This window comes from Diadema setosum, chromosome 15, assembly GCF_964275005.1.
Source record: "Diadema setosum chromosome 15, eeDiaSeto1, whole genome shotgun sequence".
NCBI lineage: Eukaryota > Metazoa > Echinodermata > Echinoidea > Diadematoida > Diadematidae > Diadema > Diadema setosum.
In genome coordinates this window covers 37169184-37241272 of record NC_092699.1, presented here as the reverse complement: position 1 = coordinate 37241272, position 72089 = coordinate 37169184, and the positions used below count along the sequence as shown (strand labels likewise).

At 39.1% G+C, this 72089-nt stretch overlaps 2 protein-coding genes across 2 annotated transcripts; one reads left to right on the top strand and one right to left on the bottom strand.

Annotated features, from left to right (window-relative positions):
• The first annotated feature begins 20137 nt into the window (after positions 1–20137).
• LOC140238737 (alkaline phosphatase-like) lies at positions 20138–40841 on the top strand. The gene is made up of 10 exons (XM_072318632.1): positions 20138–20204; positions 28130–28234; positions 29600–29823; positions 31109–31283; positions 31675–31850; positions 32295–32496; positions 32685–32828; positions 38342–38533; positions 39191–39328; positions 40468–40841. The coding sequence occupies exons 1-10, from the start codon at positions 20138–20140 to the stop codon at positions 40839–40841; spliced, it is 1797 nt and encodes a 598-aa protein (XP_072174733.1).
• Positions 40842–53534: 12693 nt separating this feature from the next.
• Positions 53535–68763, bottom strand: LOC140238770 (integrin-linked kinase-associated serine/threonine phosphatase 2C-like). The gene is made up of 8 exons (XM_072318668.1): positions 68665–68763; positions 67470–67700; positions 66489–66606; positions 64914–65114; positions 63821–63908; positions 62391–62512; positions 59639–59840; positions 53535–54918 (listed from the first exon to the last, which is right to left on the bottom strand). The coding sequence occupies exons 1-8, from the start codon at positions 68696–68698 to the stop codon at positions 54775–54777; spliced, it is 1140 nt and encodes a 379-aa protein (XP_072174769.1). The 5' UTR covers positions 68699–68763; the 3' UTR covers positions 53535–54774.
• Positions 68764–72089: the final 3326 nt, after the last annotated feature.

Here is a 72089-nt window from a genome sequence, read left to right as displayed (position 1 = left end):
TTTTGAGGGAGTGTAAAGATAAAAGAATACCCGACCAAAACCAACAAACAAAATCGGGAAAATCACAATTGCATTTCACAAAGGTTCCGCCCTTTGATTCTTTTCGTCTCAGAGGAAAATGGGGCACCATTGATTTTTTGCCCCCACCTTTATTCATCGTACGGAAACGATGCGAAACAGGGGCGGCGGAAGGGGAGGGGACTGCAGTCCCCCTCCCCCATTGGGGTGTAAAAATAAAGAATGCCCCATTAAAGCAAAACAAAACCACAAGGGAAAAAATCACAACTGTACTTCCCGAAGGTTCCACCCCTTTATTCTTTTTGTCTAAGAGGAGGATGGGGCACTGACTTGCTGCCCCCACCTTTAAAAATGTTCCGCCGCCCCTTCGACATATTAAAGCGGCAAATTTGACTGCATCAACCTGTTATGCCAAAGTACTATACCCCTTAATATGCAACCCCATATACATATTTCTGCTAGTTGACGTTAATATGAATAGTTAACGTTAAGAGAAAAAAACAGAGAAATGTAGAAGTTTATTCAAAATCAGACCAAAATTAAAGTAAATGCAGACTTTTGAGATGTTTCCGTGGTATATGCAGTGTAATTATTGTAAACCACACGACGAAAAAATAGTCACCACTGCGACATCATCAAAATTTTTTAAAGCGATTCCTTCCCTTAGTGGTGTTTACTTCAAGTAATATATAGATGAAATGAGACTGTATAGACCCATATGTTTCAGAAGAAAATCTTATGTCATAACAATGATTTAAGTTGATATTGCATATCATGCCTATATATCACATCGTTCGTCCACAGAGGAATAGATCTTTTATCGTGTTGACTCGATATCTCCTTGATTCTGCAGAGTTTGTTTGCACAAATCCATAAAAAACAAACCCATGGATATTAGCTTGGACCCGCTCTTCAAATAATTGGGCGGAAATGTTTAGATACATGTTTGATTCATTCTGAAAGTTATGAAGAGACCTATGACACAGAGCAATATCGTGGCTGATGTAGTAATGTTTCTATACAAAAAAAAAAAAAAAATGTTTTCATAACAGTTGAGATATGTATTTTTATATCAACATCATAAACTACGTGGGGGAACGTATGCCAGGAAGGTGATAACCTCCCTGCATATACTATCATAGCATATTGAACACTTAATTGGGGAGAAAAGTAGTTCCGGGGACCCGTAAACGCAGGTCGTTAAATGTATTGATCAGCTGTCACGTGTGACCTCATTTAGAAATGACATTTATAATTCTTTGTCGTCTATAACTGGCAGGTTACTATGTATGCCCCTGTCTTATAACGTCAACATGACTTCTTTTTTTTTTTGGGGGGGGGGGGTGGTATGTTGAGGAGAGGAACCCAATATGGAGATCGTTTCTTTTTTTTTATTGTGTTTTTAAAAGGGGGGATTGTCACTTTTCATGGAAATGCTTCAAGTATGTTTAGACTCGACTGAAGTGCCGGGGCTTTTAAAAGGTTGGGAGGTTGTCTGTACCGGTGTTCGATACATTCTAAAATCAACCTCGGCCCGTCGACGAATAACAAACATGGGCACAAAGCGCAATTAGCATTTGACAACAAACCCCAGAGGGCGCTATTGGCAACGGTAAACACACCTCCCGCACTTCATACAAGGAACACCTGTGGAATCGCACGGGATTGTTTGGATTATCAAAATTGATATAACGGTATAAACATAGGAAGCGGGAGGGGGTTTGTCAGAATCCAGCCGAAAAATTAGTCACTTGACTTCGGGCGACTTTATGACTTCGGTTTAGGTCAAAGGTCACAGGTCGAGTAAGCATACGTCGTCTGGTCTGTCGAAGCTAATTAGTCACGCGGTATGATTTCATATTTCATAACTGGCCACTACTAGGAGTATATTCCCCAGGCCTGATCCGTGGTGCGTGCCTTTGTGTGCACAATCCGTGCGATGTTCGACACCTTAAAAGATTCCGTGCAAATACATGCGTCGTATCATTTCCGATTTTGTCATTTTTCTCCATATTTCTTGTCAAATCAAAAGTCATTGCTAGTGTTTCTTTCTCTCTAAAAGTTGACGTCAGACACCGACACATGCTCTTCTCACTTTCTTCTTCTTCGTTATTTCCTTCTCTCCTCATTCACATCATCTATGGTTCTCCTTTAATTCCTAAACCCATCTCAGAAAGTAAAGCTATCATACGAGAATGGAGGAGAGAGTTCCTTTATTTACCTCCCAAATCATTTCAAAATCAATGAAAGTGTGAACCATCATGAACCGGTGATTCTGAGAGCTTATAAGATGATAATAAAGGCATGCCACAATGTAACTGAAATGGCATCTGGTTTAGTCGCTTTAGTTTGTCCTTTTTAGTTGATACCTTGACTATCACGTGACTGTTTTTTGCAGTTTCTTGAAAAACTGGTCTTGAAAAGAGTGATGAATGAACATATAAGTCTTTAAGATAATTATAATCACGGTAATCGGGGCTGAAAGGGGGAGGGGGAGCTCCATACGAAATTTGGAGACACCTGAATGGCAATTATATTCCTACTTCAACTTTTTAGAAACAACAACATGAAACGTCTGGCTGAGGCACTAATGCTGCAGTGTTGTAAAATAAAAATGAATGAATATAAAAACATATATCGCTGACCTCAAGTGAACAAAATACCAGATGTAGTTTCACACGCAATTTCCTTTGATTGATTCATTCCCACCCGTTCGAATCATAATCTGTTTGCCATGCACAAAACTCACGGTTAAAGCGCAAAATGGTGATGGATTCATGAATCAACGGACTCACAAACTGACAAAAACATTGGACAACTCAAGTCACCTACCACCGTTGCCTTTGCAAATGTTTTGTGTTTGATAATGAAGGGCGAATATGAAATAGGGATAGGAAAAGAGTCGTGAAATAACTCATTCGTGGTATATCTTGTAGGGCCTACGAGTACTATTGGCCGAACTTTGGGCAAGAGGAGGGCAGCAAAGCTCCGCTACTCTAAGGTAGTCACACCGGGAGTTGCGGTGGGCTGGGGACAGGAGGAAGAACTAGCTCTGGACGTGCAGGTCGCAGTTTGCAGGCGCACTTAAATCCCCTGTGTTTGTCAACGATGATGATTTTTCAATGTAATGAAGACAATGAACGATGACAATAATGATGATGATGCTATTTCTTCTCATACTACTACTACTACTAATGATGGTGCTGAGTATCATCATCATCATCATCATCATCATCATCATCATCATCATCATCATCATCATCACCATCATCACAGTGACACTGGTGATGACAGTGATGTATGACAACATTAATGATAATGATTTCCATGACTACCATCGTTATCATCATGATGAAGACGATGAAGAAGAAGAAAACGAAGAAGAAAAGAAGAACGATAAATTAACTATTGATAACTGGTCTCCATCCTTCATAAGCTATCATGGAAACTTGCACTATCAAGTACTCAAGATGTGTCGAAAGCACAAATTCAATGATGTAAAAATACGTCCGTCGGTTATCCCAATCTATATTTACGTTGTTTTGTTCCTCCGCTGCATTCCTGGACCTATGATGAGCCGTGTAATGATTTTAGTTTGTTTCAAAATTTTTCTGCATGGCTTATAGCGCTTGACAGGAGGCGTAGGACGAATATATCAATTATTTCCTTACACAGTTCCATGAAACAAAGTACAATATATTTCGAAGCGTTCAAAAGAGTAGTCAACGTCAACTATAGTCCGCTGTTTCTCATTTAAAAAAAAAAGTCCTTTGAGAAATAAAGGATTGCTCTTGATGGTTTCAAGTTCACACTGCGAAGAAATTGCATCATTCTCTTGTTTCCAATGTAAACGTAAACTGCATGAAATTGCATCATTCTCTTGTTTCCAATGTAAACGTAATGTGCAATATGTTATGTTCGTATTTCTTTTATACTTTTTTCGTATGTGGAACAAATAAAATTCAGTTGAAAAAGAAATCGTTTGGCATTCTTTTGAAATGCGACAAATGAACAAACAGAAAGAATGAAATGGATTTTTCTCAATTTGGAACACTTAATGCGGAGCTAATTGGTAAGTATAGTGATTATGAGTGAAACAAAATAATTATACTTCTACCATTGCCCACATGCACTTTATTAGAAAACAGAAAGTGGAGAGAGGAGAAAGGGAAAGAGGGAAATGAGAGATGGGGAGGGGGATTTATATTTCGATTCAATCATTGTCCGCAAATCGTGTATTATCATAAATGTTTGTACTACTTTATAAAGCACGCGGGGTTCACTGCTATCAACGTGAATCGCCTTCTTTCTGATACTCGGAAATTCCTACCGGGAGGTTATAATAAGTTATATTGTAGCAGCTCTGTAAAGTAGCCAAACTCGGCGGGAACCCTGGTCGGAATTTGTTACTTTTTCGTCAAATGTTCGCTGCAAACTCAGATTGAGGGTGACAATGACAAGCGTGGTGAACGCAGAGAGCTAATTTTGCGAACTGCGGGGTCTCAAGAGCTGAATATTAGCGCAGCTGAAGAAGTGTCTTTGAGAATTACGGTGGAGTGATATAACCCGCTCAAGACAAGTGGTAGATTACTTTTCCCCTTTTTTTGTGGACCGAAAGTGTAAAATGAAACGAATTAGTTTGAGATTTCATTCTAAGAATAGCAGTGATACTTTTCCTTACTTTCAAATCTGCAACTTTGCGGTATATTTGAATTATATCTGCCTTTGCAGTTTTAGTGTTCGTGTGTACATCGTTTGATGATATGTATGACATAAAAATAGTTTTATCATACCTCTATAACGCATTGCAACACTGGCGCCGTGTGTAGGTACCTACAGAGTTCGACTTACATTGATAAAAATTACATTTGGAAGATGAAATGTGGTGAGGGGTTTTGGGTAGACAAGCAGACAAATAAAAAAAAAAATCGGGTGGAGTAAGTGATTCATAACATGTAGCCAGGGAGGTTCCTCTCACCTCCCTGATGTAGCTCAGGGACAATACTGGACTACAGACGCAACGATGTAGGGGCAGTATATAATACTGGTGTATAAGGTTTGGATATTTGTGGTAATTGGAAATGGTATCGTAACAACATATCAAAATTTTGTCATTGGTTGTCGTGAATGTTTTACGGCTTCTAGCCAGACTACACTCTAAGAAAAAAAGGTTCTCAAATGGTTCTCGTCGGCTCCAAAATGGTTCTCATCAGATGGTTCTCGCAAAATGGTTCCGATGAGCACCTATAAATGGTTCCCAATCGAAATGGTTCCGTTCGTCACCATTTGCTAGTATGCAACCCAGTCCCCGAGTGTTATATGTGGTACTCTTGCAGGTCAAACAATATCTTTAGGTCCACTTTCATTTTCCCCTTGCTGTATATTCGAATGTCAGATGTAAGAATCACCAAAACTGTGGTATTGGTACAAAAATATTGTATGTGTTTCTACTGCTTTGATAATAAAAAGTACATAAAATTGTTTTTATCGTAGACTAATGACCTCTCTTGGCTGCGTGCCAACCAAAGAGATTATACCTATAGAGTAAGTAGTCGCCATACGCGTGCGTACAAATAGTGCGTCCACAATTGAAGAGGGAGCGCACACTCAGCTCCTGGCACTGGATCTAAGTCTACGTTCAAGTCATATCTTCTCATATCATATCTGGAATTATATGTTATTCTTCATTACACATTTTCATTTCCAGAATCACAATGTGGTTAATTGTTTAAATATTAGTTTCTACGATGATATCATATCATTTGAACCATTTGGTAGAGTCCAGACCTTTTTGTTATTCCCAAAATAAACAGTGGGAACTTGGGTGTAGACTAGACAGTACTTGAGCATTATGACGTTTGTTTCGCGTACATTCCCACTCACGCCATAAAATCAAACAACATCAGCACCATTATGACGCTTCAACATGACCATTGTGACGTCACAATAAAACAACGCAAGGTCACTGCGCCGAATATTGAAGTCGAGCGCATTACACAGTGCGCTGCCACCTACTGATTAATAACTGTACAGGATCCGTGCAATGGCGGCTCCCACAACGCAAAATGGCAGCTCCCTCGCGCGGCTGCCTCCCCACTGGACTACGCCCTCTTGTGGTATAATCTCTTTGGTGCCAACTGACAGCTGCCACGATCCAATTTTAGCGCTCGATCAGATATGCGTACGCGTAAACGTACACATACTAGTACTGCACTGTAGGTCTATGTAACCGCCGCGGCACGCGCCGCGGCTATATGTAGCCCTGTGCTGCCTGCCTGCTGCGCGCCTATGCAAACCTACGACCACAGCTAGCGGCAGAAAGAGGAGAGTACCAATACAATACCAGTACCATGCATGCAGCAGCAAGCTGCAGACGGCTGTGGACATACATCACCAGTATCACACCCATATAACGAACGGCACCCGGCTACGTTTAGACATTAATTTTGTCTGAAGTGGACTGGAAACGTGTCACTGTCAATTCCATTTTCGCCATGGCAGTCATCATAATTTAGGAGAATATAGGTAAGATTTTTAGTTTTAATGTGGTTTTATCTCATTTTTAGATGACATTCGTTGGTACAAAATCAAGTTGGATTCATCACTCAGTTTTCGTTTTCAGTCAGTGAACGGTTAGCTATATCTAGATCCTAACGTTAATGTTAGATCTAATTTGATCCAAGCTGCTATCTTGTGTAATGTTTACCAGGTACAGTACATCCAGATCTAACAATAACATGTTAGGCCTAACACTTTACAATTAGAAATTTGGCATAGCAATGGCCCATGGGCTAGCCCGAACAGACGCCGTGCGGGGCCGGAGCATGGCTGTCACGTTTTTACAGCGACTGGGACGGGCTAAGTTACTTAGCTAGGCCTGCATTATATAACCCCGGGACGCTCCGTGTACACAGTTACACACTGTTGGGGCTGGTCGCAGTTAGGCCTGCATGTACGTTTATGCCTATTAAAAATAGAGTCTAACGTTACTAACTCCGAAACACAGCCCGAATGCCGAACGCAAAGATAACTGTGTACAAGGAGCGCCCCGGGGTAACATGGTAAGGTCTACCGGTACATGCAATAACTTTTGTTCTATACGGTAAGTTATAACTGTCATTGTTAACGTTTAATAGAGCCATAAATAGAGGTCTGTCTACAGCCCAGTAGGCCTAACTTGGTAGGTCAAAATCTCTTCAGTGTGTTTTCAGGCTTGTTCTAAGTAAGGAGTCACGTCATGAAATGCCGTGTTCTGTTTATCGAATCATAGCAATGACTTTGTTTTATTAACGCGGTGTAGGTCTATTGTTTCTTTCAATTCATATGTCAGGGAAGTGGACACACCAACATGCACAGAAACCAGGGAACAAGTAACTCCGGCCGGGACGATGAAGCAGAACGTACGTGTTTGGGTCGCTGGTGCGGTTAGGGAAAAAGGTAGACTCTACATTGATCAGAGAGACAGCCCGTGACAGACCGTTGACAACATAGGCCAGAACCGTCGCAGGCTTAACACTAGCCAAGAATGAGCTGGGCGGCCACAAGAATTCATCGATCAGAATAAGAGCCCGGGATAGCCCATTTACAGCATCAGCCAGAACCCTGGGCTAGTCGAGAATGAGCTGTGTGGCTAAGACGATACATCGATCAGAATGACAGCCCGTGATAGCCCGTTGACAGCATCAAACAGAACCCTGGGCTAGTCAAGAATGATCTGGGTGACCAACAGAATACATCGATCAGAATGACAATTTTAGCCCGATAGCCCATTGACAGCATCGACCAGAAACCTACGCTAGCCAAGAATGAGCTGAGTCAAAGAAAAAACACTGATGCTGCCAGAGAAAACCTTTGAGAAATATGTAGATAGGGTAGGTAAGTCCCTTTGCATTGACTTATAGTGTACATTTTATAGCTGCTCTTTCAGAATCTGCCGTCAACCAAATATTCATGTCAGGCGACTTTTTGTTGGTTTGTGTGATGGAGGGTCACATATGTTTTGTTATGATTCCAATACAGTATTTTGAACTTACAATGTACCAGTGATAATGTTTCACTATGATTTGCATTTAACAGCTTTGAATCAACTGTATTGGGGGTGGGGGTGGGGGGGGGGGGGGTAGACGTACCGAGATCAGACCACATGCCAATCTGAGAAGTGGAGTCATTCATAGTTCTAAACTTTAAAAGCACAAACGGAAAATGTTCTTTATACTTCTCCTGTCATTGTGTGGTCGATTTCTGCACACTTTTAACGTTTGCACCTAGACTGGTAAAACTTATTGCATTTATACCCACGCAGGAATTACGTATTGGGTAGACAATTGAAGATTATGTAATTTATTTCAAAGCACTGATGCACCTCTTGTCACCAGTTTATATTGCTTTTGCAGAAATACAAAATGTGCATGTACGTGGTGGTGGTGTTTAAAAGACTGTTGGCAAATTTGGTGAACAAAATGAAAAATGCTAACAACATATTATTGTCATAGGCAGGTTATAGAACAGCAAATTCAAACCTCAGCTTTAGGCCTGCATCATATATAGTTTACTCTAATGAATTTGTTGCTCTGCTTTTAAAAAAAGTGTAAATTTTTATTGATTCCCAATGTTACATATTTTAGATCATGGTTGAGGAATTTTGTTCATTCATGCTTGTGAAACTGTGTGGGTGTCGTATCCTAGCTCTTTTCCCCTTGGGATTCTTATTATCCTTCACATTATAAAACAATGTGTTCTTTTCTCTTTTTTTTTTTCTTGTTTTTTATGTGTGTTTTCGTAGGACATGCTGTAAATTGTCAGAAGTCATGATTAACCTGAATTGATACTCTTCTTGTGTTTGCAGTTGTATAGAGGTGTCTATGGTGCTTTCAAATTGCAGAACAACAACAACAAAAAAGGTCACTCGTATACAAACAAAGATAAGTTAATTCAAATACTCGACGTTATGAATGTGAAGTGAAGTGAAGAAGTGTAAAGCTTATCCTATCCCAAGTATCATACCTGCAATATAATGTATGTTTTCTGTGACAATGCCAAAGGTCCTGTTTAATGGAATTGTTTTCCTGCCCTTTGTAGTTGCCTTTAGGACAAATATGCTTTAAAAAAAAACAACAACACCGAACAAACTAGCAAATATGTGGAAAAAGTTCCTTATACTACTTAAGTAATGTACTTGACCTCTGCCTTTCTTGAGACTGACACAATTACTGTATCTCATCCATGCAGGAATCATTTCACAGAGAATTAGAAATTTTGTTATGTATTTCAAAAGCCTGATGCACCTCTTGCTATTTCATATCATCTGTACAGAGATGTGTGATGGTATTTCAAGAACTGCTCGGTACACAAATGACAAATATTGTGGAAAAAGAATTGTAATAGTGAACAAATGAAAATATTTTGTTAAGAATATTTGACTGATTATAACATGACAAATACAAACCTCACCTTTAGATTGTAAAAGTGAAGGTGAATAAATACATTTTTGCGAATTTGTGAAAGAGCAAATTTCTATGGTTTTCAGTTATTGAGTAATGTTTCATGAAAAAATATTGGTGAATGTCATGCACATGTATTCATGCTTGTGAAACTCTGTGTGCATGGGTGTGTTATCCTTGCTCTTTTTTTTTTCCAGTGTCAATGATAATGTGTGACATGCTAATGTATTGCTAATATACATGTTTTGAACGTATGTTTGACTGATGAGATGAAATTCAGATGAATTCATTTCATTTCAAATGAGTTTGTGATGCACATTTTCAATGCAGATAGGTAATGTACCTTTAAGAATGGTGCCAATGAAGCACCTTACCAGCACTACATGTGAAACACACCAAAAATACACAGACATCAATTCACATACTACATTCTAAGAAAAAATAAAAAGGTTCTTTTGAGCACCATTAAATGGTTCTCAGCACTGTCACAATAGCGACACCTTTTTTGGAGCCTGTGAGAACCTTTTTTAAATGGTGCCTGTCAGCACCTTTTAACATTGGTGCCCATTAGAACCTTTTCCAATGAAATGGTTCCCATGAGCACCTTTTGAAAAGAGTCAAAAAGGTGCCCATCTTTAGTCAAAAAGGTGCCCATGGGCACCTTTTAAATGGTACTCACGAGCACCATTTCATCGGGAAAAAGGTTCTAATGGGCACCTTTTGCAAAAGGTGCCGACAAGCACCATTTAAAAAAGGTTCTCACGAGCACCTAAAAGGGTGTCGCTATTGTGACAGTGCTGAGAACCATTTAATGGTGCTCGAAAGAACCTTTTTTTCTAAGAGTGTACACACCCTTCCATTCGAGGTTAAAGGACAAGTTCACCTTCATTAACAGAAGGATTGAGAGAATGTAGCAATATTTGTAGAACACATCAGTGAAAGGTTGAGGAAAATCGGACAATCCATTCAAAAGTGAGAAGACTACTGCAGTGTATGATGTCACATGCGTACAACAATATAAGGAAAATATAAGGAGAATTTCACAAAATTTCATCTTTTGAAAAAAGTGCACATTCCCTTGACTCGTTACTGACATTATGTTTTGGGTAATATTATTCCCATTGTCTTTAGAAAGAGGCAAGTCAAGTGCTCTTTTGTTATGCGAAAAAAGTGAAAATATGTTGAATTTCCTTTACATTTTCTTTATACTGTTGTACTCATATGACATCACAAGACTTAATAGTCTCCTCATCCAGTGGTTCCAACACAAAAATTTTAAAATTCATAACTTTTGCATCGATTGTCCAATTTTCCTCAAACTTTCACTAATGTGTTCTACTAATATTGCTGCATTCTCTCAATCCTTATGTTTATGAAGGTGAACTTGTCCTTTAAGGCAATTGTGAATTTATGAGGAGGGTCATTCATCATCTTTGGAGGAAATTTGGACTCCCACCATAGCATCTCTCCTACCTCGTGTTGGTCAAAGGAGATCCTTTGACCAACACGAGGTCAAGATTTTTAATCTTGAATCGAATGCACTAAAGCAGGAATGCTGCTTAAATGACAACGCTGTATAGGAAGCTTTCAAGTGTCTTTATGCTTGATGACATTCAAAGCGATGACAATATAATGCTCTTGAGGGAGAATAAAATATCCTTGATTTGTTTGAGAGGTTCAGGGAAGATATGCCTTCCGTGCACACACACACACACACACACACACACACACACACACACACACGCACACACACACACACACACACACATTATATATATATATATACATGGCTCGACACTAACTTTTTTCTTTGGTGGTCCGATGGGGCCACCAAAATCCTAAATTTCAAATTTTTGGTGGCCCGAGAGAAAAATTTGGTGTCCCGAAAAAAACAATAAAAAACATTAAAAGTCCCGATTTTTTTTAATGAGTCAAATATTTAAGTTTTATGATAGTAAGAATTAAAAGTTGGACATATCTACTCATAAGTCAAACTTGCAACACTCACTCTCAGGCACTCATTCAGTCCTTTTCATCCATCCTTTAAACAAATTTAACTGCTAATTTCCGGCGCAAAAAGTTACGAATTTATTGACATACTTTTCAAAAAATTGTGATGGCCCGAGGCGGGCCACCAAATTTGAACTTTTTTGAAATTTGGTGGCCCGACTTTCATTTTTGGTGGCCCCGGGCCACCGGGCCACCGTTAGTGTCGAGCCCTGGTATATATATATATATATACTAGCAGCACCCGTGGAAATCCACGGGTCTGAGGGGTTTTATTGTTTTTTTCTTCTCATAGATACGATTTTGCACAGTTTTATTGATGAAATAAAAATAGATTTTTTTCTCATTCTTTCGTCACTTGTGCTCGATCTCCTCTACCCATGACCACCACCCCCCCCCACCACACACACACACACACATTTCCACCCCCGCAGAACACAAAAAACAAACAAACAAACAAACAAAAACAAACAAACAAAAAACAAAACAAAACCCCAAAACAAACATTCACGGAAAAATTACCAAAAACGCTTATGAGATTCTCCGGAAGTTCTGCCCACAAATTCTTCCCGTCGGAATGGGGAGATACTATTGACACTATGACTTTGATATTAATTATACCCCCCTGCTCTTGCATCCATGCAGGCACCCGAGGGATTCCACGGCTGGTCTCAAGGCCTAGCATTTTTTTTTCATTCCTATTTCTTTTCCCACGTTATGAGAGAAAAATTTAATATTTTTGATCGTCTTCAATTGCTCCTTCCTTTTTGTCTTTAATCACCAAAACTTGGTTTGATAGATCATAGAACCATCCGTTTAGTTGCTTCAGACTATACATCATCATTATTATCATCATATTATTATTCTCATTAGGCCCCTATTGTTATATTGCTATTATAATTATTATTGTTATTTGGGGAGGGGGATCATTGTCATTAGGTTTTATAAGTATTAGGCACCCGTGGGAATCCACGGGTCTCAGGGCTTCGTATTTTTTTCCTTTGATATTTCTTGAACCACGTTATGAGAGAAGAAATACACAAAGAATATTTTCGTCTTCATTTGCTACCTCATGTCTGTTTTCATAATCAAAACTTGATTTGATGGATCTAGAACCACCCGTTTATCTCATTGATACTCTTCATTGTTTTTATTATCATAATAAATAGCATTATCATTATTATTATTGTTGTTATTGTTATTGTTATTTTGTGGAAGGGGAGATCATAGTCATTCGGTTTTATTATCATTTTATATTATTCATTGACATGGGGATGAATCAGGGGAATTAAGGAAAAAAGTTTATCGGTCAAGAATAGTGAATATCTTTTTTTTTTCTCCGTCATGTCAAGGTTTCTCTACGACTGATAGACGTTTCAAATAGCTTCATTATCATTGCAATTTCATTTTAAACATCAAAACAGTCCAGTACCTGTTTGTGTCTCTTCCGCCCACTCTTAAGTTATGGATCATAGCACCCCCTCCCCACTCATTTGCATCGGCCTATTGTATTATTGTCATTATTTTAGTGTATTGTTGTTATTGTTATTATCATTATTATTATTACTAACATTATTATTATCATTTAGGGGAGTGGATAGAGTAGAGTCATAATACAGGGATGATCAACTAAGGGAGGCGGAAATGTTAATTTGTTAAGAATTGTAAAAATCTGTTTCTCCCATTTTTCTGCTTTTGATAAAAAGCATTTCTGAAGACAGCCCTGCGCAAACTGTCCAAAACTGCTTCACTGCACTAACATACGTAATCTTGTGCTGAGTAGGACTACTTCATAAGACCCCTAGTTTTTTTGTTACTATTGTGCTGAGAGAAATTAAATATTTTCGTGTTCGTTTGCTCTCTTCTTTTTTGTTTTTATCACCAAACCTTGGTTTGATGGATCATAGAACCACCCGTTTATCTGCTTCAGACTGTACATTATCATCATTATTGTTATTATTAGTATTATAACTATCACTATTATTATTATATTATTATTATTATTATTATTATATTATCATTATAATCATCATTGTTATATTTGGGGAGGGGGAGATAATAGTCATTAGGCTTAATAAGTAGGCACCCGTGGGAATCCATGGGTCTCAGGGCCTCGTATTTTTTCTTTAATATTTCTTTTCCCACGTTATGGGAGAAAGAAGAATATTTTTGTCGTCATTTGCTCCCTCTTTTTTTTTTACCTTTATCACCAAAACTTGGTTTGATGCACCATAGAACCACACATTTGATGTCCACTTGTAACTTCAAAAATTGGCGGTCAGCAAAGCGAGGGTTTCCCCCGCGTCCGCTCGTCTTATGAATATTCATGTTTACAGCAGCCATGCAGTAACCGAATGAACAGCGGCGCGTGTACTCTGATATGGAAGGGTACGATCGGCAAGGACAAAATTTAAGTAGATATTTAGCCGTCCTGAACAGTCTGAGTACAATGATACACGACTTGAGAGTAAACTAAACGACGTACCTGAGCTGCATAGTATCCTGCAGTTGTGCAAAATACAATAAAATAACAGCATTCGTTGTTCTCATTTGGGCACGCCAATGGCGAACGTCGCTGTACGTAAATGCCCTTGTACTAACAATGACCGCGCCGTGTATTGTACCATAATGAGTGTCCATATCACGCGCACGCAGATAGTGGTTTGTGTAACCATCGTCGATACATACACAGGCGCAGGCCACACACTGGCATACCGTACCCGAGAGTACATTGTGTGCGTGCGTGCGTGTCCGCCGGAATATGACAGAGATTTCGCTGCACGCCATCATCTTTTTGACTTTAGTATCCCCACTGTCTCTGCAAGCTAAAAGATGGACGATCGAGAAAGGCAGGAGTCCAGCGCAAGATCGGTGAATATTAAAACGCTCGGCTCTGACGTCACGCACAAAAATGCATTATGCATCTATCTAATTAATTTCTCTTTGTCGTCCTCGACGTCGACACGGAGGCGGAGCGCGGACGAAACCCGGTCGAAGGCACGTAGGAGACCCTCCCGCTGCCGATGGCACCGGTCTCGGGGGCCAGGAGCCGACGGCTCGGGAGGAGATAGACAAACCAGCAACGCCGGAATAAAACAGGAAATACATAAGGCCCCGACAACAACAACAACTTCGCCTTTTACTGTTATAGATATCGTGAGTTTCGATATGAATACTCAAGCCTATTCGGCTAGTTTGTCACAGGAAAGTATTACATTCGGCGATATGACGCACTTAAATTCTGGAGAATGCAATACTCGCGGCCCAATTTCAATCACTCGTCAAAAGGCGGTGACAACTTTATATCTTTTGATATTAATCAGCGAGGGGCCAAGCAAAGAACAAAAGCGTCTGAGCCAAAGTTGAAGAGGAAACAAAACCCCGACGACAAACCCAGAATTGTCATTTACGCCTGCGCTACATGCGAAGATTAGTTTTGAGTTTGATGGTATCAAAGAGAAGACGTCTGTCACCATAGTAAAATGGTCGTGTGTGGATAGGGTGTGACGAAACAAGAGTGACGCCGGGAGCTAAAAGTGCGCCTCGAAGCGTTAAGGTTACAGAGACTTCCTGGATTCAGCTCATTAATCTCACGCACGAGGAGCGGCAGAAAGTGCGCTTTTGATTAGTGAGCTACGAAGGGCATCCCAATTGGCGCAGGATGACCAACCCGAAGGCATGCGTGCGTTCACCCCCCTGAGCATGAGTTGCGAAGTAACTTTCCTGAGCTAGCGCAACACATGTTATGTTGGAAACTCAGTGAGGAACATGCATTTGGAGTAACCAAAGAGGTTACGTTATACTCACTATTACCTATCTAGTCGTATTATAACCTTAGGAGTAACTCACTATCTTCAGAGGGTTACCTTGGGCCAAGAATCTGATGACGAGATTGCGAATGTGCGCAGCGAGAGGTTCATGAATTTGTCTGAGTTTTCGCGAGTAAACTCATCTGGGGAAAGCGGGTAACAAAAATGTTTGGAAGTTCAAGAGAAACATTCTCATTATTACCTTCAACAAACCATCAACTAAACTGCGTCATTACAAAAACTTCCACGATTAAAGATAACACTGCCTTAGTGTTAATTGAATATGAATTGTTGCGCAGAGCAAATGATTATCAGAAGGTCAAAGTTCATTTGTAACTTCACTTCATAACAGTGGAGCACAAATATAGCTAAATAAACTCTTACTCAAAATGGCATATCGTCAAAAAGGCTGCAGAGAGAAACCAATCATACTGCCCTACTTTGGCAAAAGGAAGCAAGTGACATCGAGTACAAATGCTAGAAATGAGAAAATGTTTTTGGGTAGGCCCTTCAACATGGAAATTTGTGAAGAGAAATAATGTCGGTATTCGTGCAAGTCATATGGTGATGCATTTATGACAATTCGAAGAATTTTGATATTCCCATAGAAACTCATTATTATGTGACTTGCTTCCTTTTGCCAAAGTATTACAGATTTGTAGCAAACATAACAAATTGGCAAAAGGAAGCAAGTGACAATGATATCGTAAGGATGTTACTTACTTCCTTTTGACAATTTTTTTTCATGCAATTTTGTGCACTTGCTCCCTTTTGCCACCCGAATATTTTCAGTTAAATAGAGCATGCCTCAAATATGCCAAATCAATAAAAAAAAAAATTCAATATCCATAAAAATGTCACTTGCTTCCTTTTGCCAAAGTAGGGCAGCATAGGCTCCTACTCTGCCGTGACAAGACACTGCCATGACTATGGGGAAAGAGAGAGAGAGAGAGGGGGGGGGGGGATACTAGATGTTTTCTCCGTCATTATTGTTTTTTTCAATTGCCAATGTCAATTGTTCTACTATTGTCGATAGTGTTTTGTTCCGAGAGAGGCGATACAGTAATCCGTCGAGATAATCTCACTTCCTTGCCGAGACGGAATTGGAGCAACCTCGTCTCCGGAGATTAGCTGATGACTTTATCCATTTGTTGTTTTGTGTGTGTTTTTTTCCATCCTGCTATATTCACGAAGGGATTAGACGAATATGAAATCAGATCTTTGGCTACTGGAATAGTGATATATCAATATTGACGCAATTTGAGCTCCTACGAAAATAATGCGGCACTGTAACCTGACACTATTCATGTCTTGTGCCGTGTGTGGATTCCGAAAGGAAAAGAAAAGAAAAGAAAAAAAAAAAAGATTCTCGCGTAAACAACGCGCTAAAATGTTTATAAAGCTTGAATTTGAATTTAAGTTGTGTTCCGTAAGAAACATTCGTTTGTTTATTCGTTTGTTTGTTTATTTGTTTGTTTATTTGTTTGTTTTTCTGTCTCTCAATATTGTATCCCAAAGCTCACAAACGTTCATATTTGCCTTATATAGAAAGAAAGTGTTTTTGTTTTTGTTTGTTTATTTGTGTACATGAAAAAGAAAATGTTAAATGATAAACTTTATTTGTATTGAATTATCAATTGTTGTACGTGGTTGCCAAGGAAGCATATAGGCCTACACGCTTCCTTAGCAACCACGTAAAACAAAGGAATGCTTGTAAGCAGCAGCAACCACTGGGCCAACGTCTTCGAGTTCCTTTCCACGGACTAGGCAGCTAGGATAAGGGCCTTACCAAGGGACACGACCGCTTCAACCGGGGACTCAAATCACAGACATTACGACTGATAGTCAATGGTTTTTCCACTGAGCCATTAGAACTCTTTAAAAGGTTGACACCCCGAATCTTAAAATGATTTTATTTTTGCAGTGTAGAATGTAATCTGATTCAAAAATATATACAGAAAAGAATCAGATGATGAGTTATTACTTATTTGCATGTGAAGCGGACATGATGTGACTTTTTTAGTATATAATGGTCCAAAAACTTAGTCTGTCTGAGTCTATATATCTGGGTATGCTTGAGTGTGTTAATAAAAATTGTCAGCCAATACTCCAGTTTGGTAGTCAGCTGCACACTCACTAGACTCCATGCTCTTCATCCACACTTATCTCGAAATGACCTTACAGTAGTAGTTAATGTGACATCTCTAAGCAGACGCTATTTTAGGGAGAGTGATGACACTACAATAATGTTGTGTTGTCATGGCACCAAGATGGATTAAAATCGCATCACGTCCGTACGGACGCGCCGCCGTCCACCACGGCAGAACCCCGCATAGTACAGGCTGGCGACAACGATTCGAGAGATGGGGGGGAGGACGTTGAACAAGTACCCGCTGGTCTACCGTTGCGTGTAAGGAAGCAATTTGTACGCGCGTAACGACATGGTTCCAATGATGAAAGTGCAGACGTTTTGCGATTTTTTTCCTCTTATGTTGTCAGCGGAAACAAAAGCGGCGGCGACCGCAATGCGTCCAATTTGCCCTTATTTGGCGCGATCACGTCGAAACACGATACGCGATTAATATCTGAGAGTTCCGATCAAGTGGTCGATAGTCGAAGCCAGTCAGATGGTCCACGGCCAATAATTCGTGGGATTAGTGAGTTTAAGAGTTCGTGACTAGATTTCTCTAATACCCAACAGATGTTGGAAAGGGGGCAAGAAAATGAATCCTGATGGAAATAGCTACCTCATACATGATAAAAAAGTGATGGTAGTAGGAGGGAGGTACCGATGGTACACCGAGAGTGAGAGTTCAGAATCATTTACACGGTGGAGTTCATCTTTGTAGGAGACAAACTGACGTCTCCTAATTTTCAATCTCTCTCTTTTTTTTCTCACGTTGTCCTTTCTCTTTTATCTATTTTGTTAAGTCTTACCCAATCAAGCCAATAGGTCTATTGACTCAATTCATAATGTCAAAGTCTTTACGTTTTCAAGATTAAGTATTTTCCGTACGATTGGTGCGCACATCTGATTTCAAAGACATAATGAGACTAAATCAATGATAAAGTCTTAACCGTACACCCAGCGTCGTATACTGTCGGTTATCTCTGTCCTTTTTGGATTGTTATCGATAACCGGACTCAAATCTCAGCTAAAAGCGGTTGTTGAGATGGGAATATCTTATTACAATGTCAAAATATGAGAGACCTCAAAGACCACTGCACAAACAGTGACTTTAAATCCTTCTTCTTTCTCGTCTACTTTTGGACCTCAAAGTGTGAATTATTTAGAGTCACACATCCTGCCTGTTGCTTCAATCGTGCATTACCGGCGAGCTACGAGCGAAGTCCTGACTTCATATCACGTTCGCATTACAGTGAACACGGTGCTAGAAGTGGAGGGTGATGTTCGTTATTTCGGAGGTTCGTTAATCCGAAACACACAAATTCCCTATACCTATAGATTTTCGTTAGTCCGAAAACAAAATAGGGTTCATAACCTGAACATTGTGGCGTTATTCCGAAGGTTCGTCATCCTGAAGATTCGTTTGTCCGAAAATGAAATAAGGTTTGTTGTTCCGAATGTTCGTTAATCCCCAAATGTAAGAAGGTTCGTTATTCTGAAGGTTCAACAGTCCGAAAATGAAATACTTTTTGTAAATCCGAAAATGAAGAATGATTGATGAGCCCTCGGAATAACAAGCTTTTTTTTTTTTCATTTCTGGCTAACTAACCTCCGGAGTAACAAGCCACATTCTATTTTCGGATTAACAAACCTCCGGAATAACGAGCTTCGTTCCTCTTCGGATTTATGAACCTTCGGACTAACGAGCCTTCGGAATAACGATCCTTCGGAATAGCGAACCTTCGAAATAACGAACTGTAACTACACTGGTTCAGGATCTGGACTCGTAAACAGGAGATGGGGGTTGGATTCATTTCCGGTTTCATTGCTTTCTCTCTTTAGGATCTACCGGCGATGACTCTCGTGGTCTGAGTGTAAAGTATATGATACCTGACAATAATGGGGCTGTAGTAGATTTTGATCAGAGCTAGGGAGATAGCGAAAGTGATGTTGAAATTGGACCTCGATTGGATGCAAATAACTGTTCATTTTCAAAACAAAACAAAATTATCATCGTTTTAACCGTTGTGCCACAATTCGTTCTTGACTTAGACCGATTCTACGATGTTCGGTTGGCTCCTGAATGTGTTGTTCTGGTCCAGGAACAGTTTACATTTGATATTCACCTCTGTTTTTTGGTCGCAACAGTCTCTTTAACAAGTCAATCACAACTTCTCGATCAGCAGTCGTTATCTGATAACGTCTACAGGGACCTCCCATTTGTAAGGGCATTTCACAGGCATTATGTGATTCGGCCTGTCGCGATGCTGCGCGATTCGAGTTATCAATCAGGCCCACGTCAGAGTGACAAGACGCTGGCATCGTTCTCTGCATAAAGTAGAACGTTGTTTGTAGCCCCTATAGTTTGACAGATAACGCTGGTGTCTACACAAGGGAGTTTAAAACCCTTGTCCAGCTGATAAACGCTGGTTAACTATAGTATAGAAGTAGTAGTTTAGTAGTAATGGTAGTAGGATAAGTAGTGCTATCATGATAATGATAATGATTATAATGATAATAGTGATAGCGAAATGATAATTATGATAACGATGATAATGATAATCATGATTATAAAAATGTTACTGATAATATTATCATTAGGTAGCGTGTACTGCGTTTCTTTGTTCTGTGATGGTGTGATCTGTAACCTAGATTAGAAAAGGTTAAATAGCATTCGTAGGTAAATCAATGGTTTCCATATCTCGTCTGCTTTGTCGAAGGACTTTCGAGCGGTCATGGCCAAATGGTGCAGGGAGCGTTGGGTGCGGGGCGCCGATGGAATGCCGCCCCGCCACATGCCCGGTGAGCGCTGGCTCACGGCGGGGTGAAATGACCGAAGTAATTAACATTCCGCCAAGTTGTCATCATTGCGAAAGAAAGAAGAAGCTTACGGAGGGGAACTGTCTATCTTTAGCGGCTAATTTTCTCGAACAAGGCCGGGGGGGGGGGGATAGGGGAGGAGAGGCAGATGAATAATAGCTTGATAGGAGAGAGAGAGAGAGAGAGAGAGAGAGGGGGGGGGGGGGACAAACCATCACTGCAAACTTTTATTTTCCCGCGCAATGCGCGCGATTTTGATCTTAATGGCAGGCGATGTCAGCAGTACTTCCAGCGGTCACCAGTTGATTATCACTCGCACAGTGCCGCGTTGGGCCATTAACTAGTGACCATGTTTAACGGGTCGGACAAATGGGAGCCTTACCCCAGTAATGGAGAGAAGTTCTCAATACTCCTTGGTAATGCCTGGCCTGAAATGGAATCCTCCGGACTCGCTCAGGGTGACCCTTCGGGTTTGTATCCTGCGTGGGCTCATCCTTAACTGGTCTACCACCCGCGGTTGTCGTGGTATCACTGGCGCAGCGTGGGCGATCGTTGTTTCAATATCGGCGATTGGAAATATGGCGGCTCCCACTCACTTATGGCTTCCATCAACCTCACAACAATTTGAACCCCCCCCCCCTCTTCTTTACTCTATCTTCGCTCCATACAGCATATACTGAGAGTAACTCTCAATGCACTTGAACATTGTGATAACCAACACTTGCGCATTTCATGTTTACAACTTCGTATACTTCCGTTGTGCCTTATTGCTGGATCCTTTTTTAATTGGTTCGGACAGTTATTGAACAAAAAAATCAACTTTTGTGGAAATTCGTGTGTAAAAGTATTATAATAGACTTTACGTTGTGTTAAATAATTTCGGGTTTCTAGCAGTCGTCATCATCATCATCCCCATTATCACCATTATACCATCATCATCACTGCCATCATCATCACCATCATCACCAAGATCATCATCATCATCACCACCATATCACCATTATCACAACACCACCATTATCACCATCACCGTCATCATCGTCATCATCATCGTCATCATCGTTTGTCCAACTACTAGATAAGTGAAAGAGTTTTGTTTCATTGTCATCTTCATCACCCTTCTTCTTCTTCGTTGTCGTCGTCGTTCTTCAGTTCTCCGTTTATAATCTCATATTTGCGCCGATTGCAAATCCGAACATTCTTGTGACATGTTGCACGTGATCTGTTGAGGAGTCAATTGGTGTCTTCTTTGCTTTTCCCACAAAATGCACACATCCTAGTTAAGTACCTGTCGGAAAATTAGCTATATCATGAACCAGATTCGACCAGTTCGTCAATATCTAGATAAGATCTCACCCAGCCATTCGCCAGCAGACAGGTACCGCCGATTCTATACCAGGAGCGGATTCCTCTTACTTTAATTCAGTATCCACGCGTCCCAATCCAGCCCACACCTGCGCACTGGGTTAACGTTACCCTTTTTGGCGGTCCCATTCCAAAGGGCGTCTGCTTTTCTCATTATACCACGCCTTTCCTCACGTGTCAAAGTTCTGACGTACTTTTCAAATCACTGGCAGTTGTATTCCAGACTTAGCTGAGAATCATCCTCTATGAGATTGCTATATCAGTATGATGCACTCATGGGAAATGGTTACCAATTGTGTGGGCACTGCGGCATAATGGATAAGATTCTAGATTTCCAATCGGAGGTTCCTAGTTCGAATCCCGTCAAGTACCTACGTCCTTGGACAAGATGTTTTTACCCACCTTGTCCCTCTCATCCCAGATATGTACATAAGTGGGTACTTGGAAACGCCAGAGTAATGATGATGTTGCTGGGTTCTCTGGTAGAGTAGTAGCAACACCAAAGAGCCTACTAGATAAAGAAGACCGTATTATCATTATCATTTTTATCACTTGCAATGACGTCATGTTCATGGCAAGAACATCGAAAAAGCAGTAATGAAAACTAACAAAAAAATAGGACTGAAAAGAACTTTCCCTCTCATTGTTCCTTCGGGTTACTTACTTTTCTGCATCCTATGTCCCGTAAAAACCAAAACAACGACGCTGAAGGTTCGCCTATGCTATACACCTACATGAGGCATTATGAGTTAAACGCACGTATTTTTACTCAAAGAAAAATTTTTGAAGACCAACATTGATTGCAGTTCAATTGATACTTGTATGTATTTTGTTTACATCTATAGTTGTTCCAGGTAATCCACAATGTCTGGGGATATTTGTAAACAACTGCATTTTGTGCGGAACAAAATTAATGTAAGATTGCTGTTTTCAGGCTCTGGTTCATTGCCAAAACAAAACTGGACCTTTAATGTCAAACAACCACCATTCATGGAGAGATTATTTATTATCCAGCGAGTATATTCCTCAGGAGTGCATGCCTTTTCTCGTCACAAAAAAGAGCGATAAACTCAGACGAAATCGTCTTACCTTCTGGTACAGAAACGCCAGGTTCAGTGACACATTATGCTCAATGTTATAAACAATCCGTAATGATATTTCCATATTCATAGAGAATATTTTGCTCTGTTTTCCTCATTTCTTAAAAATTTTCCTTCCCCATCACGCAACGTCAAAGATATCACCAGGAAACACTCGTACTTTTTTTATTTGGTGTGGGGGGGGGGGGGTAACGTTTACAGAGTTAAAGACTCTTAGTCATTTTAAGTAATTGAGACTGGTCTATATTGTCTGAGAAAAGAATATAATGGAAAAGCATGACTTTAATGATAAATGACGTCTTTGTATACTATATTTTGAATACTACATTAAATGTAATAATAAAGTTGACATTCACCAGTGTGGTAGCGGAATACTGTCGTATAATGGAAAGTTTAAAGTTTTGACAATTATAATTATTTACATGGTAGGATCCTTTGCTTTATGCTACCAAGAAAATAAACCGCATACAGTATCAGGCCCCATTTCTCTCTTTCTCTCTTCTTTCGATCTTTAAAATAACAACAACAACAACAGTATCAGAAATGCGGGAGGATAACATTGCAGACGTAGTTGGAGGCCGTTAGCTGCCGATCGTCCATGGGCAAATGGGTAGCACATACAGGCTTTGTCATGAGTTTTCGTGGGGGGGGGGGGATAAATTTTCATCTGGTGGATGATATCTTTACCTGGTTTGTAGGTCTCACGGAATTCACTGGAGAACGATTGTTGCTCAGTCAGTGATTATAGAATGAGGCAAATAATAACCAAATTGCAACAGCGCCGCCAACGAACAACGAAGACAACCTGGTATTCATTTGTACATCAGCCAATGTGTCAAAACGTCATTGCTAATCAATGTGCTCGAAAGCTGTGTAATATGCTTGGCTATGGGGATCATATTGTTGCTGCTTATTTTCTTTCATAACTTTTTATGTAAACCTTCAATCCACATTACATAGACCAAGAATAAAGAGTTTTAAACAGGTTTCCTATAATGGTTTTTTTTTTTCCTTTGTGCTATTCAAAATATCCATCTGTGCATAGGCAAGTACATAAATGGGCATTTGTGATAAAATGTAATCACACTGATTGCAAGACAATAATACATGTCAGTATAACATTCACCTCCTAGGTTTGTATCTGTGTATATGATTATGTGTGTGTGTGCGTGTGTGTGTGTGTGTGTGTGTGTTTGTGTGTGCTTGTATGTAGGCGTGTTGTGTCTCTGTTCGTTGGACTTTGGAGAGATCATTCTGCCCATGTGGGCGTGCAACATTACATCAAATCGCTGGTGCGACACCTTGAGAATGTGACATGCAACCACACGTGACTCTGTCATGTGACGCTGTCATGTGACTCGCTTGATTTGCTCCTTTTCCTGTGCTGAAGGCTGTTGAGTAATGTTTTGACAGATAACGGAAATGACATCATCTCACTAAACCTTCCGGCACTGTCACCTTAAAATGCCATCACTTTGCACACACAGGTAACCAATACTAATTATAAGTCAAAACATCCCAGGTGCTGCGTATGTATTCAAATTTTTCATTCTGGCGTCATTACTTCTTTTTTTTTTTCAATTTGCAATTGATTGACAATTGCCATTCAAAGTGTTATTTGCTTTTTTCTCCATAAAAAAATAAAACTTGTACAATTCCAAACTCTCCCCCCAACACAAGTCCGATTTTGCTCAGCACCAGGGTTGGGCTATAGGAAACGTAGAATGGAGTCTCCTTTTCGAGCCGTTGCATCAACTTGATAAAGACTGTCAGATTGCTGAAAGCTATTACTTACATCTAAAGCCTAATTTAAGTGGAGTCCAGCCTGCGATCTCGGCTTTGACGAGGGACGTTTATGACGTCGTACCTCTGAATCGGACTCGGTTAAAAGGGTTCGGCTGCGACATAGTTTTATTAGCATGGATCAGAGGAACGAATGAATGAAGGGATCAAACACCAAGGTATGGATAAAAGAGGAAAGAACTCGAGAAGAAAGCCAAATTAACCTTGGTCCGTTATACCCGAAGGAGAGCAAGAAGGCAGTAAATCCAATCTTTTTGTTATTTTTTAGTTTATTTTGAATTCTTCCCTCATGAGCTTGTTTTTGCTGACTTCATACATCTTATAGTTGTCACCCTTCCCTGGAAACAAAAAGATAAGTCACAATGAAAAAGATAGTAGTGATAATGAAAATAAGGTCTTGTTTACCCAGGGTTGCCTCTTCAGTGTTGCCACTGCTCTACCAGAGGGCCCTGCCATTATTATGAAATGAAAAAGATCACCTGAAATTTGTGTATTTTTTTTTTACTTGCTAAGAGAAACGACATATACAGACTTTAAATCTAGTCATACATAGTGAGCGTGAGATAAAAGTCATAAAATAATTTTACTTGAATTAATCCTACACTGAAAGCGATTTTCATCCCTCCCCTTCCCCCCTAAAAAACCCAAATAAACACAGATGATATAAAAAAAAAAACAGTGATAAGAAAAAGCCACTACAAAGACAATGCGACATTCAAATGTACTTTCTGATAGGAAGTAATTTGACTACGTGTAAGCCCTTAAAGTTGCCTAAAATGGGAAAGGCAAAAATAGCATTGATATCCTTTTTCCTTTAGCGCCTTTTTGGCTCTGCAGCGATGCATTTCAAGCCTTGCCGTGTCAGTGCGACGCACGGTGCCTGGACACGACATTCCGCGCAGAATGACGAAAATCGAGGTCGACGCTTCGTTTTGATTGGTTCTTCAACCAATCACAAACGGTTTGCACGCCGCCCCGTGCCGGAGAAGTCGATCGCGCTTGGCAGACGGTCTCGGCAGATTTCACATGATAATGCAGGGTTTTAGATATTAGAATCACCATTCGGTCTTTCGCATTATGATGTACCTCAATAATTTCACATAATATAATTGTAGAGAAACCTTATTATTAAGTTTCCCATACAAACTATACTTTTTATCAGACATAGTCAGATCATCTGAATGGTTTATTTCGAGGAGACATTATGAATTATGAATTTCCACTATTATTCTTTTTTTCTGTAGCCTAGATACAGTCGACGAAATTTTCCATGTAATATCAAAGATCGCCTTCAATCTTACAGTGAGTACTTTAACTGCTCTAAAGTGATAGAAAATGCTGGACGACCTCGTATACCGGAAGAAAGTGGGTATCAGGATGTAATAAAATGTACTGCCCCGAGAATTTTCGCCATCGATTACGAGCAAAACACCCACGATTTTTTTCAAATCAAATTTGAACTTGTTATTTCACCTTCTGTAACTGTTATTCCTCATTTTTCCCACGGGATTCAACTGCTCCGCTTTTTAAATGGTTCGTCCATGATGTGCGGGGTCGTGAAATCCATAAATTGCCCAGGGCAGGACATAGTGGTAAAGTGGTGGTGGTTGAACATAAGAATAAGCGTGTGTGTATTTGTGTGTGTGTGTGTGGGGGGGGGGGGTGATGGATGGAAGAATGGATGTATTCGTCACTATACCTTGGATGTGGCGACTTCCTGCTAGCAAGAAGCATTTATATGAGAGACACTGACCGCGGGAATCTGCGTGCCAGCCGGCAAAGCCATCGCAGAAATGAATGACCCATTTTGTGACGAGTCGATTGGCCATGATTTCGCGATAATTCGGAATGGAAACAGCTTGATTTCACCACTGATTCTCAGCCACACTGTCCCCACTACTACTATCTTCTCGTCAGCACAGGTGTACAAACGTCCCTTTCTTTCTCCCTTTCTCTCTCTGAGGACATCTATTTTCCCTAGCTCGTTACTGGTCAAACGGTCATGGACACAGATTATGCTCCTCATCATGGGCGTTTAAAGGGACACTTAAAACAAAAATTGAGATGATACCAAAATGGCAGAAATGGTAACGTTTCAAATATCCGAGGTAATACTGCAATATAGTATCTGATATTGTGCTAAAAAAAGTGAGAGCTAACTAAAATATAAAAAAAAAAATGTAGGAAAAGCTATGAGTGACGTCATTATTGTAACAAATTAATTTTTCCTACAAACAGTAGTACGAGCCTCAATCGTTTAATAAAAGAATTTGTTAGAGTGACTTTTGTCGTAGACATGTTTCTAGTGAGAGCACATTTTCAAAGCATTTGTATTGTTGAGAGATTTTTCTTTTCCATCCTATGATAATGCTGCTTAGTCAGGAGTTCGATGATGTTTTCATAGAACTATCTTTGTGTGACGCAGTGTCTTTAAACTGGCAATGAGAACACTACTAGTTTAAATGGATGGTATAATTTTGGTTGAGATGGGGCTTCAGGTTTCCGATTTTCTTGTGAGATAATGAGAAACATCGTATGAAATATGAAAGAGCATAGTTCTAAGAGGAATTCAAAGCTTATTCTATGAAAATGGGTTTGAAATGGCTAAGATATCCAAAAACAGAGGTCCTAAGAAAAGATGGAACCCACCTCAACCAAAACTGTACCCTCCCTTTAAACTTGCAAAGAACCTTGCTTTAGGTATAGACCCTCCTAATCTTAGTGGTGCTACTCGTGGTGCCTTCGCATATATTACCAAGTCACCTTTTTGCCTTTTTATCCAGAACATGACACCCGAGTGAGTTTGGACATGTCGCCTTTTTGCTCTCTTGGCCTAATCAAGGCATCTCGAGAAATCTTAGACGAGTATCATTTCGTCTGTGAAAGCGCGTAATTTTCTTCCCAGCATTTCTTTGAAATGTATGATTGTAGTCATGAGTGCGCCAATATATGGGTGTGCGTGTGTTTGTATATATATATATATATATATATATATATATATATATATATATATATATATATATATATACATATATATATATATATATATATATACATATATATATATATATATATACATATATATATATATAGATATATAGATATAGATATATGTCATATATAATCATCTCTTTATTAGCATGTATTACATATAATCATTTTTTTAAAGAATTAATAACTGTAAGCCATTTAAAATGCAGCTTTGCTTCACAACATAAGCACAGAAGTGAAAGACAAACAAAAATGAACAAATAACCATTAAGGCATGTTTACACACACACACAGACACACACTCTTCTCTCTGTCTCTCTCTCCCCCTCTCTCTCCCTCTCTCTCTCTCTCTCTCTCTCTATATATATATATATATATATATATATATATATATATATATATATATATATGTATATATATATATAAACATATACATTTCCATATATTATACCCATCGTAGTTATCACCCTGCGTTATCAGCATCAACCCCATTGTGAAGTGGCGTCAGAAATGGCGCGCGTCCTGCGAGATGATTACCCCAGCCTGTCAAGCGAACCATAAAGTCGGGAGAAGTGATCAAGAGCGGCGTCTGTGGTTATAGTCGACGCACTTGACACTCTCCAAAAATGGCCTCACTCCATTTAACAGGTGGTTGGAGAACTGAACTGGGTTGGTTCGATGCTCGGATAGTGCTCGTGAGACGGCGTATGCTCGTTCCCACTGGAGGCTGGGTGACGAAACGGCCAGCCAAAGGCAAATTCGCGATGACGCTCCATCAGCTCAAGTCCTTTCCGATGAACATCTTTCTGATAATAGGCGCGTGTAACATAAATCGATTGTCACCGGCTGAATAATCGAATGTTTTTCCAATTTGTGGGAATGTCAACATTTCATTGAATTCCGCCGATCCTTACCTTCAATCTGAGGTTTTCTACGAACATTGCCTGTCACTTCTACTTACCTCCCTTTTCTTCTTTCCACTTTTTTTTTTCTGATTTGATACAAGAAAAATCACCAACTATCTTCGTCTACTTCTGACATTCACCTCGTACCACGCTTTTATTTGGAAACAACGGCGGTTCATACAATACCGGCGTTGATGTATGAGTACATCCATTGTAAGCGCCATGTATGACGTCAGGAACACCGCCCTGCGCCGCAAAAGTTGCGTCTTTGTGTTCAGGCTGAACGCGCCCCTGTCTTCGCTCGTGGGTCCGCGACCTCTCGTGTGTACACCTATCAGCACAGTCGCGTCATTGTTCCGTGCACTCCGAGCCGGGATGTGGCTTTCTCATCATCTTCATCTGAATTGCCTCGATTTTAGCACATTTCTATTTCGATTCCTTGATGGAAGGAGAGAGGGGGGGGGGGAGATTGTACCTCAAAAATAAATAAACAAACAAACAAACAAAAAGTTAGAAAAGTTCCTGAATCCGACAGAAATTCTTAAAATGAAAGGATATTTTGAATATTGTGTTTTTCTCGTGGACTTGACACACAATTCTCAGTGGCAGGTCTGTTGAACTTCTGAACATTTATTAAGACACTTTTTTTTTTATTGGGGGGGGGGGGTTCGGTTAACACTCAGTGTCCTCAAAACCTAAATTATATAGAATATGTGACCTGCTTATGACTTTGTCTTGTTGCTCGTCGGTGCTAACTATTTCAGCAGTTTGAAATATTGCAGACACAATTATTAAATCTTTGCGAAAGACAAATCACACAGCATTCATTCGTTTATCATATTCACAGATGCTTTTGATGATTGTGATAAGGATGCGGTAGTATGGTGGCATGATTTGCAGTATCTTTGTCGAGCTCCTTCTGTTTGCATGAGTCTCGATTTTTCAACCGGTAGTGTTCCATTTATATAAATTCCATTCAATTAAATTCATTCAACTATGCTTTATTACCATTGAATAAATAGTAATACACGATGCAAAGTATACATATGACAAATCTTATTGCTTTAACAGTCAATGAATTGAATGTATTAATCAAAAGTTTAGCAATTGCAATTGTTATTTAGTGATTAATGATTATAGATGCTAATGACTTTATAATTATGATGATAATTCCGGAATCTTCTGCTTCATTTCTCTCTTCATCTGTATACAGATGCTTTCCACTGGCATGTCAAAGGTCAAGCAGCCTTGGAGGAGGCCCTCCAGCGGCAGAGGTTGAACCTGAACGTCGCCAAGAACATCATCTTCTTCCTTGGGGACGGAATGGACGTAACGACGACCACGGCTGCACGGATACGGAAGGGACAGCTGAACGGAGAGACGGGGGAAGAAGCGTCGCTACACTTCGAGTACTTCCCGCACGTCGGTTTAGTCAAGGTGTGCGGAGTTGGATCATGATGGTGGTGGTGATGGCGATGAAGGTCGTGTTGATGGTGGTGGTGATTGTGATGGTGGTGATGGTGATGGTGATGGTGATGATGGTCATGTTCATGGTGATGGTGGTGATGGTGGTGATGGTGACGGTGACGGTGATGGTGACGGTGATGGTGATGGTGATGGTGATGGTGATGGCGATGGCGATGGCGATGGTGATGGTGATGGTTGTGATGGTGATGGTGGTAGTGGTGGTGGTGGTGGTGATGGTGATGGTGATGGTGATGGTGGTGGTGGTGGTGATGGTGATGGTGATGGTGATGATGGTCATGTTCATGGTGGTGGTGGTGGTGGTGGTGATGGTGATGGTGATGGTGACGGTGACGGTGGCGGTGACTGTGACGGTGATGGTGATGGTGATGGTGGTAGTGGTGATGGTGTTGGTGATGGTGGTGATGGTCGTGTTGGTGGTGGTGATGATGGTGGTGATGGTGATGATGAGGATGATTATCATCATTACAATAAGGAGAGGGGGAAAACGTTGAGAATGAGAAAAACGTGAAGGGGAGAAGAAAGAAAATGCTGCGGATGTTGGGGAGGAGGAGAAGGAGGAGGAAGAGGTGGTGGTAGTGGTAATGGTGCTGGTTGAGGAGGGGAAGGCGGGGATGGGCTGGACGAGGGTGAAAAGAACGAAGAGGAGATGGAGGGCGGAGGAAGAAGGGGAATGATGTAGAAGATGATGACAAAAATAAAGCTTGTCGCGCAGATGGGTTGGGAAGAACGATGTACGGATATGCGGGTTCGCGGACGGTAAGGGTCAATGTACGTAGTTTATTACCCATATGAAAGAATCGCCAATGCGGGGTGAAGTCGGTTAGGGGAGGAGAGAGGGATGGAACTCGTAGCTGGTGGGGTTAGTGGTCGATGATGAATTTAGAGCCTTTTAGGCTATCTTTTCATTAATCGATCATTTTGTGTCGCCTAGCACTCCATTAATCTCAGTTGTTTTCGACTTTCCGACTTTCTCAATCTTCCGTTCCGGAAAATTTCTCCCGCGCAGTGAGTCTTGCCAACATACAACCCCTGAATTGGCAAGATACCCTTGAACACCTTGATGAACACGGATATTGTGGGTAAAACGTTCTGCCTAAGGAAGAATACCCAAGGCAGCAATCGAACCAAGAATCTGTTGAGTTCATAGCCCAATTCATTCTGCCACAGTGCCTTATATACCGAGCGTTTGATTATAAATATAATCATCCTTTCTGCATTTTCCCCTCGGCTTCAGACATACAACACCGATCGCCAGGTACCGGACTCCGCCGGCACAGCCACGGCTTACCTCTGTGGGGTCAAAAGCAAGTTTGGAACGCTCGGGGTCGATGACCGCGTCGAGCGTGGCAAATGTTCGTCAATAGAGGGCGCTGCTGTAGATTCTATCATGATCGATTCACTGAGAGCAGGTAAGGAATGTTTTCCCGCCTTCGTCACCCACCAGAATCCTTTTCTCTTGTTGTTTTTCATGTCAGAAACACAGGATGTAGAGCCTGTATCAACAGAAAAGCTCACTTATAGTGATTTAACTGGGAGAAGAGGTGTGGGCTTGTTGAAAAGAGAAAGAGCAGGTTTCAAAGTTAGTGTCAATAATGTGATACTATGTTCGTTCTGTGCTAAAAAAAAAACAAAAAAAAAAAAACACACACGTGAAGAGGATGGAAGTAGGCTTTAATTTGAACCAGTCACCTGCCTCTTACTGCTTCTATGATTACTCTCTCCCTTTGCACAAACATTCTTCTTGTGCGGAAGTTATGTAGCATAAAGGATGTATTTGATATGATCTTTCTGTATGGACAGGTAAAAACACAGGCTTTGTGACCACTGCCAGGGTGACGCACGCCTCTCCAGCGGCGCTATACGCACACACTCCCGAGCGAAGGTGGGAGAACGACCACGATCTCGACTCCGACACCGTCAGGGAAGGTTGCAAGGACATCGCCCTGCAGCTTATCGAAAACGGAAAGAACTTTAACGTGAGCTTCGTGATACTTTGCCTGATTAACACTCACCTTATACTGCATCGTGGTTTCTGCCTGCTCAACGTCCATCAACATGTTATCATGAAATGTTTAAACCAGCAATCACTTGACGATTAAATGCATGCATGTATGAATGAATATAAATTGGAAGATGGATGGAGCGAGGGATAATCAAATAAATGATAAATCAATTATAGATAGGTATGTAAGCAATAAGTAAGTTAATGAATAATGAAAAAGTGAATAATGTATCAATCAGTTGTCAATATCATGAAGATAACTTTAAGTAAGTAAATAGATGAACAGATTCTTATACTGATTGAAATAGAGGGGGAAATGAATGAATAAATGAATGAATGTTTCCACGTAATGAAGGTACATGGTCTCTTTACAGTACATCTCCGAAAAACCCGTGGTCATTTTATGCTTTCACAACAGGTGATTATGGGCGGTGGTCGCCGAGAGCTGACCCATCGAGGCGTGGAGGATCCCGAGTACGATGGCAACTACGGACAACGGCGCGACGGCCGCAACCTGGTGAACGACTGGCTGGCCGACAAGGATCCTATGAGATCGCACTATGTTTGGAATCTGCGCGACTTCAACCGCGTTGACCCAGTCGAAACAGATCATCTGATCGGTAAGCCTCCAGTTTTGACTTCATTTTGACTTTACCGTGACACTGATTAGGGAGGAGATGATGTATCATTTACAGCGCCACATTTTGTCTTAAACTTTTTATTGCTGTATTTAACAATGTTGCTCTTTCAAAAAGAATCACCGTGAAATTTACAAACAGAAAGTTTCGTTCTTCTTGAAAACTTGCAGGCTTGTTTCAGCCGTCACACATGAAGTACGAGGCGGACCGCAGCTGGGATCGTGCCGGGGAACCTTCCCTAGCCCAGATGACGGAGAAGGCGATTAGAATCCTGCAGAAGAACAAGAAAGAAGGATTCTTTCTCTTTGTCGAAGGTAGGCGTGTGTAGCGCACACATACAACTTATCAGAGACATACGCTGACACGTGTACAAGTCCACCAATGCAACATTGATTGTGCACACACACTGAACATGATTATTACACAACGCATTGATACACACAAAAATGACTCACAACATGCACATACAACATCTACACACACCTTCACATAAGCATCTAGATCTACAACAAATTCCAAAATTTGTACAAAAACGTACAAGTTTTCTAAATCTAAAGGGACATTTACTCCAAATAATGTGGCTCAAGTGATTATCGTTCCTGCGTCTGGATTGGGAAGTAAAATCCCTGATTTAATGCGTATTATCGGGTGTTTTTTGTAGATTTTCTTTTTAGCAGCTGTATCCTAAGCAATTAGCGTAGACACAACATTGTCGACACTCGACGTATCAAACCAAGTGTTATCAAATAGTGAGCAGAAAAACCTTCTTCAGAAAATAGATTTGTGAAAAAAGAAGAAAAATGATGTGCGATACATGTCAATTTCTCACGGTCTTTAGCGAGATTTAGATCTGCGACGCGAACGTTATTAGGCAAACAGTAGTGTTCTGCACATGTGCGAGACAGCTGTTTCCATTGTCCAGCACGGGAGGAGGCGTCGTCTTAGCGTTCGCGTCGCAGATCTGAGGTCGCTAGTGTCTTCATGGTAGATACGCAACGCCAATCTCATGAAAAGAACACTGGACGGGGTGAGAACATTTAACTACGCCAGTACAGTAAACCTTTGAAAAAGAATGAATTCTTCGGTTGGGGTTTAGAATCTAGACTACAGAGATGGCATAACTATCGATCATCAACTTGTCACTGAGCCTAATCCGAACGGATCGTCAACACACACGGCCTGCTATCGGCGCGTATCGAACTACCTGACTTGTATATATGAACACACCCTGGGGACCAACAGGTGATGATGGCAGAGTTATGCTGAAAGGCTTATTGGCGGATAAAGTGCATTTACACTGTTTCCACAGATAACCAGTTCACAAGTTAACTGTAGTGCTCTACCAAGAGCATCAAAATCATCGTCGGCTAAAACATTAGAATGACACGTTAACTTAAACCTAAATAATTTGAATCAAGAAAGATTGAAACATCGCTAACTTAATTGGTTTCCGAGAAAATAGCAGATGAAATATGTCTCGATAGAAGAATGCCATTACAAGACTGATCTGGATGACTTCCATGTAGTTATGGAATAGACATTCAAGATGTAGGCCTACAAAATACCGTTTTTAAAGAAAGATATCTCGCTGAATTCAAAAGTAAGAGTACGAAACGTAGGAGAGTGTTGTCAAAGAAAAACAAAGAAAGAAGAGAATAGAATGGGAGACAAACATAGAAATTAAGAAAGCTCGTAATTTTTCTGTGAAATGGTTTCATCTGGTAAGAGTGTAGGCGATATCGAAACAGGTGAAACCAAGAAGTTTTTGTGATAAATCTTTGGTAAAAACCGGCGGCTATATAGAGACCCCTCCTTTCCCACCTTACCGCCCGCGGCAACAAGAATAGTCTAACAGGAATCCGATACCAGTCAATGATATTTTAAAGACCCGAGCTTCTCTTCCGCGGCAGTTCAACAAGAGTGCGTGCCCGGGAGAAAAAAAAAATCTTACCGATCCCGCGGGAAAACTAAAACTCTTGATTTCCTGTCACCATGATCACGTACTGACATCGTACTTCTATACGCTGTTATTTTCGCGTACAGATATTTTCACGATTGATGAGGTCGCAGACATTTTCGCGAGATGTTGTTTTCGCGAATCGACGCCGATGCTTACGTTAATGCTCTATTAACAAAGCGCATGGAGACAATTTCGTGTGTTGTTAAATTCGCGATCCAACTGTGATTCGCGAAATTCGCGAAAATTAAACTTTCGCGAAAATAACAGCTTTTACAGTATTCGGATCTGCATCTTCTGATTCGTATAGTATACTGGCGCTTCTTGAATTGACAAACAGGGATCTACGAACTTCTTTTTTCGTTCTTCTTTAAGGCACAATAAAGTAGATGCTAGGGATCTTTGCACAATCAACATTGCGTCATGTGGGTAACATGGTATTGGTGCACGTCACGAGTTCGACACCCACGAGTCATACAGCCCACGAGTCGTACAGCCCATGAGTTCGACACTAAGCAGAAATGCCGACGAGACCGACACATTTAGGCCCCGTGTTGTAATGTTGAACTCGTGGGCTGTTTTTACCTAGGGTAAAACTCATGGGTTGTGTGACTCGTGGGCTGTACGACTCGTGTACCTTTTTTTTTTTTTTTTTCAATGTCGAACTCGTGGGCTTTGTGTCTCGTGGGTGTCGGTCTCATGGGATGACCCCCATGCTATTCACAGTGACCTCCCGTCGAATGTGGACAAAATGCCATGCAGCATGATGATGATGATAGATTATCGTCGTGGTTATGTGACTTCGACATCTCTTTTTTGCACAAAAGATGTGATTTTTTAATATTTCTTAGAAGACATGCTTCTACATGCCTCTGCTAAGGCGATATTTTACCTGAGTTTTTTTTTTTTTTTTTTTTTTTTTTTTTTTTTTTTTTTTTTTAATCAAATGGATTTGTTGCCGGGATCGACTGCCGTTAGAATACTCCGTATCTTCGTGCACAATGCATTGTAAGGTATTCATCGTCGTGTTTCGTGGAATGATTTTCGGTTTATTTCCAAACGTGATGGAAATAAATGGAACATGCAACAGGAATGAAAAAGCATATTAGAAACTCCTGCTAACATTCTCGTCTTCATGTGTGTTCTCAACCACACGGTGAGGTGTTGACATGCTCGAATATTTTGTTAGGCCGAAAAACTTCCCATCTTTCTCGTAGGTTTACTTTGTTTTGATGAGAAACAAACACCTACTCAAAATTGTCATCGTGCTGTCGGCACTCAGACTCAACTATACTACCTCTGTCGTTACTTCCGGTCAGGAGAGGGACATTTTTGCGCTTCACACCTCAGCGAATGTCCTGTTTATTCATTGAACACTGCCTCCAGCGGCTTGTCCACAAGCTAGGGTTGGAAACGTATTTATGCCGACATGACGTGACATAAAATAAACAGTAGCACTCGACAAACGATAGCAGATGATAATATTGATATATTGATTTCACCCCCAAGAGCGCGCAACATTAAATGTTCCTCTGAAGTGAAGGGTGGGAACGGGGTAGAGGGTGATATTCGTGGCCCTAATTGGAATTTTACATATATAATGATGAAAGTGTATGGTCCTATACCTGAATATATTTTGAGCATCTCGTAATGCTGATAGTTTTCGTTCCACGTATGTATCTAGCAATCAATTTCTTACCCTTTTCACTTTTTCATACCAGAGATTGAGATGCGCTCATCTTCCAGAGTAATTCACAAAATTTTCAAGCTATATGCTTCTCTTGTAAATTCCTCTTTTCCTAGAGTAACAAAGTAAAATTTTATTGCTTACTTGTCTATTTATTTGAAAACAAAGTTGATATTATTATTATTGTATCCATGTTTTGTTGAAACTTATTTGATTTAAAGTTCCTTAAGATATGATGTACTCCGGTAAGCTTTATGTACATTACTTTGTATTACTTTATGTGGAAATAAAATCACTTGAATGGAATGATGAATGATAATGTAACATCAGTGACTGATGTACACGCACACTCGATTGTCTGAAACTTGCACGCCAGGAATTCGTTGATAAATATCAATGCTAAAAAGGTCTGTGTGTTTGCTTTTGTTTTTTTTTTTCACACTTTTTACATTGGTATTGTTTTGAAGTATAATAGGCCTACATCATCCACTCGTGAGACGTTTCAGAATTCTCAGAGGAGAAACACGTCACTTGGAATTGTTGAGACTCAAAAATATCGCAAATTTTATGCAATCTCGGTCTCCTGTATATGCCAGCGTTATCGTTGCTTAGTTTCAACCGAATAGCTATGTGTAGGCATTACACTTGCATTGGTGTAGATTTGTATGGCCATTCAATGACTTGTTGATCTCTGAAGAGTCAGCGTTCACAGGACGAGAGAGCGAGGAATGTGTCGTGTTTATTTTGACCCCTGTCCACCCGTGGTCCTGACCCATGGAATCTACACGTTGTTTTCTCTGGCCCAGTAGAGAGCGAACCGAAGGCAGAAAGTTCATCACTAGTGAAATTCTGTCCAGGAGGAAAAAATCCTGTCCCCTATAGTTTCTCGCTGTTGAAACACCGCTGTGGGGATAACAATGACATTTATTTAAAAAAAAAAATAAATAAATAAATAAATAAAGAAACGATTTGCGTTAAATTTCCCCCTAGAAATGAATCTAATTAAACACGTCCATCACGTAGTGAACCTGTGGAGTAGTTAAAAGGGAATAGTAAAAACAAAATCACACAAAAACACACACGAGATAAATCACAAGAAAAAACTCGTTTGAACAACTTCATTCCACCACCACGCACCATGATCTCCTTTAAACATTCTTAAGCTGAACAATCTTTTTCCTTGGTAGGTTACTTCACTGCCATGTCAATTTCAACAAGAAGATGCAAAAGTTTGTCTCAAAGCTCAATCAACCAAAGTGAAATTTTATTGTCGAAAGGGAAGATAATCACTGAGTTAGCTTTCCATAGTAATAAAAGCCACACAGACAAAGCATACCGAAAAAAGCCTTTAAGTTTAATTTTACGACGACGAAAAGAGCGGGCCACGTTGCCATGGTGATTAGATGTAGATGCGTTTCTGAGACGTCTTGGCTGTTGGTATCGTTTCCAAAGCTCCCAATGTCATCAAAGATGATTGAATGTAAACACGTGATGCTGGCCGGCCAACTCTGTTCCCACCATTTTCTAAATGCAAGAGTGACCGTCTGGCATTTGAGTGTTTTGGGAATGGTGAATGTTTGTGTTAGTGTGTGTGTGTGTGTGTGTGTGTGTGTGTGTGTGTGTGTGTGTGCGCGTGCGTGTGTGTGTGTGTTGAGTAGAGTTTAGTTTATTTTATTTATACACGGGTTGAAAGCCTGCTTTCAGTTGGACAGCTGTTTTCAGCTAGGCCGTGATTTATATCGAGTAACAAAGCATACACACAGTGAAACTTCAAAGATATACAATGATACACAATAAGAGACATTCACCGAGCAAGTAACAAATTAAAACAAAAATCAATGAAAAAGAAACATTTACAGATATCTACAAAAATGTTAAGAACATTGATATACTTCTATGGACACATTTAGGAATTTCCGCTAACTTCATAATTTCTTTCGTGAAAATCTTAATGTCAGTAATAGGGCCATAGCACTTAGACGAACAGGGAGTACTAAGTATTTTGTGTGTTGGAAGTGTATGTGTTTACATTACTATTTTATGCAGGTGTATGAAGCTCTTGTATTTGACTGCAGAGTCTTACTAAAAAAAAACACACACACACAGCCATTCCACGTTGACAAGTGATAACCGTACTTCTAACTCTTAACTCTGAATCTCTCCTCTGACTTTCATCCTCCAAGGCGGGAGGATCGACCACGGTCACCACGACGGCATGGCGCGCGACGCCCTCACCGAAACTTTGGCCATGGATGACGCCGTGGGTGCCGCCCTCCGATTAACCAGCTCGGAAGACACTCTCATCATAGTGACGGCCGACCACGCCCACGTGATGACAATGGCAGGATACCCTTCTCGGGGAAACCCCATCTTGGGTAAGTTCCAGTCTACGCTTTCTTTGGTGCATACCAACCAGATACAATCTGAGGCACATCTTGATTAGGTGACAAAACGCAGTCAAAGATGCATTTGATAAACCATAATAGCTAAGTGCAAAAAGAGCGAACTAATTTCCTTCACCTCATAGTCACTTGGTCTTTCGCCTTCACTGAAATAACTAAGACATTTCTGTAGGTTTGAAATCAAGGAGGAAATGGGTTTGATACAACCCCTAAGGCTTTGAGCGTTGTAGCTTAGACGCACAACGAATCCTCCAAATATTCAACGTGCGATTCCTTCTATGGCTCTAGAACTTCTAACAAAATAGACGTTTTGATATCCTCAGGAAGAACTCAAGAATGTTATATATTTATTTTGTCCGCGGTCTTGTAATAAAGCCTGATCCCAAATTGTTTCAACCTGTGACTGTCTTGGAAAATCTCGTTTTTTTCCTACTATCTAGATACTAGGTGACTGCAGTCAAACGAAACTCGATGAAAGTTGACTAATACAAGTTAACAGTATCTGAATCTTGACCGTATTGAAGGTTTAACTGTTTGAACAATATATTTATGATCTCTTCCACCCACCCTTGTAACCACATAATCCAAATAAAATCATAATTTTTCATATTGTGCTCCTGTACCTATCAGGCCTAGAGGACCATTATTTAGCTGATGACGACCTACCCTACTCCACGCTAAGCTACGCCAACGGTCCAGGCGCGAAGAACCTCAAGCTTTCCTTCAGAAAGTCCGGAGCCAGAGAGAACCTCACCAGTGTTGAGACGGGTGAGTAACATGTCTTGCTGTATCAGTGGCAGCCAAACAAACAAACAAACATGCACGGGACAATAATGTTTTCTGTACTTGAGCTAGAGTTGTGTAGAATTGCATCACAATCAGGGCCACATTTCATAAAAAGTTGATATGATAGCAACTCTTGCTGGAATGAAAATTGTCATAGTAACGACAAGAATCCAGCTTCCTGATTGGCTGTTGCTATTGGAAGTTGCCATTCCACCAAGAGTTGTCATCCTAACATCTTTGATGAAATGGGGCCCAGGGGCCCAGTAACGCGATAAACCATTCTATTTATTTGCATTTTTCTCGTCTTTTACCACACTTTCTGTAACTCAGATGTATTACTTGATACTTGATACTGTAATCCCTCTCACAGCTCCAAGAAGCTATACTGGGATGAATTACACGTGTGTGCCATTGGGAGGTGCCACCGTGATGATCTCTATCTACAATAAAACATGAAAAAGATAGTGTGCGCTGTGCAAGTAAAATCTGAACGCATCTTTTTAAAGGATGAGGGATCCAGAAGAAGGCTGCAAGATTGTAATGCAGGGGAGAGCAGTTTCTCTGAATGTTGTCAGGGTGGTGGAATGCACAACTTGACTAGGTAGGCGGTTCCAGATCCAAATTGTCCTTGGAAAGACAATTTCAAATTCGCAACCCGTCACAATAATAATTGCATTTTGAAGATCGTCTCCTTGACCAGCCTTGACTTCAGCTATCACTGTAATCTGATCACTGTATGCAAAGGGAAAATAAATTGTAGCTGTGGCTTACAAAATATAGGTCAAAGTACACGGATAGATTTCTCTTGAACCGACTGTGCCCGTTGATTCCAGTGATCTCCTTTGAAGCCCATTTAGTTCAGTCACCACTTCACACTTTTATGGTTTTGTGGAGTAATGATTATAATATCGTTACAATTTTGACGATGCAATATTAGGAATTCAACCAGTTCCATGCAGTTTTTCTCCAGTTTGAGCTATGAAATGTAGAGATGCCATTGTTGATGACGATTATTGATAATATTCTGCCGCCAAAAGTTCCGCCAAAACCACGCAAGTGAAAGGAAGACGCGCTCAAGTAACATCTTAGATTTTATGTTCGTCTTGGACGCTTCATTCCAGATGTGACCGGGTACAGGCAGCAGGCGCTGGTTCCTTTTGACGAGGAAACCCACGGGGGTCAGGACGTGATGGTCTACGCCCACGGCCCAATGGCGCACCTGTTCCACGGAGTGCAGGAACAGAGCTACATTCCGCTAGCAGTCCGCTACGCCGCCTGCATCGGCGGCGAGACGGAGCACTGTACGCACGGACAGGCGCGCTGGTGCGAGGACGGAAAACCGAGCCAGAGCCGAACCACGGACCAAACGTTAGCGGACGCGTCGACAGACACCCGAGGCGCGGCCGGAAGTTTACGGACGAGAGGGGGAGCCCTCCAAATTTTGAGCAGCGTCGTCGTCTTGCTGATTGTAAAACTGTTCACTATATCTCAGTGATTTTATTTTTGAGTCGCTGACAGAAAAAGGACAGACATCAAAGTGCCAGAACCCAATTCTATTAATGTACTTTTATATCCATACTACTAGTAATATGACGAGCAAAAGCAATAACAATTGTCACCATGATCTTAACTCGACCAACAAACATTCCTCCATGTGTCTTATTCAGGTTTTCAGGTCATTTTGATTCAATACTGTCAGTTTTTCATTACTATTTTTGTTTCTCTCGTTTCAAAAGGACACTGCGATGTATCAATTACCTCCTACAAAGGTCGATACACCCCAAACTGGCAGTAAGAGTAATCATAGACGACTACCAAAGATTTCTTTTTTATTAAGGAGACTTTTGCATGCCCAACAAAATGCCATGACTAATGTTTATCGCACCGTCTAGGTGTTCAAGAAACAGCTTCCATGTTGGGAAAATAAAATGCTTCAATTTTCTTACCCGTAGGACTATGACGTTAGGAGGTTTTAATCTTTAAATCTAATTGCATCCCCTCTCTCTCTCTTTTTTCCTCAAATTATCACCTTATTTTGTCCAGTTATCGAATATTGCGGTTTCTTTACAGTTTACGTTATTATTTGTAAATTCAGTATTTTTTTTTTTGTGGACAGTGAGTTTGTGTCTATACCAAACGGCTTGCAATTGATAGGAGTTGAATGTAAGAAGAGATTTTATTAAGTTCCCGTATTGTAATGACTTCAATCTTCACCACACTTTCAGGCTGCCGATGAGAAATAACTACAAAAGCACATGTACACAAAGTAATGTCACACGATATGTCATTATCCACATGTTTGAATTCATACATCGATAAAGTGCTGTAAATACCCGTTTTGCATAAATATTTAGCATTGTTTTATTTCTAAATATCTATGTGCAATTCATGTGCGTGTTGTCTTTGAATCAGGAAAAATCGCATTTTCAAAAAACGTTTTCTTACTATATTTCTGTGATGTGTCCAGAAATGGCATATATTTGACACAGACTTGGTGGTAAAAGCATATTTGGAGAAACCATCAGCGATTCTAAGTGATGGTGGTACGTAAAGTGGACTTCAATGATTAATGTGTTACTTTTCACCATCTACGTGAGAAATCCCGTCGATATTAACACTTGGCTGAATTTCAAAACTTTGAGTCGAATCTCTAATTTGTGACGTCACTCATTAGGCTTTGCAGGTCGTTTTGATTAAATTCATGTACGTTTATACTCTCCAACTAGTTGGACTTGGATTAAGGCGATTCGTCAATTGTTCGAAAAATGTGGGCATTTATACCGAAAGACCAAAATTAGAGTTCTAAGCATTTTTGTGAATTAGCTTTTTTTTTCAGGAGCATTATCTACAAGCTTGTAATTGTGAATATAATGCAACAAAGTATTTTGAGATACGAATTACTAAGCGCGATACAGGAGGGTACTATATTATATTTTGGAATACTGATATATCAAGATATGAAAGTGTAAGAATATAGTGAGAAGGGAGAGTTATGTATATTTTCCTTACGAAGAAATTTACTGCACAATATTACTGCTTTCTCTTATTATCCATCCTCTCAAACTCCATATCTCTTTGAAGGTAAGAAAGGTTTGATGTCAGGAGTATTTTTTTTTCTAACCTTGCATAACGTTACCCTTGAAGTATTTGCCATGTAATACATAAGGCTGCGACTGTGTGAATTAGGATTGCAAATGTTTACAGGTGAAGATACTGTAAAAAATAAAAGGCCAACCAAACAAACAAACACACAAACAAACAGCACACACGCGCGCAAGCACACACACACATCAAATGAACGTGAAAATTGGAAGAGAGATGCTAAAGATACATGGTAGGTGCACAAAACTGCCCGTAACCTATTGAGAAGACTCGCCATTTTACATTACATTGCACAGTACTAAATCTGTTTTTGTCATGCAAACAATAGATTGTTAGAAACATGTATCCTCCGCAGTCACACAACAACGCGAGAGCAGTGTGTTCCAGAGATATTGTGTCGGGGATGAAAAGAGAGCACCATTAACCAAAATGCAATGTCCTGTTCTTCCATATTACTATGTATTGTGAATTTGAGCTGTGATATGTCTATTGTAACATATATATACATACAATAGTTATGTATAAACATAATCTACATTTGGCGATCTATCAAAATTAGTTCGACACATATCGAGGATTTCGAGACCAACACACCAACGTCTTCCATAAATTGTAGGTAAGTTTACAAGTACGGCCTACATGAAGTAGTCTCACCTGGTACTGAGAGAACGGGTGCTATTCTGTTAAAGGTGAATTTTACACGACCTGGGCGACGCATATTTTCAATGGTACATCTCACCCTATGTTATGAAAAATAGGTTCAACTTTGCACCTTTAAAGATGGAGACCAATGTCACACTGGGAGCACCTTTACGGATGCAACTTTGAACCTTTAAAGGTGCTACCATTGTGACACCGGTCTGAAAGGTGTAAAGTTGAACATACTTTTTTTTTTATAGTCAAGCATTAACATTATTCTGGAACGACGAAAAATAAACATCCGGTGCTACTAGAACTGGCGAGAAGCAATTGAAAATATATATATATATATATATATATATATATATATATATATATATATATATATATATATATATTAACAAAATGGTTGCAAATGAGTTGAAAAGCGGATAATATATAATTGTATATAATGTATCTATGTACGACAGAGAAATCTGCTTTTCGTCCACATCAGAGAGATGTCCAATGTAGTGAAAGAATGGCATATTGTGATGTTCTATTTTAATGGAGGCGTGTAAAACACAGTGTCCCACAGTGTGAAAAACACGTTGTGAACACAGTGTGAAATATCTTCACACTGTTTAATTCGAGCTTTTTAGCAGTACGAACACAATGTGTGTCGTCAACTCACATTGTGAAACAAAGCATTACTATGTGAACACTCTGTGAAAACCACGCCACAGTGTGAAATCGTCTTCGCGCGTTTTCACATATTCGACTATTTATCATGAACACACTGTGAACACACTGTGGGACACTGTGTTCTTCCCAATTGGGTAAGGAGTATGATCTTGATCCAAAAAAGCTACTAGAAATCCGCAAGCTGTTATAGGTCATGATAGGCCTATGTGTATTTAAAATTCCTAATTTATCGGACATTGATTGATATCAAGAATCATGCGACGGATGACGCACTGAAATTATTTGGGATGAAATATATACCTTGACTGACATGAAAATCGTCATGTCTGTTGCTATACTTTTGGAATTGCGTATCACTGAATTTGACCAATGAAAAGAGAAAAATTACATCATTTACATACATTGGCTTTGGCTTTATGATACATGTATAGGGGAAGAGACGGAGGATGATAAAACTGCATTAGCTTTGTCTCCTTTTAATCAAGTTGAACGACCTTTGACCTCCTCATCTGCATCACTCTCTATGAATCATCGCCATCATCGCAAAAGAGCCGAATATTGGAAAGGATAACCTTTGCAGGGTATTTTCTACAAAAGTACTTTGATGCGGCTTTTTTTTTTTTCAAATTGTACTATCATCGTGGAATGTGAATACTTTATATATTGTTTCTATGTTGTATATATACTGTGTAATTAGTCTATAGTTCTGATGTTTCATGCCTGTATAAATTCCTGTTGTTTGCCTAGGATAGAAAATTATTGATATTATCTCATGATTTGTATAAATTATGGCTTTACGTCTGATACCTCTTACTTGACATCGCCTTCGTAGAATATATTCCAGATTCCATTTTCTATTCATCTTACTCATTTGTATGACATATATTCAATTTGATACTAGCCACTTGGGAAGCGTGATTATTATTTTCTCTTTGTGACACAAACATAGTGAATGTGGTGGCGCATTATCATGAAAAGCATCCTATTTACAATAGGTATAGCCTCTTTGAACAGTGTTAGCATTGCTCCACCAGAGGGTCGTGTCGCTATACACTGTATTATCAGGGTCATCCTGCGAGCTGTAGACACCCACGAGTCATAACATGTCCATGAGCTATAGACATTAAAAAAGTTTAATAATGAGTCATACACCCACGAGTCATAAGGCCCATGAGCTAGACACCAAGTAAAGCAGGCCCACAAGCTAGACACCAGGCAAATAACTCCTAGTGTCTTGCTCGTGGACGGTATAGCTCGTGGGCATTGTTCACATATCACGTGGGTTGTATAACTCGTGAGCTGTATAACTCGTGGGCTGTATAGCTCGTGGACTGTATGACTCGTATGCAATATGACTCGTGGGCAGCATGACTCGTGGGCAGTAAGACTCGTGGACTATATGACTCGTGGGTGCGTGCATCCCTATCATTATCCCAGCATTGCTAGGTATACCTTTTCGTTCATCTGGGTCAAGAGGAGCATTTGTTGGAAGGCCTCCAGCAAGATTCTGGTCTTCAGATGTACAAAATGGACATGATTCGAACCGGTATCTACATTTGAGTGTCCAGAGCCTTGTCCACTGCGCCATATATTATGGTTCCCACATGATTAACATACTACATTGTAGTAGGCAAAAGATCCAGCTGTATCGGCGGATTTATACATCAGCCACTAAACCCTATCTGGCCTAACAATTCATCATGCTATTTAATTCACGTTATGGCAAACAGATTAAGAATTGCTGTGGTACCTTTCCGTGAAGATATTTTGTGTATGTCTTCTATGCTTTTCTTAGAATCTAAACTGCAAGATTGTATAATCCCATCACCCCCACCCCACCACCCTCCCCCCACCCCCCGTTGTAATCTAGCAAAAATAAAGACATGTTGATGTGTTTTTGGTTAATTTTACGTATGTATTTCACATCTCGTGCATGCAACAAAAACAATATAATATAGGCTACTTTACATAGAAATTGCGTAAAATGGAAGTGATCCGCCAGCTCTAACAAGTTCTCCCAGAATTCGATAAACAGCTTCAGACCCTGAAGTCGACCCGATCCTAGGACTTCTCATAACCAGTTGCATGCAGTGGAAACTCGGTATAATGAGACCCGATATGACGAAGTACCTAATATGACAAACTTTTCCCTTTGGTTTTCTGGTTGCGAGGAAAAATAATGGTTCTCCTTGCCATCTGTGGTTACTAATATGAATAATAAACTCATCGGTATAGAGTGAACAATTTTACCCAGACCTATAAACGAACCCTTCGACATCGCATTTTCATCGTATAGGCCTACCTTTAATCAGACCTCTTCCTTTTCCACCACTCTGACATCAGCATAAAAATTATGTTATGAAATTTCTCCACAGCAATATAGGCCTTTAGAATGTTCCTACCTTGTGCGAATGGTAGGAAATATCAACACGTGTCTGGTAATAATGTATATTTCTCCTGCCGAATTGATAGCAATAGTTTGATAGTATTTTGTTTAGTATTTTGAAGACTACAAGTTCGACAATCAGATCAAAATAGCCGAATCGATTCCATGTAACACCTTATAATTTTGTAAAGTTTGAAAGTTATGAAATGGACAGCTGGTTGTGCTCACATTGATAACATAATATACGGCGAATATTTCTTTCTGTGAAAGCATGTTCGCGAATTACTGTCACACACAATGGATACATTTCTTGATACATTTGTATTTCACATTTGATATATCATGTAAAAAGGATTCTATAATAAAATGCTCTAAACAAAGTGTCCTGATTTGTGATGTTATCATTATGCATGCATAAGTATTCGTAAAGTTTTTTTAGGTTAAACACTTTGAAGGGCTTCAGTCAAAACATGATGAAGCATAAACTTACATTATACATAACATGAAGATTTTATGAATCTATAAATCGAATGTTAGTGTGTGCAGGTGTGTATGAACGTTGTGGGGCGAACTGATGTAAATTTATTACCTGAATTACCTATGGTGACGCCCAGTAAGTTGAAGACTTGTAGAGGGTCATTCAAAGGATTCAATCCTGAGCCTGAGGAGATCCGTGTGATGTATTCACGGCACGGGTTGGTCAGTTTATGAAATATCTTTCCAGTGATCATTGAGTTTAGACTTAAATGAAGCTGTTAACTGATGTTGCCTCGACAGTATGTTGTATTCAGGGGCGGAACCAGGAATTCCGCAAAGGGGGCGCAAACAATATTTCTGGTGCTACTTCCGGGTTTCATCTCACCTTTTTTTTTTCTTTTTATTTCTTTTGTTTTAACAACAAATAAGAATGGGGCGCGCGCCCGGTGCGCCCCCTCTGGATTCCACACAAATTACCTAGGCCTATATTAAAACATATAATCCCAAACTCCCGTGTTTAACCACACGACTAAATTTAGTGAGTGAATAAGGGAACAAAAATTGTAAGCAAAGTGATAAAGCAGAATGGTCCTTAATAAGTAGGAACCTAAGATTAAAACAGGAATAGGAATCTAGCTGATAATCCTCATTACTAAAGGAATGACACATAAAATATATTACGTGCCTGCCGTTCTTACATTTTGTAAATGCTACATGTGATATCAATCAATCCTGTAACACATTCATTTTTACGAGTGACAGTCGTTATTCCGAAGATTCGTTAATCTGAAAATGGGAAAATGGGGGGGGGGGGGGGTAGCGTACTAATGGACCTTTAACATTACGAACCATCGGAATAACGAACGTTCGGAATAACGAACTGTAACCATTTTCACAAATACAAGTTTGAAATTTCCCATAAAACTATGTAGATTTAGGCATGTCTGGTTTCAGCGAATCTTCAGCCCTATATGCTACAACTGTATATCATTACACCGATGTCCCGCAGCCCTCCCGCCCCACTGAAAAAAAAAAAATGTTCCGCGACACTGTGAAAGAGGTACGTTAAATCGACAGACGGCTATTCCGCAAATATGTGAATGTGTGTAGCAGAAGTATTATGACTCTTGGAAAATGTGTGTATCTAAAAACAAAAACAAAACAAAAACATGTGACAAGTCTGAAAAAGCCACTACATGACCATAGACCGGTGTTTGTCTCGGGGTACAGTTTGATTAGCGTGCAGCAAGGGAGGGACGAAATCTGAAACCTCCTTTTAGGGTAGGCTACTTACTTCACGCTCCCCCTCCGAACTTCACGATGGTTAGGAAGAAAATTGTGTCTTTCAGCTCATATCAGCGAGGAAGCTAGGGACTGTAAGGGACGCTACACAGCCACAAACATCATGTCATTTCCCATCAACATCATTAAAACAGATACGGGAGACTTACCGATGGTAAAAAAAAATCTGGCTTAGAGCCATTTTGCGTCGCATAGATCGTGTTTGTTGTTGGTCATTAAAGTGTAGCGGTGCTGTTTGTTAAGTATTCATATCAACAGAAGTTTAGAAGAAGAAGAAGACTTGCCATCAGAAGAAGTTAAAAATAACTTGCGTGGAAACATGTTGTTCATCTCTTTTTTTTTTCTTCTTCTTCTTCTTCTTCTTCTTCTTCTTCTTCTTCTTTTTCTTTTGCAATTCGGGATACTGTCAAAACTTGATGTGTGGCAGAAACAGGTGATTAAAGTTGGCACCAGAGGAACATACAATACGGCACATGACGGAATCATATAAACGGTAAAAGAAACCAGAAGGAAACTGAACGTTGATAAGATGATGGTTAATGAACAAAGATTGACTTATGTTACGAGTTGCGGGGGAGACGCACGTTTCACAAACGCAGTTGTAAACCAAATTTCAATTACACTCCGACGTGTTTTTGGCAAGGAGAACAAATTGTTGCTGATGTTCGTTGCCGTTTGTAGAATGAGTAATAATGTATATTAAAAAAAAAAAACCCGACATGAAGAGAGTCAAGTTCACAAGTTTCTGAACTTCATTTCCGTCAGCTGATTGCATGAGGAGTAAGAAAAAGATATAAATAGAGGTTGAATTTTATGACGAAGATATATTACGTTGGCCATGAATTTTCAATCCCGAAAAACACAACGCTGTAGTTTTATGTGTTTTTTAATCATATTTCTCTCATCAACGTTATAGTGATTCATTTGGTGGAATAATCCCTCCCCCTTTCATTTGAGCGGTATTATATTTTGCGTTGGTTGCAGAATTTTTCAAACTGCTCTTCTAATTGCTAAATTTGCCACTAAATCTTAGATTTGCAACACATGCATTCTGTAAGAATGTCCGCACCCACTACCAGTATTCCATTTTACAGTTTTTAGGGTGCCTTGTAGAAAAAAGGAAAGATAATATACAGTACGTACGTTAATATGCATTCAGCGTTTGAGCTGATTATAGTACTTGGCTGAATTAATTCATTCGACTACACAAATGTGGCAGCAAACAATGAAACTAAAAAACAATGAAACAATGAAACTAAAAAACGTCGCATTTTCTCGCCTCAATATAAAGAGACTAAATCTTGTACGTATACACATATATGTTCAACACAAATTAATCCGAAAATGAAATAGGATTCGTTCTTCCGAAGGTTCGTTAATCCAAAAATGAAATAGGGTTCGTTATTCCGAAGGTTCGTTGATCCGACAATGAAATAGGATTCGTAACGAGCCGTCGGAATAACGAGCTTTGTTTCATTTTTCGGATTAACGAACCTTCGGAATAACGAACCTTATTTCATTTTCGGATTAATGAACCTTTGGAATAACAAACCTTATCACATTTTCGCATTAACGAACCTTCGGACTTAACCCTATTCTAACTGGGCTATTTGAGACCAAGTTTTTACTGAGGGGGGGTCAATTTGACCCCCCCCCCCCCCTTCAGATCTCGGCCGCCGATCGCGTGATCGCCGCGAAATTTTGCCTGAAGATAGAGCTGGATGTCAACTACAAGATTACGTCGTCATACAATAGAAAAATATTGCCTTTCTATTTTTATTGAATTAATTATGCAAATTTGTGCATGAAATTATATTTTCACCTATAACTCCATTAAAAAAACTGGAGGATTGCTAGATTTTTGTGTCAGAATTCCTCAAGACACATCAAACAATTTTTGTGTAAAAAAATAGCTCAATTGTTAATTTCTTATGTATTTTATTGTTTTTTCAACCTTTTGTTTTCTATTGTTTTTTTTGCCAAAACTTGTTGCAGGCACTTTTTCAGGCTTATCTACACTAGAATTAATTAATTTCAATGGTTAAAAGTTGAAATAATCCAATTTATATCAATTTAACCAAAAAACACAATTTGCATTGGATTTGCACACGATATCATGAATTTGAGCTGTTTTTTGGTTGACATGCATATGCAAAACATTACGTAACTTCAAAACGGTGTACCCGGACGTCGCAAATTTGGTCTCAAAATATGCGGGAAACTTCAATGAAAAAAGTTGTGAAACGACGCGGCAAAAGCTTTGCGCGTTGCGAAATCGTGGTGCGAAACGTCGAGGGGGGGGGGGGGGTCAATTTGACCCCCCAGTTAGAATAGGGTTAAGAACCTTCGGAGTAACGAACTGTAATCCACACACACACACAACACACACTAGGAGACACACGCAAATGCTTATGACAAAAGAGGGCGCATTTTCAAGGAAACGCTCAAGTCCACTTATTTATACCAAGGGACCAGTGCTCAAATCTTTGTAAAGTTTCTAGCAAAACATGTGGCAACGACAACAAAATGCATGACCTTCTTTCATTGGCATAACAGTCCATAACATTTTTTCCCCCTCAGTCATGTTTCAAACAACATGCACTGGAACTAGTGTATTCTCTTCATTTTCCAACAACTATGTTCCCACTTCCGAACAAAAAAGCAAAACCATGAATGAGCATGAAATATCTACTTTTCATTCAAAATGGAGATTACAGTCATCAAAATGCACTCTTGACCATCAATATAATTTACACTAACATTAAACAGAACACATTTCTCATTTGTTTCAATCTCATTTATTTTCACAAGTAAGTTTTTAAAAAGCAGTTTACATCATTGCATGACAGCAAGGAAAAAAAATCAAGGTAAACAATGTACATTTATACATACAGTAAGTACATTTAACATAAGATGCAACCACAATAACTTAATAAATTCTCATTCCCCTTCTTTGAGGTCAGCATTTGTAGTCAATAAAACACAACATTCATAAATGCAGTATACTGGGGGGGGGGGGGAAGCCATACAAAAAGTATGGACAATTGGATATGCTAAAGAAAAAAAAAACACTTTGGATCATGATCACCATAATTTACTGGGGGAAAAAAAACCAAACGTTTCTCTCATTTTTGTTTTTGTTTTGTTTTTTGGCCTCTACATAGAATGACTCCTGCACAAGTGTTCTTTACATTCAAATTGGCTTGGATGAATAGAGTAAACTGTACAGAGGAACTCTGTTATAAAGAGGTCGGATACACTGTATAACGAAGCCTACTACTTGGAAGAATAGTGTTCCAAAGTGTGAAGCACAATGTGAAATAAAGTGTGAACACATTGTGAACACAGTGTGAAATGTCTTCACACTCTTAAATTTGAACAATTTATCTTTGTGAACACATTGTGACTTCAAAATGAATCATCAATTCACAGTGTGAAACACAACATTACTGCATGAACACTCTGTGAAAAAAACACACCATAGTGTAAAATTATCTTCACACTGTTAAATTTGAGCATTTTCACAGAGTCGACTATGTGAACACACTGCGGGACACTGTATTCTTTCCAGCAGGGGCAAGAAAGGTGATATAACAAGGTAACATTCACATCAATTTGTTCAAGGATTGGAATAAATTCACAATGATAACTTTGAACAGGGGAGGGGACTAATCTTGCTTAGTTATCACCAACAAAAATATATCACAGCAATTTTTCTTCACAAGCAAATAAAAGAGTTATGTTCAAAACATCTTTGCCTTGACAACAAGGAAAAGTAGAATTTACGCGGTGCATAATATATGTCCCCGCCTGAAGTAGCATTTTGTAGCAAAATGTACAATACAGGTCACAAATCAAGGTCAAAGGTCAAAGATATCAAAGGTCAAAATTCTGTGTAGCAGTTTTGAAGCCCTCACCTGCTGCCATCACATAAAGCAAACGGAATCGAAATCGGGTTAGAAATGGCGAAGGAGTAGCATTTTGTAGCCATTGTACAATATAGGTAAAAAATCAAGGTCAAAGGTCAAAGAAGTCAAAGGTCAAAATTCTGTGTAGAAGTTTTGAAGCCCTCACCTAGTGCCATCACTCAAAGCAAACGGAATCGAAATCGGGTTAGAAATGGCGAAGGAGTAGCATTTTGTAGCAAAATGTACAATACAGGTCAAAAATCAAGGTCAAAGGTCAAAGAAGTCAAAGGTCAAAATTCTATGAAGAAGTTTTGAAGCCCTTACGTATCGCCATCACATAAAGCAAACAGAATCAAAATTGGGTTAGAAATGGTGAAGGAGTAGCATTTTGTAGCCAATGTACAATATAGGTCAAAAATCAAGGTCAAAGGTCAAAGAAGTCAAAGGTCAAAATTCTGTGTAGAAGTTTTGAAGCCCTCACCTAGTGCCATCACATAAAGCGAGCGGAATCGAAATCGGGTTAGAAATGGCGAAGGAGTAGCATTTTGTATCAAAATGTACAATACAGGTCAAAAAAATCAAGGTCAAAGGTCAAAGAAGTCAAAGGTCAAAATTCTGTGTAGAAGTTTTGAAGCCCTCAACTAGTGCCATCACATAAAGCAAACGGAATCGAAATCGGGTTAGAAATGGCGAAGGAGTAGCATTTTGTAGCAAAATGTACAATATAGGTCAAAGGTCAAGGTCAAAGGTCACAACTGAAATTCTGTGTAGAAGTTTCAAAGCTCCCACATAGTGCTATCATATAAAGCAAACAGAATCAAAATTGGCTCATAAATGACAGAGAAGTAGCAAATTGAAGATTTTGATCACACACGGACACACGGACGCACGGACACACGGACGGACACACACACGGACACACACACGTACGGAGCCCGTTTCATAGTCCCCTGCTCGAACTCGTTCGGCGGGGACAAAAATGATCAAGATCAACAGGTATCACTCTTTCCCTGGAAATTGCTGAATTTTAACCTTTTCTGTGTCAGGGTTTTGTATAGTGAAGTACAACACTATTGGGCTTTCTGTGCCAATCAGCACTTAAAGAACGCAAAGGATTACAAATATTCCAGTTTATAAAATGGGTTCAAGAATGTAGCCAATTGGAAGCGCTGAAATGAGTCACGTGTGCTTGTATTAATTTCTCACTAACATGCATGCGGCCTGACGTCACAATGCTTACACTAGCAGTGCGCACTCAATCAGTTGTTACAAGTGCCTCGCGCGCTACTATACGCGCTGTCAATCCTGTAAACAACTTCTAGTTCGGGCTGCCGGCCGGCCTTTCTTGTGCATAACATGTGTGGCGTACGTATACTCTTATACGTACAGTACTTATGTGCGGGATTTCCGAGTGCGACATGCGTAAATGTTTGGGACGAACATCTTCGGACATCTTGATTCACAAAGGTACGTGAAAAATGCTGTTAGTTTTCGACCCATTTTATAAAACAAATGATGCACAGGATTATTTCGTGGCGTTAGTGGAGATGCAGCTCACTCTCGGGTATTTACAATGTAGTGCAACATGCACTCGGCTTCGCCTCGTGCACGTTTCACAGTTGTAAATACCCTCGAGTGCACTACATCTCCACTAACGCACTCTATCCTGTGCATCATTTGTATAATACTGTACATGTATTGCATAATAGGGCCCTTTAGGCAAGTTCTTCTAAACCTCACATGTGCCATCATAGACTTGTTTGATGTCTCCTCCATGGTAATTGTGAAAGAATATTTATATTTTTCATCCCTTTTTAAGTGATCTCCCAGACTTTTACAAGTTGTCATAAGTACACAGCAATAAAACAGCAGAAAGCTAAAGTCAGGGAATAGTACTATTTGTGTGTTATAACACATTTCATTCACTGATCATCAATTAAAAAGGTAGTACAAACAAGAGAATCAAATTCCCCCTTATTGCAAGCATCAAAATTTTGTCATTACCAAAATAAGAAAGAAACATCATTTGACAAAGCAAATAATGAATGTCACAGTCAGTGACATACTCTTACAGGAAAGACGTTGTGTGATGAAAATTGTAACGTCATATCAAGATTTTTTTTAACGATTATAAAAGAAATTTGAATTTTAGTCTAGCAATTTTACATATATGAGAATGTTAATATTCAGGGGGGTTCACATCACAAGGTCTGTCATGTGCAGAAATACTAGTAAACAGAAACCACCAAACAAATGATCTTACCACATCCAAAGCCCTATTAGCCTTAGTAATTTTGCAAAGTAATTTACAGCCATGTACAGTACAGAAGGGAAATGAAAAATAGTAAGGAGAAGATAGCTACCACACAAACTCATCCTTTATTCCTTAAAACTACAATGTACTGTAGATGATGATATGACATTTGCTCCTGCGACAATTGCTCCAGTCTTATTTTCTCCAAAGACATAGGGTTAGGGTTATGGTTGCAATAGGGCTTTAGGTTTAGTTTGATATGAGGATTTAGGATTAGGATAAGTGTAAGTTTGTGGGTAGAGTTTATATTGTTTCATGGGAGCAACTGTCGCAGGAGCAAGTGTCATAAGAATCATTGCCAACTGCTTGCTATGCCAAATTTTAAACTGATCTGGGTGCAAACACAGCAGCCTAGGTGAGCTTAAACTGGAACTGTCTCCATCATAGGAAAAAAAAAAGGAACATGTTTATAATCAGCAAATTCTCAGATTTCTAATCTATTTTCTTTGCTGTCATTCCAAATAAGTGTGATTTCACCTGAACATTCCTGCCTGTTGGGCTCCTATTCCAGTCCACACAGCCAGCAGCTGCAAACAACACTGCACTTACAAGGATCACAGACGCAACTTCCATGACAAATGCTCACACACTGGTATGACACTCCTGGGTTTGTAGTCTATTTGCTCTGGATGTTCACCAACACAACAGTGATGTTATCAGAACTCCCTCGTCTGATAGCCTCCGACGCCAGTCTGTTGCAGGCTGTTTCAAAGCGCACTTCATCCCGGGACTTGCCCTCCACCTGTTTGACGTCCTCTTCCTAGCGAGAGTGGTAAGAGTGGTAATCAATCACAGCTGTCAGATAACAATGCACTTGTTTTGCATGCCAAGCCATGTCAGATGTGATAAAGAAACTACCTCATTCTCTTCCAACAACTGAATTCCAAGAAAGCAAAGAAGAGAAAGGGGTGGACATCTTAATCTCGAACCACAAGAGATGTATTTGGATCATTTTATTAATCATGATCCTGTCATTAGTAAATGTCACAAAATATTTGCACAATGCTCCTTTAGGGGATTATCTGCCCCCCTGGGGGAGTTTGCTCCATAGTACGATAGAGTCAAGGTTGAGCCTTCTTTTTATATTTCACTGGGTCTTGTATGACATGCTTACATACATGTACTCGCTACATCTGTATTAATTGTCTGGATCTTTCACATTGGTCTCTTTTCTCTAAGTTCAATCAATGAATCTGCACTTTGTCGAGAGAAACAAAAACAAATCAATTTGGAAATCGAGGTCCATAAGAATTGATGAAGACAAAATAAAGAGAAATCTCCTTAAAATATTCTTTGCATAGCACGAAAATAAGATATACAACTAAAATAAAATAGAATGTAAATTCTACAGATGTTCAAGTACAATGTACTGTAAAACCAGAAATCCTTACACGCATGAAATTCCCCGAATTTCAAGAAGAGCCAAGATTCAAGAAAGTAAAATACACGCAATAGTTTTTGTCTGTACACAATGCACTGAATGTCGGTACAATGCAGTACACCATCATGGTCGGCAATTCGTGAAAGTTTCATATCACAACTAGAAATGTCGCTATGGTGACTGGTATGCCTCCGCCATAATTAATGTCTCCTAATAGGTCTATAGTCCAATGTCTTGGCAATGTGTGATGACAGTTTCACATAAATGGCAAAATATTAAAATGACAGCTTTGTCACAAATGTGAATGTTCACTTTCCTTGAACTAGGTTTAATTGGATGAATGGCTATATTGTTTAAGAGTGCAGGTATTTGGGAATTTGAGGATTTTTACTTGACTTTTGACCCTTTGATAAGTTTATGCACTGAGTAATTTCCAAGGTATGGAGAAAAAGTGTAATTTCAGTATTAAACAGTAGAATTTTAGTATTTTAACCAGGCCTTTGACCTTGACCTTTGACCCTATGACCCTAAGATTCCCAAGAGAATCACTGTCAGGTAGAACATGCATAGACATGCACTAAGTTTTATGATGATACACCTTGAGTCACTTTTGAAATATGGAGGAAGAAGTGAAATTAAGCACTTTCACTTGACCTTTGACCTTTTGGCAAGAAACTTCCAAGAGAATCTCTATTGGGTAATACATGTATACTGTACATTGTACATTCAATTTCAAGAAAAATCCTGCAGGCATTGCATAAATATGAGGGAAACAGTGAAATTTTGAGGAGTTAGCCTTGACCTTTGACCCCCTGACCTTTGACCCATGACTGCCAAATTCCCGAGATAATCACTACCAGTCAGTACACGCATATGTACAAAGTTCCACGAAGATACCATGAACCATTTGCGAGATATGGAGAAAAAAAATGAAATTCTAACATTTTCACTTGACCTTTGACCTTTGAGCTCATGACCCGAAACTCTCTGGAGAATCTTTATTTAGTAGTAGGGGAACCCTGGGCAAAGAGAAACACAGGGCAAAGTGAAACACCCCCATTAAAGCTATGTATATTCAGTCTTGTATCTAAAGCTCATGCACAAAGAACCCTCTAGGGAGGCTACATCTTTTGATATCAGAGTCGTGCAAATAACTTATTGTATGTGTGTTTTTAGGGAAAATGTCTGTTTTCCATACCTCAAAACCAATAGTTCATAATTATATATTTTATGCGAAATTATCGTGCTTATCTGAAATATCTCGAAAACCGTGGTAACGATGCATGGGTCTAAGCTTCCATAAATCATGGTGTCAGGACTAGCAAATATTGGGCGATGTCGCAATGATGCATGTCGGGAAAAATTATACATGGTTGGGGCAAAGTGGACAGGGCAAGGTGGAACATGTTAACTAAATTAATGGGCTTGTGGGTAAAATGAAGTTTGGTACGTTTCCTCGCTCGAGGCCGCGCAGCAGGGCCGCGTGCACGCCCAATGCCTTGCTGCAACTATGCTCTCAGTTGCTAGAATGAATCGCTAGCAGAATCCTGATCTCGACTCCGTGCTTACACATCATTAATCACTATTCTGGGGTTGGGCACGTGACGTAACAGTTCACGAAAATTGCATACAATTCCTCGAATTATTATTACAAATTATGCTTTTCAAGTACAGTTTTAGAAAACGCTTAAAATTCTCTAGTGGAAAATTACCACATGTGATAAAAGTCATTTATATAGGGCCTAGATACTCTTTAATTTTAAAACTGTGTAAGTAGGTCTTTACATAGAAGATATAGGAGAAGTGTTTCACTTTGCCCTGTTTCGTATTCCAATTTGCCCCAATGGTCTAGGGCAAAAAGATTTTTTTTTTTTTTTTCCATGCAAACTGTCATGTACATCTTGAAGTTTTCAAATGTAAAACTGTGAAAGCAACATGTCTTCCACACAAGGAACTATGTACTACATAAATATAAAAGCATTTATCAGGCATTATTAAAAGAGTGCAACACAAAAAAATATATATATATATATTTAAAGTCAGCTGACTGTAACAGCATACATTGCCATGCTGTTGGTCAGTACTTCTCCCCCCCCCCCTTAAAAACATTATTTTAAATACACTGTATCAACAAACCTATGAAATTACTCATTTATTTGGATATGAAATACTCAATGTGGCACAACATCAGAACATCAATTGCTACCATGTGCATAAACAAACAGTGGTCAATATTGTGAATTTTTGTATAACAGCATTATTAGATTAGGACTAGATTTAATGTTGTTGAACATGCATGTGCGACTGCATGCAAGACGATCAATAATAATCACCGCCGGCGCCACGTTTTCAAAATTGGGAAGCCCACTTCCGGGTTTCTCCAGCTGACAAGCAAAAAAAAAAAAAAAAATGGTCTTCAGTTCATTTTTCTCACTCCACTTCCGGGTTTCTTCAGCTGACAAGCAGAAACAAAGGCCCTACTGGGCTCAAAGGTTTCATTCTATTTATTTGTTCTACTGCAACTTGCAGTGACAACCTATGTATTCCTATGTGCGGGTGCAAAAAAGTAGGGGGGGGGGGGGCGGGGGGCAAGCCCCCCTACTGGCCCTGATAATCATCTGTATGCATACGTATAGCACCTTATCAAAATTGTATCAAATGCTCCAACAGTTCTACAATACACAAAGTAGCCATGCTAATCATTAACAAGTCATCAGAACATTCATGCTCATTGTAGACCAATTTCCATTTTTTTTTCACAACATTTAAAGGAAGAAGCTGCTCATTACAACCTAAGACTTTTAGTATTTGAAGAATTTAAATGCAAAAATGGATATACACTGTAGTATTATCCATTTTTATCAATTTGAGACATGCAAGATCTGCTGAAAAACAAAGAAAATAAATGAAGAACATGTGATGATTTTGATATCTTCGAAAATACTTCTTGACATGTAACAAGTGTGGTATCACTGAAAAGATTAGATTTTTTTTTTTTTTTTTGATGACCTTACTTCAAAATCTTTAAAATGGCAGTTATTGGTTTAATCTATTCAGAGTTTTCATTTCCCTTTCCCCTGACATTGCTTTAATGGGCTATTGGTTTCACAAGTCAAAATCTGGTGATATGTTGTGACTGATAATCAGACAAGTAGTTAAAAATCTCCAAGTATTTGTCAGATTTTTTTTTCTCATCTGTCACTTCTGAAATGCTTACGTCTGCACTGACAAACAAACAAACAAACAAAAAGGGATTGTGATCACACTGTAAATAAACATGTACAGTGGACTCCCGTTATAACAAAGTCCTCGGACTGGCAGATTTCTTTTTTTATATCAAAATTTTGTAATAACAAAACAAATAAACAATAAAAAACATAGAGCCGATAATTTATTATCATTATTATTTTTTTTTTTTTCTTTGTAACCGGAATTTCATTATAACTGTGTTCGTTATAACAGGAGTGCACTGTACTGGAGTTGAGGCCAATTCATTCCTATAAGTTTGAATGGCCTTATCCCAAATCAGGCCAGTGCACGTGCACACACTTGAGTGCATTCAATCAGACAGCTCTCCCAGCTCATTTTTATCGGCAAACAAAAAACAAAAACATTGGCAAGTTATGCATCAATTTAAAGAGGAGAAAATTCTCGTAATTGGCAAATATATATCTCTGGCATTCAATTTATTCAGTGATGGTATCAACAAAGTTCTAATGAAAGGCCGCATCACTAGTTTTTCAACTATGGGATATCCTGTATCCCGATATGCGTTGATATCTTTAGTTTCCTTTTATGCCGAACTCTCTTTCCTAAATGCTGGGATGTTGGTGATATTCAAACTATTTCTACCTTCATGCTAAAGATTCCTTCAAACGTCGAGAAAAATACAGTCAACTCAGCCTAAGATGAATCTTTTGGGACTGAAGAAAAAGATTCAACTTTGTAGAGAAAATTTAACTTATGAGGGGTCAAAAACAGAAGAAAATTAAGGAATGGGAGCCGGTATGTGCAGTCAACTTAGGCAATTACAGAGTGTATTTGACTTATGCGACTTTGACTAGGGCAGAGTTGACTGTAGAGTACCAGCCAAACTCACATCCAGAATCTCGTTGATAAACTGGATAGCTGAATCTTCAGTGAAACCTTTCCAGAGTCCATCGCAGGCCATGAGGACGTAGCGGTCACTGACTCCTAGTTGGCACTTCTTGATGTCCGGCACACACGACACGCCGCAGTGCTTGAAGCGGCCGTCTCCGAGGGACCGCGACACCTCCACGATTCCCATCACTCGTCCGTCCCTTTAGGGAGTCAGCAAGAAACGTTCGGAATCAAAAGCAAGATTGTTTTTACATTGCTCAATGGAAAAAAAAATTTGTGCCACAAAGAGAATACACAAAAACCCATTAGTTTTAAGAAGTGTGTTAATCAGCAGCAGTACAAAACATATGATGGCATCACACAACACGACAGTGACAGTTAAGTCTGCACAGAACCAACACTGCAGAAAGCTAGAAAAAAAAGAAACAACTAATGAGTACACTACTTACACAACGTTAATTAAATACACGTACACTATTCATCACTCGCTTCAAATGAAAATGTCATAGACTGAAAGGCTCACATTATGTCAATATTCAAGTAGAAACCTGTCACATAAAAATCAAGAAAAGTAACTGAACTTCTCGCAAGCAATCTAAGAAATACATTTGATGTAAGGTGCCTTACAACCTTAGCTGATAAAGGATACCTATGCTTTTATCAGCAAACATTAGAGAATCTTGACAGGAATTGTAAAATGAGAGAAATTGTCTAAGGTACATTGCAGAGATGAAAACTAGAAATGTCGCTATGGCGACTGGTATGCCTCCGCCATAATGCATGGTTCTCCGAATAGGCCTATAGCACAATGTCTTGACAATGTGTGATGACAGTTTCACATAACTGGCAAAATATTGAAAATGACAGGTTTGTCACAAATGCACGGAATGTTCACTTTCCTTGAACTAGGTTTATTTGGATGAATGGCTATACTGTCTAATAAGAGTGCAGGTATTTAGGGATTTGTACCCAACTTTTGACCCTTTTATAAGTTTAAAGAAGAAGTGAAATTTAGCACTTTCTCTTGACCTTTGACCTTTTGGCCTTTGACTTTTTGACAAGAAACTTCCAAGAAACGGACGGACGACCCGAAAAACATAATGCCTCCGGCCACTTCATTGGCAGAGGCATAATAACTTTAAACCAACTACTTTATGTGTAGCTTCAGATTTGTAAAGACACAGTTGGTATATAATATCTATATACGTCAACTGCATTCTACTGTTAAAGGTCCTGTTTACCTTTGGGAGCAGTGATTTTAAAAAAAAGTTCAAGATATCACTTTTGATACGTACTGTAAGTGTAGGTCAGTTGTATCACAAAAGATCCTACCATATAAAATTTTTGCAATAAAGCCAAAAACATAGGGAGATATCACTGTTTTTCTCATTAAACCATAACTGTACACCGTTTAGTCTGGAAACATTTTTATCATAACTATTGTTCACATTTTGTATATCTAACAATACTTAACATTGATTATACTAGCTCAACTTTTACATTTGTTTCTACCCCTAACCCACATTTTAGAACTACAATGTATTCTGAAGCACTAATGCTGGGTTTTTGTTTCATCTGCAAATGGTAAATTATGCCTTTAAAGAAAGTTCCGCTATTAATATAAATGTTAAACTTCCTTGAGTGTGTCTGTTGTCCTGGGAGCACTACCATCCTTGTTACAGGGGAAGTTGTCCTAATTAGACATGTGGATTGAGTGAATGCAGTGATAGTTTTAGAACACATCACTGAAGTTTGAGGAAACTAGGGACAATCCGTTCAAAAGTAATAAAAAAGTTTCAGTGCCACCATTGCTGGCTGTGACATCAAACATGGAAAATGATATAAAGAATATATAATCACATATTTTTACTTCTCTTTAGCATATGAGTGAGCACTTGGCGTGCCTCTTTCAAAAATCACAGGTTCATATTAACCTTAATATATGAAGAAAGTGCACTATTCACTTTAAAAAAAATTAAATTTTGTGAAATGCTCTTTATATTTCCTTGTATCGTTGTCCTGCAGTGATGTCATGAAATGTAGTAATTTTCTCATCCGGCATCGGCAAGACCAAATCTTTAAAAATTAATAACTTTTGAACGGATGGTCAGATTTTCTCAAACTTCACTGATGTGTTCTACAAATGTTGCTGCATTTATTCAACTAACATGTTTATTTGAGTATCATTCCCCTTCAAGTTTCATTCTTTTTTGAATCACCTTTGAAAATAATATAATCAGAAATGACTAATTTAGCCCGAGGCTCATAATGAACAACAGTTACATATCATGTTGCATTTAGAAACAGTCTTCTCGAGCATAAAGGGTTTGACTGCCTGAAAACACGACTTCAGTTTGACAAGAATTAAAGGCATAATTTACCATTTGCAGAAGAAACAAAAACCCAGCATTAGTGCTTTAAAATAGTTCTAAAATGTGAGTTAGGGATAGAAACAGCCACTGTAAGAATTTGAATCCGTATAATCGATGTTAAGTATTGATAAAGACACAAAATGTGAACAATAGTTAAAATAAAAATGTTTCCAGACTAAACCGTCTACAGTTATGGTTTAATGAGAAAAATACTGATATCTCCTTATATTTTAGGCTTTATTGTGAAAATATTATGTGGTAGGATGTTTTGTGAAACAACAGACCTACACATATGCATCAAATGTGATATCTTGAACATTTTTTAAATCACTCTTCCCAAAGGTAAACAGGACCTTTAACAGTCAACTCCAGCATTACCTGACATAGCCCCCTGCCTTCTGGATGCGTATCCTTTCCTCGTACTGGGTGGGGCTGTGGTCCTTGGTCAGAGGGAGGGGATGATGTCGACCCGTCTCAGGGTTGAACCGACACAGAATGGCCTGTTGAGTGACAACATGGGGTGGGGGGGGGGGGGGGGAGGAGGAATCAGGACAGAACAGAATTGACGTAAACCATTTCGAAGGATCGAGTCAGATGCTAGCAAATAGCAAAGATATCACTATTTGATTATCATAGGAACTATTATCATTGGCGGATAATAAATCAGTATTAGTCTTCTTATCTTTGTGATTACATTTGAATCACCAGAACTGCATCTGCAATTGCTGCTGCAACAACAACAACTACTACAAATACTATTAATTCCTCCTACAATATTTCTACATGTACAAGTACTACTATCACACTTAGGGATTAATGGATTATTTAATCACCTATTAAGTGAGAGCTAAGTTTTAGGGGAATCCACCCCCCCCCCTCGACGTTTCGCGCTATAATTCTGTAACGCGAGAAGGCCTCATCGCGAGGCTTCTTGACTTTCTTCGTTCAAGTCTTGTGCAACTTTTGAGACTAAATTTGCAACGTCCACGCATACTTTTGCGAAGCCACGCCCATTTTTGTAACGGAATGTCGCTCCAAAACGGGCACAATTTTGTGATTTTGTGTACATTTCCTATGGAAAACAGTGCTCTGTCATGTAAGGCATAAAAACCTGATTATTTTTACAATTAATCACTTTCATTGATTAATTTTGTGCTAATCATGGTAGAAAAGTGGTCAGTGACAATTTCCAATAAAAAAACAAAGAAAAAACAAAAGTTGAAAAACAAAGAAATAAATAAGAAATTCTGAAAACAATAAAATACATAAGAATTGAAATGAGTTTTGGAAGTTTTTATGATGTACAATTGTTGAATATGCTAAAACAGATTTACAGATCAAAAATTAGACTCTCAATGCTTTTAATTAAGCTAAAATATCACCTTGAGCTTAATTTGCATAATTAATTGATTAAAATTAGAAATTGATTGTTTCAAAAAATCTTATGACACAATCTTGTAGATTATGACGCGGGTCTCACGCATGCAAAATTTCATCGCGATTGCACCACCGATGGCCGAGATCTCAGGGGGGTGCGGAATCCATCCCCCCCCCCCCTTTAGGGATATCATAAATATGGCACAAAAATACAAAAATATGACGAGATATATTGCACGAATTCAAATCCAAAAACAATTATAATGAATCGGTGTACAATAATACAACTGTACATGTACAGTTGTGGTTTGTTTGCTTTTTGTTTAGCTTAAAGCTGTTGAACTTCAGCAAAGGGAACATTGAATTGAAGATTCTGCCCAAACAGTGCTGACAAATATGATCAAGTCATAGATTAGACTGAGTCAGAGAACCTTACTATCACCAAGGTTGGCTATGTAGAGCGTGTTGTCAACCACCAGCACACAGACGGCTGTGGAACCATCCTTCCAGACGGGCTTACTGCCAAATTTAACAGAAAGGGGAACAAAATAATAGGACTTTTGCCTTGCAACTGACTGACAAATTGCCCTACATTGACGTACATAAGCAATGAATTAACCAGTGTTTAGTAGTAGCCATAATAAAGGAAATCATGGGCATACATACTCACATAGGATTCGAACCTATGACCTCCTGACCATCTGCACGCTGTAATGATTAGAACCAGCACAGGCAGTCAGGTGGAAGCTCGGTAGTCTACTGGATGTCCGGCAATCACAAGGTCATAGGTTCAAATTCTGCCCGGGTGTGTATGCCCATGATTTATTTTATCTTGGCTACTATTAAACATTGATCAATCCAGTGCTTATTTACATCAATGTAGGGCAATTTGTCAATCAGTAAATTCATCAATTCAGACTTCTGTCTGTATGCCTTGTATCACATGCAGCGGATGAAATAAATGAAGTAACTACCGAACTTCATCTTTTTCAGAGTGAATCATTTAAGTACAGACACAATGTAATTTAAATTCTGAAATAAACCTATAGCCAACAGTGCACACTGGCACCGGTCCAACAGTCCAGGACCAGTAAAAATTACTGTCTGACCAGTAACTTTTTCAGGAATTGACGGGTAAAAAATTGGGTACAGTACCTCCTGGGTACAGTACCTACTGGTATTACAGACAGGTCAGACCAGTAGAAAAAATGGGTTAGTGTGCAGCCCTGCTACAGCTATGGTGTAATCTCTTATTCATGTCAAACAGTAATTTTTACAATAAACAAAAAAATAGCATAGAACCATGTATTTTTGTTACATTTGGAAATAAGAACTGGAAGAAAGAAGTAGAGAGTAAAATTATCAAGAGGATATGTGACACTTTAATACACCATAGGGACTCTACTCAACTGAGTACAAAAAGTCTTGACTATGGGATGAATTTCAACACTCAGGTACTTCTGTGTTGGGTTAGATTTTTCTGTATTTCTGCCAGAGACTGGAAAAATATATTGCATATCTTACCTTGCTGAAGCCTGCTTCAGAAAAGCCTCATCAGTGACCTTAAAGGTATCAATCAAACATTTCTTAATCTCCTTGTCCCGATTGGTAGCCTCTCCTTGAGGGAACTTGATGGCGAGGTGCGTGTGGAGAGTCCTGGCGGCGTGCTTGGATGCTCTATCTCCACTGTGCCCATCAAACACGGCATAGTATGCCATTCGGGATCTGGGTAGAAATCAAAGAGAGCGTGAAAACGACAACAAAATCGATGGGCTTGCAAGTTTACAACCTTCACAAGAAAAGGAAATTTACATTGCTACAATGTAAGTAACTCATTCGCAGCTGTAAGATCTATTCAGAGTTAAAACAAATTTACAGCAGCCTGATTTTTCTGTAAGTTGACAAACATTCTGTCTAGCAGGTTTCCATAAGATTTGCCACAGATGCTATTTCTCAATGAATATATGAATTTTATTTATAGCATCGTTAGCTATTATGAATTCAGAATTCTTTCTTCACTTGCACGATCAATATTACTATTTTAATCCTTATCATCCTCATTATCACCATTGCCATTTCTCTTTAAATATTTTTGATTATCAATATCAGTGAAGAATATAATTAGCAAATATTGTTCTTAATCACCACTATTATTTTTCATTGAATATAAGCATATTTTTTAACCCAAGTAATATCTCATACCTGGCCAGGCAAGATGAATTTCAAAAGTTGATAGTCACAACAACTCACAACAATTTAACTTGTTAATCAAATGCTCACAACAATTTAACTTCAAACAGCTTACTGCTGCTATGGCAGTTAACAGCTTTGACAGCACATACTAGGTAAAAGGTAACTGGTCGGCACTATGACAGCAAATTTACTCACGTTACAGGAACAGTGAATGTGAAGAAAACTACAAGTAGCATTTAAGAGCCCCTACAATACACCTACATGTACCTTGATATCAGAGATAAAAGAAATCATATGACAGATATTAATCATAGCAAGTAACCCATCTGTGTGCATTCTTATTTCCGTGTCGTGCAAAGTGCGCAAAAACTCCCAGCATCACAAAAATTTCCACTTCAACAGTACAGTATGTCCCCCCAAAAAATATTACAATCAGATTTTCGTATTGACAAAACCCAATATGATTAAACTGTCTAAATGCCACATCAGGGTCTTAAAATATAACATCTTAGCTCTATTTTGCAGAAAACCCCATTCAATTTGGTTTTAAAAGCAGTCACAGAGAAATGTGGATTGTTGTAAAGCATGTCATGAGTCTGATTCTTCCAAGTTTACCACTTGGATGCTCTTGTGTGTGAACACAATAGACAGAACTTGGAGGGAAGAGATTCCTGGCATGCTCTACAAAATTCCTCATTTCTCTTTGACCACTAAAGCAAATCGAATGGGGTTTTCTGTAAGATGTGGGCAATGAGAATATGGTTTCGTACTCTGAAATTGTATTTGGATTGATTCAATATTTTTAAAGTTATCATTGCGGAGGGTCCCGTTGTATTTTTTTTGGGGGGGGACATACGGTATAGGTATTTACTCTGGGACATACAAGGGCTAGAGAATGTAACTTACATTGTGGAAGGCAAATTGGTGAGGTGGGAGGTGAAATCATCCAAGATAACATGGGCATCCTGCATGCTGTCCCTCTCCCCCTGCCTCTCAGCGCTGAAACCCTGCAACCTGTAAATACCTGTGTCATTGTCAAGCACGAGACAGTTTGAATAAGGCGCTGACTTTACATGATTCATTTAGGTTTTCCTTCTTCTTTTTCTTCTCCTTATCCTAGAGCTATTTGTCTTCCTCCTTGAGAGTATTATTTAAGGACCAGTTTTCCAATTTGAAGTTGCAAGAAAAATCTAATGATTAAAGTCAAAACAGTTCTTGGAAAGGCTCAAAAGTAATCTTCTATCACTTGGAATTTACTTTCAATACATCAAAAGGGTCTCAAATTCATGAAATTCTTCCGTCGAGATGTTTTCATCGCAACTGATTGACAAATTGCCCTACATCAATTTAAATTATTTACGTCGATGTAGGGCAATTTGTCAATCAGTTGCAATCAAAAGGGTCTACCAAGAAACTTACCTGGCTGACATGATGTGCCAGGATGATGAGCTGTTTTGGAGTGTTTTGAGATCAAAGTGTAGAATAATTTTGGTCGTAATACACAACTTTTATTCCAGAGGAGGGGTAGGCTAGGAGATTGTGGACTTTTGTGAACATTTTCGGCCAATATTTTGCATTTTCGTCATAACCCGACTGAAATCGTGTTATTACAGCATTATTTTGCACATTTCTTATGCATACGTGTACATTTTAGAGCAATAATCGACGGTTCTGCTGGCAGACAAGAATTGTTCTGGCTTTAATCAGTAAGACAACACTTTCAAATCAGTGTGTCTAGTTTACAGACTCAGAACGGCAAATCTTTCACTTTAATTGCACAAAGGATCACATTCAGTATATTAAATAAATTCATTTAGGGTAGTCTGTGCTACACTGCAATGTGCAGATTAACCCTGACTACTCCACACTACATGTAGGCCTACTTACCCATCGCTAACCTCTTGACAGATGGATGATCCTCATCATCATCCCTGAATTGTCTCTTTGAAACTGCATTCTCATCACTTTTTTCACTGACTACTTCTGTTGAAGGACTTTGGATGTCCTCTGTTTTTCTTTCCACCGTCTTTTCAGACAGTCTAGGCGAGGTAGGCACGTCATTGTGTGAGGTCTGCAAAGTTGCCTCGTTGCTTTCGTCTGGTTGTTTTTTCTCATCACCTATAAACAGACAAAGTGAAAAGAAAGACATATATATGACATGTATATGACAATCTCTCAGCTCATTATGGTTGACCACATCTAGTCTTTTTCCTTTTCCTTAAAAGAAAATCAAACCTTTAGACGGATTATATTGTCTACTGGCAATATTTGAAAGGAAGCTTTCTTGGCAAGTCACTTGTATTCAAGGAAAGCTCTTTCATATGATGCGACCATCATTTTTTTGTGATAATTGTATCAGCTGTTATTTTTAGTAGCCAACACTAGTCAGTCAAGTCATGAAAAAAAATCTCCCAAAAATGTTTGCGACCCACTCATTCGTGAAAATGTCTGTACATGAAAATAACTGCTTATATGTACATAATATACATTGTATACTTGTACATATATTGTATACATATAATTCATCACAGTAAATAGATATGCCACGTAATAACTGACTGACTGCACCCATGACCAAGATTACCCATCACCTAGGCCAGCCCGGCTCATACTTGAACCCGTTCGCTCGCCAAGACGAGGTGCAGGTCACTCAAGTATTTTATACTTATATAGATTCTAGATCTAGACATAGAATTAGAAACTAGACTATAGAAACGGTCTACTACAAAAAATGTATTTACAAGTACGTACAACATTAGATGGGTATGATGATGTAAAACATGATAGGGCCTGCTCCAACACTGAACAGTATCTTTCATCAAGGATGTTCTCTTGACAAGTCCTGACGTGAAATATGACAATAACAAGTGTCTGAAGTGTAACGCAACCGAGTGCAAATGAGGTTCTGTCAACTTTCTCCAACGGCATAATCCTGCTACATAAAAACTAGCATACGGGACTACGCACAAAAAAAAAAAGACCGAACAATGAGTGAGGTTTAGAAGTCTTCTACAAATACCCCATAGACAATGTCAACAATAAACTGAAACGATGTAAATTAGAACCATAAAACATTCGTTACCTTCTGGTTCCGGAAGATCTGAAAACAGATCCATTTGATTTCACCGGCCCTCGGAACTGACGCCAATACACCACAAGCGACCAGCGTGCACATGCACTGTGAACTTCCAGGCCCGTACCGTAATAGAGTAGAAGATCCTACGTGCACAATACTTGCACTCTATACCCGTCGGACTGCTGAAGAGCGCCAATACATTATTAACTAAATCACGGCAAACCCAAAGAGATTTATTAATCTCTTTGGGCAAACCCGAGAGATCAATGGATATTATAAGTTATAATCATCATAATGAATACTGGAGTATGTGTTTTGGGGAGGTGAAAATCACACAATTCACAACATATGGTATAAATTGACGGTGCCAGGTAAAAATGGCAGAGGTAAAAATGGCAGGGGTAAAAATGGCAGAGGTAAAAATGGCAGGGGTAAAAATGGCAGAGGTAAAAATGGCAGGGGTAAAAATGGCAGAGGTAAAAATGGCAGAGGTAAAAATGGCAGAGGCAAAAATGGCAGGGGTAAAATTGGCAGAGGTAAAAATGGCAGGGGTAAAAATGGCAGGGGTAAAAATGGCAGAGGTAAAAATGGCAGGGGTAAAAATGGCAGAGGTAAAAATGGCAGGGGTAAAAATGGCAGAGGTAAAAATGGCAGAGGTAAAAATGGCAGAGGTAAAAATGGCAGAGGTAAAAATGGCAGAGGTAAAAATGGCAGAGGTAAAAATGGCAGAGGAAAAAAATGGCAGAGGTAAAAATGGCAGAGGTAAAAATGTCAGAGGTAATTATGTCAGAGGTAATAATGTCAGAATTAAAAAAGTCAGAGGTAAAAATGTCAAGAGTTAATGTCAGAGGTAAAAATGTCAGAAGTAATGAGAGCGATTTCGTCAGAGGTAGACGTATGAAGAGGTTTTGAATAATAACCTACCCAGAGCAAACTGTTTCTATCGAATTAGCAAATCCAAACTGCAGATCTGAAGAATATTTATGGAATTATGTCTTTTTTTTTAAATAGATCACTCTCATTATTCTGAGTTTGATTCAAGTGCAGTGGCGTAATCTGTCTTTTCAGAGGAATGTCAAACCAGCTAAGAGCTCATTAGGCCTATGGGAAATTATTATTATTATTATTATTATTATTATTATTATTATTATTATTATTACTACTACTACTACTACTACTACTACTACTACTACTACTATTTATCATTATAAGGGAGGTTCCAACAATGCTGCAAACCCCTTAAACAGTATAATCCTACGTTGTTTCGCCCAATAAAGAAATCACATACGTACACACACACACACACACACACACACGCAAGAACTTTTCTTTTGGTATAAACATAACGTAGATATACATACTCTCACATACACACTCTTGCACAAACGAATTCCGCTCACGTCCAGGCTAGTATATTGTCATTATTTTCCATTTTTTAACTGTTTAGTGTAAAGAAATGAAGGAGACATAGTCGAAGCAAACCGCTAATTTTTCACCTGTTCTATGTTAATTTCTCACATTCAGGTTTCGTAGGAGCCTATTTATCTCACAAGGCCTGATCACGACATAGTGTAGAAGCAAACATACAAAACGTAAAAAAAACCCAAACTACAGCAGATGTAACGGCAGACATAAGTAAGCTCTTGCAAAATATTTGATTACATTGTTCAGGTATCACTTTGCGCAAAAACAAATATCTCAAAAACAAATATATGCCTATTAAAACTGGAGATGAACATTAGCAATAAACTGTTCTAGTGAGAGTAAAAACCGATAGTTTGCCATGGGATTTCTTTCAATTATTGTTGAACGAATCCGCAGGCGAAAATAAAAAAATAAATGTTTGATGCTTTTCAAACTTAGCTGTTGCTCCAAAGTTAGATTCCATTATGATTAACGTAGTAAATTTATCAACATGGTGTGTTGGTGAAGATTGGTAGATTCAACCTCCTAAAATGACGTTGTTCCCTCGTTATACAACAACAGTAAGAAAACTTCACTAAAAAGTAAAACGAATCTTTCAGCTGAAATTACAAAAGGAGAGTAACAAAAATATGCAGGCTCAAAATTCGTTAATATTTTGAGCAAAAATATGGATATATCCTGGTGTCAAACGAAGATTTTACCATTCTGATCGTTAAAAACATTTCATTAGATTCACAAACATTTTTTTTTTTTGGGGGGGGGTTAAGTAGTATGGTTGAGGGGTCTAGATATCGCGCACGTAAATTTGAAATGCTCTCATAATAGAAGTTATTCTATAATCGTACCTGAATTTCTCAATGAATATCACGAAAAAGCAGAAAAATCACCTCCCAGAATCTCCTGATGATACGATGACGGAATAGTGCGCTGTCGCCGTTTGTATGTCGGACTTTCTTTCATGCGTTCAATTTCTCGGGGTATGTAAAGATCGCGCAGCTGCCCTCTGTAGTTTCATGCGTGAAAGTGTCTGCCCCTCTGCGGCTGTAACGTGCTCCGGCTTTCGTAGAATATTTTTTCACTTGATATTAAATTTGTCCCTGTTATAAGCAACAGCAGTCTTACCTAACTTGTGTATATTATTGTTATTATTATTATTATATGTGTTATTATCAATGTCATTATTATTATTATTATTGTTATTATTATTATCACCATTATTACTATTATCACCATCACCATCATCGATCATCATAATCATCATCATTATCATTTTCATTATTATTATTATCACTTCCACCATCATCATTTTATTATTCTTATTATCATTATTTCTATCATTGATATTTTCATAATCGTTAATGATTTTCATTTATACAGTTTTCTTACAATATTTCTAATCACTTTAACCAATAATATACACGTAATATAAAATGGAAAAAAGTAAAATATGAACATATACTTTGTGTGTGTGTGTGTGTGTGTGTGTGTGTTTGTGTGTGAGCTTACCCATTCGTCACCCTCTCATTTTCGTCACCCATTTGTCACACTCTCATCTAATTTGTTTTCTTCAGTATCATTATGGCCCTCCCCTGTCACAAATATATCACAAGTTAGCGCAAGAAATCACAAGCAAATTCAAATTGAAATCACACTTCAACTTCGATAGACTGAAATATTTATTCCTTTGTAATATTATAATCGTTGTGTTAAAATTTGACTTAAAACAGCATTTATTAACAGTATTTCAGTGTAGCTGGCAGCATACATTGTTCTTGTGTATGATGACGTCACGTGGTAAACGATCGATCGAACAAATTACGAATTCTATCGACTACGAACGAGACAAGCGAGACGACACGTCTAGGCTACAACATCCTTAGAACAGATTTTAAGGGAAGGTAGGTTTGTACAAGGTAACAAATTGGAAATTTAGTGGAAAATTTGTTGGAAATCAAAATTTCTTACCTGCTTCCTTCTCATGTTGAGCGGTAAGTCAGGTATGTTTA

Excerpts from the sequence above, each read along its gene's own strand:
- LOC140238737 (XM_072318632.1), top strand. The coding sequence starts at position 20,138 with ATGGCCAAATGGTGCAGGGAGCGTTGGGTGCGGGGCGCCGATGGAATG. Across the intron at positions 20,205-28,129 it reads GCCGCCCCGCCACATGCCCG|GTGGTTGGAGAACTGAACTG; the intron begins GTGAGCGCTGGC and ends TCCATTTAACAG. Across the intron at positions 31,284-31,674 it reads GATCGATTCACTGAGAGCAG|GTAAAAACACAGGCTTTGTG; the intron begins GTAAGGAATGTT and ends CTGTATGGACAG.
- LOC140238770 (XM_072318668.1), bottom strand. The coding sequence starts at position 68,698 with ATGGATCTGTTTTCAGATCTTCCGGAACCAGAAG. Across the intron at positions 66,607-67,469 it reads TGTCAAGAGGTTAGCGATGG|GTATTTACAGGTTGCAGGGT; the intron begins GTAAGTAGGCCT and ends ACAATGACACAG. Across the intron at positions 65,115-66,488 it reads ACCAATTTGCCTTCCACAAT|ATCCCGAATGGCATACTATG; the intron begins GTAAGTTACATT and ends ATTTCTACCCAG.